The sequence below is a fragment of the Ranitomeya imitator genome, chromosome 2, assembly GCF_032444005.1.
Source record: "Ranitomeya imitator isolate aRanImi1 chromosome 2, aRanImi1.pri, whole genome shotgun sequence".
Lineage (NCBI taxonomy): Eukaryota > Metazoa > Chordata > Amphibia > Anura > Dendrobatidae > Ranitomeya > Ranitomeya imitator.
In genome coordinates, this window is record NC_091283.1 from 851441295 (window position 1) to 851513383 (window position 72089).

The following is a 72089-nucleotide window of genomic DNA, read 5'->3' on the forward strand; positions in this document are numbered from 1 at the left end:
TGCTGTTTTCCATTCATCGCCCCGTTTAATACGCACAAGATTATACGCACCACGAAGATCTATCTTGGTGAACCAACTAGCCCCTTTAATCCGAGCAAACAAATCAGACAGCAGCGGCAAGGGGTACTGAAATTTGACCGTAATTTTATTTAGAAGGCGGTAATCAATACAAGGTCTCAGCGAACCATCCTTCTTGGCCACAAAAAAGAACCCCGCTCCCAATGGCGACGATGACGGGCGAATATGACCCTTCTCCAAAGACTCCTTCACGTAACTCCGCATAGCGGCATGCTCAGGTACAGATAAATTAAACAGTCGACCCTTAGGAAACTTACTACCAGGAATCAAATCGATAGCACAATCACAATCCCTATGCGGAGGTAGGGCACTGGACTTGGGCTCATCAAATACATCCCGGTAATCAGACAAGAACTCTGGGACCTCAGAAGGGGTGGATGACGAAATAGACAGAAATGGAACATCACCATGTACCCCCTGACAACCCCAGCTGGACACAGACACTGATTTCCAATCTAATACTGGGTTATGGACTTGTAGCCATGGCAACCCCAACACGACCACATCATGCAGATCATGCAACACCAGAAAGCGAATATCCTCCTGGTGCGCAGGAGCCAGGCACATGGTCAGCTGGGTCCAATACTGAGGCTTATTCTTGGCCAAAGGCGTAGCATCAATTCCTCTCAATAGAATAGGATACTGCAAGGGCTCCAAGAAAAAACCACAGCGCCTAGCATACTCCAAGTCCATCAAATTCAGGGCAGCGCCTGAATCCACAAATGCCATGACAGAATAGGAAGACAAAGAGCAGATCAAAGTAACGGACAAAAGAAATTTCGACTGTACCGTACCAATGGTGGCAGACCTAGCGAACCGCTTAGTGCGCTTAGGACAATCGGAGATAGCATGAGTGGAATCACCACAGTAGAAACACAGCCCATTCTGATGTCTGTGTTCTTGCCTTTCAGCTCTGGTCAAAGTCCTATCGCACTGCATAGGCTCAGGTTCATGCTCAGATAATACCGCCAAATGGTGCACAGATTTACGCTCGCGCAAGCGTCGACCGATCTGAATGGCCAAAGACATAGACTCATTAAGACCAGCAGGCATAGGAAATCCCACCATGACATCCTTAAGGGCTTCAGAGAGACCCTTTCTGAAAATAGCTGCCAGCGCACATTCATTCCATTGAGTGAGCACGGACCACTTTCTAAACTTCTGACAATAAATCTCTATCTCATCCTGACCCTGACACAGAGCCAGCAAATTTTTCTCTGCCTGATCCACTGAATTTGGTTCGTCGTACAGCAATCCGAGCGCCAGAAAAAACGCATCAATATTACATAATGCAGGATCTCCTGGCGCAAGGGAAAATGCCCAGTCTTGAGGGTCGCCACGTAATAAAGAAATAATGATCTTAACTTGTTGAACTGGGTCACCAGAGGAGCGGGGTTTCAAAGCCAGAAATAGTTTACAATTATTTTTAAAATTCAAAAACTTAGCTCTATCTCCAGAAAATAACTCAGGAATAGGAATTTTAGGTTCTAACATAGGATTCTGAACCACTAAATCTTGAATATTCTGTACATTTATAGCGAGATTGTCCATCAAAGAGAACAGACCTTGAATGTCCATGTCCACACCTGTGTTCTGAACCACCCTCATGTAAAGGGGAAAAGAAAGACAGAACACAGTGCAAAGAAAAAAAAATGGTCTCAGAACTTCTCTTTTCCCTCTATTGAGAAGCATTAGTACTTTGGGCCTCCAGTACTGTTATGAACAGGTAATTCAGAACCACAATGGACATTGAAGTTCAGAGCACACAAAGTGACCTGACAATTACCAAAAACAAAGGACAAGCTCTGAGATGTGGGAACTTTGCTGACCGCAATCCCTAATCCTAACACACCACACTAGAGGTAGCCGTGGATTGCGCCTAACGCTCCCTATGCAACTCGGCACAGCCTGAGAAACTAACTAGCCCTGAAGATAGAAAAATAAGCCTACCTTGCCTCAGAGAAATTCCCCAAAGGAAAAGGCAGCCCCCCACATATAATGACTGTGAGTAAGATGAAAATACAAACACAGAGATGAAATAGATCTAGCAAAGTGAGGCCCGACTTACTGAATAGACCGAGGATAGGAAAGATAGCTTTGCGGTCAACACAAAAACCTACAAACAACCACGCAGAGGGGCAAAAAGACCCTCCGCACCGACTAACGGTACGGAGGTGCTCCCTCTGCGTCTCAGAGCTTCCAGCAAGCAAGAAAAACCAATATAGCAAGCTGGACAGAAAAAATAGCAAACAAAAATAACACAAGCAAAACTTAGCTTATGCAGGATAGACAGGCCACAGGAACGATCCAGGAGGAAGCAAGACCAATACTAGAACATTGACTGGAGGCCAGGATCAAAGCACCAGGTGGAGTTAAATAGAGCAGCACCTAACGACTTAACCTCATCACCTGAGGAAGGAAACTCAGAAGCCGCAGTACCACTCTCATCCACCAAAGGAAGCTCATAGACAGAACCAGCCGAAATACCACTCTCGACCACAGGAGGGAGCTTGGCCACAGAATTCACAACACTACACAGAGACTAAATACAGTTACAGCAATCTCTGCACAGCAAAGCACTTTCCGAAGACACCATGTCTCCCAAATCACACAGGACAAGATCTGTTACTTCCATCTCCTCAAAGACAACATCCATCAGCAGCACAGTCGCCCTTGCCCGCGCAAATGCTGAAGCCGCCAAAATGCGAGCGAGCTTTGCTGACCAAGAGATGCAACTTAAATTAGAGAAATCATGCCTAGATGACCAAGAGAGAAGGTCACGCTTAGAGAGAGCCGACCAAGAGAGAAGGACACAGTTAGAGAAGGCACGCGTGGATGCCGCCTTAGAAAGCCTAGCAGCAAAAAGGGAAGCTGCTGCAGCCTTCGCCAAAAAAGAATCACTAGAAGCTGCACAAAACCCCAAGCTGCATACCTAAAGCAGTATGTCGAGTCTGGAGTTTCCACTGCAAGACTCACCACAACGCACATCTCAGTATGTTAATGAACTTCCTGATCCAAACTATAACCCTGAATCAGTACCAAAACAAGAATTCGATGTCTCCAGCGAAGTGAGCGAGAGTCGTCATGAGGCTCAGTTCCAGGACAGAAACGAACTCAAAAACGTGAGGCAAAACAACTCTGCTAATGACTACCCCCTCACCAGGTAACCAACGTGGATCACCCTGCTGACACACCGTATGTCAGACCGAAGCAATACGACACCGGCTGGCGCCACCCTGAGGACACTAACTGGTACGAACGCACCTCACATCATTATCAGACCCATAACCAGTATGCTCTGCTGACAACCGATTCATGACAGAATTTGCTAAGTTCTTCACATGACGTGAACTGGTTGCCAAGGGACTCATGAAATTCACTGACCGAGCTGAAGGTTACAGAGCTTGGAAAGCTTCCTTCCAAAAGTCACTAGAGACTTGGGGCTACAACACAGGGAAGAGATAGACCTTTTAGTCAAATACCTGGGAGAAGAGTCGGTCAAACACGCAGTAAGGATCAGAGACATTAATATAAACCGCCCTGAGACTGGCCTCAAAGAGATCTGGAAGAGGCTGGATGAGTGTTATGGCTCAGCAGAAGTAATAGAAAGAGCCTTGTTCAAAAGAATCGATGACTTCTCTAAAATATCTAACAAAGGTCTCCAGAAACTTAGAGAACTAAGCGACCTGCTAAAGGAAGTCCAAGTTGCCAAATAGGAGGACGACCTACAGGGACTTGCATTCCTCGACACAGCCAGAGGTGTTAACCCTATAGTCCAAAAATTGCCCTACAATCTACAGGAGAGGTGGCTCACACATGGTTCCATGTACAAATACAAACACAGTGTTCCATTCCCTCCCTTCTCCGTTTTTCTAGACTTTATACACCAACAAGCGAGAATTAGAAATGATCCTGTGGTGAAATCTGTGTATATATATATATCTATACTGTATGTGTGTAGGGACATATGTCTGGGGTTATATGTGTGACTAGTGATAATGTAACATCTGTCCTGAAGGCAAGTCGCACCTAGGTGTTAATAGGTACTTCCTTGGGAATAGTAGAAATTCTGTCTCCAGATCTCACCAGGAGGTCTAGCTAGGGCCGAAAAGAAAAGCAACATTTGGCACCTTGTAGGTCTTGGAGGGGAGATACTAAATTGCAGCCTGAGAGAAGCTATCCCTGGGAACCATCTCACACGTGTCTCCAGAGGAAAATAATATGTATTCATTAGTAGAGCTGCCGTGCCCAATCAAACAGACCGCAATTATGATATTAACCTGGGAGGCCGGTCTAGAAACCTGACCTCAGACCAAAGTTATAAATTTAGGCTGCAGACACAGAATTGTGTTCACATGATGGGGCAGCCTGAGAAGCTGATGTGATTCAATCCACCTTCTTCCTTCCCTCAGGGAGCAGAAAGCAACTACCAGTTAGATAATTTCTGTAAGTTTTCTCCTGTTTATTTTGACATTGTTTGCATAAGTTGTATGTCTTTTTATTATCGTATTTTTATACCTTTTTCTTATTGTAAGCATTGAACCTTTTGCTATTAAAGTATAAAACTTTAACAAGTTGAACCTTGAATGTTCTAAAGGAATCCATAGCCAAAAGGTGTGTGAGCCTTATGAGTGATAGACATATTTTTATTAGTATTATTAGTTCCAGGACTCATCGCCTGTGTATTCGATGAGTGGTGGCAGCGCGTATGAGCGGGTGTGTGGCCTGGGTCGGTGTGTGATTTATGCTCTCATTACAGCATAGGACAGAGGTTGAATGCTGGACTGAGAGTGGGGAGATAGATTAACCCTTGCAGGCACAACCCCAAGTCACGTGTGAGAGCAGGCACGTGACGAATAAGTGACACCACGGAGAAGGGATCCCACCTTTGACTTTGCAATACCATATGCCACATCGTCACCACCTGCAAATCCACGCAGAACATCTGTGGCAGTATACAAGCCTTATGTTTCTTCTCCAGGTTCTAATTACAGGTCTGTTGGCTGCTCCCAATCCTAGACAAAGGTGCAGGACCCTGACAAGCAGTGCCCACTTCATCAGAAGCCTCATCCTCTCCTGAAATGCAGAGCCTTCAGAGGAAAATATGCCAGAATGTAGAAGCTTCCTGAAAGAAAACGGTATCTGCTACAAGTGTTGCTCATCCACAACTCATCTTGTCAAGGATTGCAAGGTCAGTGTAAAATGCACAGAATGTGGCACCACAGACCATACCACTGCTCTACACCCTGGCCCAGCTCCATGGAGTACACAAAACATGCCAGCTGACAGTGAGCATGGTGGGGAGGAAAGGAGCACTGATACAGCTACGCCAGAGATCACTGGAGCAGAACAATATTGTATCATACAATTATTAGGTTCTGTAGAAGGACGTAGATCTGGGTATTTATTATGATGGAATATAGGCTGAACTGGATGGACAAATGTCTTTTTTCGGCCTTACTAACTATGTTACTTCACAATGTACAGAAGTCTGCAAAGGGACAATAGACAGTAGGTCCTATTCAAAAATATGCCTCGTCAGAGTGTACTCCCTACTCATTAAAGACGTGTGCAAGTACTGTGACAACAGCAGGCAGGAAAGCTACTGACTACCAGATCGAGTCTTTAGATGGACAATTCTGCCTACCACTACCTACGATCATCGAATGTAACCAGATCCCAGACAACAGATCTGAAATCCCTACACCAGATGTAGCAATCCATCACGCTCACTTGAAACGAATAGCACACCTTATACCAGAACTCGACCATCAGGCCCAGATAATTCTGCTGTTGGGGAGAGATATCCTGCAGGTTCATAAAGTGAGACGTCATATCAATGGACTCCACAATGCTCCCTATGCCCAAAGGCTAGACCTAGGATGGGTCATAATTGGCAACGTATGCTTGGGACGCATGCACGCCCCATCTTCTGTGACAAGCATGCTGACAAATACATTGGAGAAAGGACGACCATCTCTGTTTCAACCTTGTAACAATGAGTTCCATGTCAGGGAACTGCCACACAGCATCCAACTACCTGATCATTTAATAGACTTTACTCACGACAGCAGTAAAGTGTCGGGAAGCTATGAGGATCAGTTAGGGGGCACAGTCTTCCAGAGAACTAAGCAGGACAGCCAAGTGGCAATGTCAGTAGAGGACAAGTTGTTCTTAGAGATAATGGACAAGGGACTTGATAAAGATGGGACCAACAGCTGGGTCGCACCTCTTCCCTTCAAAACCCACAGACCACGTCGAACAACACCGAACAACAGAAATCAGGCATTACAACGTTTCTCCTCTCTCAAACATAATCTACAAAAGAAACCAGAGATGAAAGATCACTTTTTCTCCTTCATGTCAAAGATTTTCGAAAACTGTCACGCAGAACTAGCTCCCACTCTCAAAGACCCTGAAGAATGCTGGTTCCTACCCATGTTTGGAGTATATCACCCTAAGAAACCAGGCCAGATTAGAGTCGTGTTCGATTCCAGTGCTAAGTTTAATGATGTCTCCCTGAATGACGTTCTACTGATGGGACCAGACCTCAATAACAAACTGCTGGGTGTACTTATGTGCTTCCGTAAGGATTCCATTGCCTTCATCGCTGACATCCAGCAAATGTTCCATTGTTTCCTTATGAGAGAGAGGTGGGAACTTCCTAAGATTCTTCTGGTACAGAGACAATGATCCTACTAAAGAAGTCACAGAGTATCGCATGAGAGTGCACATCTTTGGCAACAGTCCTTCACCTGCAGTCGCCATCTACGGACTCAAATGGTCGGCTCAGGAAGGAGAAGCAGAATATGGAGCAGATGTCAGACAATTCATAGAAAAAGACTTTTATGTCGATGACTGTCTGAAAGCCATGCCTTCAAATGAGACTGCCATCAGTCTTCTCAGGAGAGCCCAGGACATGCTTGCCTGCTCGAACCTTAGGCTTCATAAAATAGCCTCAAACAGCCAAGAACTCATGGAAGCGTTCCCTTTTCAGGACTTATGTAATGGCCTCAGACACCTGGACCTGGGGTCAGACCCTGCACCAATGCAACACAGCCTCGGGCTTCTCTGGAATCTACAGTCAGACACTTTCACCTTTCAGGTCAGCCAGGAAGAAAGGCCTTTCACACGTAGAGGCGTCCTGTCTACCATCAACAGTCTGTACGATCCCTTGGGTTTGGCTGCTCCTGTTACTATACAAGGCAAGGCCCTACTGAGAGACTTAACTAGGGAAACATCTGACTGGGATGCACCTCTGCCACCTGATAAGAGGATCCATTGGGAAGGGTGGAAGAACTTATTAGCAGCCCTCTCCAACCTGAACGTGCCAAGACCATACACCCCTGTACCATCTACTGAAATACAAAGCCAAAGACTGTACGTATTTGCAGATGCTTCTGTCAAAGAGATTGCCGCTGTTGCCTACCTCAAAACTGTAGACTCCAAATGTCAGTACCACATTAGGTTCATTATTGGGAAGGCCAAACTCGCACCACAACCAGAGCACACTATACCCAAGTGTCACAAATCCCTACTCCGTGGTGTAACTAATTGGTTACGTGCCCGCTCTCAGCACATGACTTGGGGTGTGCCTGCAAGGGTTAATCTATCTCCCCACTCTCAGTCCAGCATTCAACCTCCGTCCTATGCTGTAATGGGACCATAAATCACACACCGACCCAGGCCACACACCCGCTCATACACGCTGCCACCACTCATCGAATACACGGGCGATGAGTCCCGGAAATATTAATAATAATAATAATGTCTACCACTCATAAGGCTCACACACCTTAGGCTATGGATTCTTTTAGAACATTCTAGGTTCAAATTATTAAAGTTTTATACTTTAATACAAAAGGGGTCAGTGCTTACAGTAAGAAACAGTATAAAAATATGATAATAAAAAGACATAAAACTTATGCAAAACAGTCTAAAAATAACAGGAGAAAACTTACAGAAATCATCTAACTGGTAGTTTGCTTTCTGCTCCCTGGGGGGGTGAATGGAGTTGGTGGAACACATCAGCTTCGGCTGCCCTCACATGTGAACACGTGTCTCTGTATACAGCCCTAATTTATAGCTTTGGTCTGGAGGTCAGGTTTCTAGACCAGCCCCTCAGGTTAATATCATAATTGCTTGTTTTTTTATTGGACCACAGCCGCACCCCCCCCAAGGAATATATTATTTTCTCTTGAGATCCTTTGTGTAACAGCTCTCACAGAGATACTATCCGGCCATAATTAACATCTCTCTTCCAAGAGCTAGGAGGTGTCAAATGTTACCTTTCTTCTTGGCTTCCAGCAGGACCCCCTGGTGAGATTGTAGACAGAATTCTACTTGTCCCAGGAAAATACATATTAACACCTGGGTGCGAACCTGCAGTCTTCAGGACAGATGTTCCTAGTCACAAAATACCTATACATAAGGTCACTGCACATATATATATATATATGTACACACACATATTTTATCACATCTCCCTCCTTATGAACGTGCGTGGGGGTTGACTTATAGGTCAGCTCCCGAGCATGTATCTGGTTCCACCCCACCTTGGCGAGATAGGCCATCAGCATTGCCATGATCGACTCCCTTCTTATGCTGAATTGTGAAATCATATTGCTGTAATATCAGACTCCATCTAAGCAATTTCCCATTGTACCCAACTACTCTGTTGGGCCAACTGAATGGGTAATGATCTGTTATCACGGTGAAGTTGAGCCCTCCAGAGGTAGCTCAGGGTTAAACTCTGCTGACTCCAGAAACTCCATGTACTGAGTCCCGGCCCCCACATCTAATAACAGATCAGCCTCCCCCTCTTCAGGCAGGCTACAGACAGGTAAGACACAGGCCTCCCTGCCATGATGAGCCTTCAGCATATTCACATGAAACACTTTCTGACGCTTTGCATGCTCATCTAGTGTCACCACATAATTAATATCATTTAGCCGCTTATGTACAGTATATGGTCCCTCCCATGCGGCCTGCAATTTGTTCTGTAACATAGGGACCAACACCCAAACCTTCTGCCCTTCCTCGTAGGCCCTCAGTCTGGCATTACGGTCGTACCAGACCTTCTGGTTGATTTGGGCCTGGGTCACGTTCTCATGGGCCAGGTTGCTCAGTTTTTGCATTCTCTCTCTGAGCCGCAGTACATATTCGACCACTGAGACTCCAGTAGTTCTGGGGTCGTCCTCCCAAGAGTCCTTAATCAAATCAAGTGGCCCCCTGACCCTCCTCCCATAAACCAGTTCAAAGGGGGAGAATCCAGTAGACGCCTGGGGTACCTCTCTGTAGGCAAACAGCAGATGGGGAAGTTACCGCTCCCAGTCTCTCCCTTCAGTCTCCACCAACATTTTGAGCATTTGCTTTAATGTTCCATTAAAACGCTCGCAGAGTCCGTTGGTTTGGGGATGACAGGCGCTGGCCACAAAATGCTGTACTTGTATTCTTTCCCAGAGGCTTTCCATCAGATCAGACATGAACTGGGTTCCCTGATCGGTCAACATTTCCCTGGGGAAACCCACACGAGAGAACACAGTCAGTAAAGCATCCGCCACTTTGTCTGCTCGGATGGAGGATAGTGCCACAGCTTCTGGGTATCGTGTAGCATAGTCCACCACTGTGAGGATGTACTTTTTGCCAGAGCTACTAGGGATTGCAAGTGGCCCTATGATATCCACAGCCACTCGCTGGAAAGGTTCATCGATCACAGGCAGTGGTATCAATGGAGCTTTCTGTATATTCACAGACTTTCCAACTCTCTGACAAACTACGCACGATCGGCAGTAATTGGCAATTTCTGTCTCCATCTTGGGTCAATAGAAGTTATGTGTCAGGCGAGCTTTAGTCTTTTGTATTCCAAGGTGTCCGGCCAAAGGAATTTCATGGGCAATCCTCAATAATTGTTCCCAAAATCGATAAGGGACGATCAGCCGCCTTTCAAAGTCCCCAGCTTCTGTAGTATCAGTGTGGATAGCCTCTGTATACAGTCTGCCCTGGTCCCAGTATACTCTCTCTTTGCCAGAGGCTCCGGGACCACAGTATGGGCCTCCTGTCCTGGCAGTTCTGCCTGAGACTCATCCTCTAATCTCGAGTCTGAGCCGCAGCCTGACTGGGTCACAGCTGCCACATATTTACAGTCCTTTGCATTGGGACATTTTCCCTTCTCGCACAACATCTCAGGTAGGTCACTTTCTTCCACCTTGTCTGTATCATTTACTTGCAAGGGAGAAACATAGTGGGACACCATCCTCCCCAGGTCCGTGCCTAGCGACACATTGGTGGGAATAGCCTCTGATATTCCCACTTCTCTCAGTCCCTTCCCTGCTCTCCAGTCCAGGTAGACACGGCCATGGGCACGGCAGGGCTGACCCCTCCAATCCCGGTTATAGACATAGTCTTTCCTGGTATGATATCGGCAGGGGTTATCATGGCTGGACGCACCAGGGTCACCTCTGCCCCAGTGTCCCTGAGACCAATGGTGACTTTATTGCCAACAGTGACAGATTGACAGTTTTCATTAGCCCTTGCATCAGTGCCGGCCACAATAAGGACAAATGGTGGGGGCACAGACGGCTTTGTGGTTGTAGTTGGGCGTTTCTCCCTATCAGGGCAGACAGCGCTAACATGTCCCACTTTGTTGCAGGAGAAGCATCGGCGTGCATCGCCTAGAGAATGTCTATTCCCCGGGGCCCCATAGGAGGTGGGCTTGGACAGCACTGGTGATCGTCCGGCAGAGGGAGAAGGGTCCCCGTTTGGCTTACCTCCCCTCCATCTGAATCCCGATGGCTTCCGCACCTCAGGCATCCTGTTAGCCACATAGCAGTCCGCAATCCTTGCAGCCTGATCTGCAGTTTGTGGCTCCCGATCACACACAAATTGTCGCACATCCGTGGGGCACAGGTGAAGAAATTGATCTTTGACCATAAGATCCGTTAAGTCCTCAAAACTGTTCACAGATAGTCCCCTGATCCATTGGTGGAACGCGGTCCTCAAGGTGCTCACGACATAAATAATAATAATAATCTTTATTTAGCGCCAACATATTCCGCAGCGCTTTACAGTTTAACAGTTTCAAAGACAACAGTCATGAGTAACAACGTTAACAATACAATAATTGAAGCGAAATAAAACGACCCTGCTCATGAGAGCTTACAATCTACGAGGAGGTGGAGATACAAAGCACAGGTGTGTATGTACAATGATGTATTTACAATGATGGTCCAGCCATCTTCAGGGGGTGGGGGATAGATGGGGATAGTGAATCACAGTAATAAGCAAGTGCTAGTCAAAAGAAGGAAAAAGAGAAATACATCAGATAGGGATTATATATGGGTACGATTGGTGGAGCAGCTTGGTATACATTTTTTTGAAAAAAAAAAGTATCAACTAAATACCCTGTTTTTTCCATCTTTTGACTAGCACTTGCTTATTACTGTGATTTTTTTACAACAGAGTATTTTTGACCTCACTGCTCTTTTGTGTCTTCAAGTTTCTTGGTGGTGTGTGAACAGGTTCCTTCAGACTTGTCCAATGTGCAAGTAGCCCATGTGTTTCTGGTTCTATAATTGTTATCTTGTTTCTACAAGACGAGTCCACCACTCCTTATGGGTCATCTGCATCAAAGCTGTTCCAACCAGCATGTCCACATGGATATTCCCTCTCTGAACCCTGCTTAAACAGGTACTATACAGATGATCAGGCTTTTAAATACATCAGATAGGGATTATATACATTAGTTAGGACTCCTCTATTATGGGTATACTGTTGTGAATTCTGTTGTCGGGCTCCCTCCTGTGGTCATGAGTGGTACTTCGGCTGGTTCTGTCCATGGACTTCCTCTGGTGGGTGTTTCTGAGTTTCCTTCCACAGGTGATGAGGTTAATTCGTTAGCTGCTGCTCTATTTAACTCCACTTAGATATTTGCTCCATGCCACCTGTCAATGTTCCAGTATTGGTCTAGTTCACTCCTGGATCGTTCTTGTGACCTGTCTTCCCAGCATAAGCTAAGTTCCAGCTTGTATTTCTTTGGTTTACTATTTTTCTGTCCAGCTTGCTATTTTTATTGTTGTCTTGCTTTCTGGAAGCTCTGGGACGCAGAGGGAGCGCCTCCGCACCGTGAGTCGGTGCGGAGGGTCTTTTTGCGCCCTCTGCGTGGTCTTTTTGTAGGTTTTTGTGCTGACCGCAAAGTAAACTTTCCTATCCTTTGTCTGTTCAGTAAGTCGGGCCTCACTTTGCTAAATCTATTTCATCTCTGTGTTTGTATTTTCATCTTTACTCACAGTCATTATATGTGGGGGGCTGCCTTTTCCTTTGGGGAATTTCTCTGAGGCAAGGTAGGCTTTATTTTTCTATCTTCAGGGCAAGCTAGTTCCTTAGGCTGTGCCGAGTTGCATAGGGAGCGTTAGGCGCAATCCACGGCTATTTCTAGTGTTTTTGATAGGATTAGGGATTGCGGTCAGCAGAGTTCCCACGTCCCAGAGCTCGTCCTTTATTATCAGTAACTATCAGGTCATTCCGTGTGCTCTTAACCACCAGGTCCATTAATGTCCTGACCACCAGGTCATAACAGTACAGGTGGCCCAAAGTACTAATGCATCTCAATAGAGGGATAGAGAAGTTCTGAGACCATTTTTTTTTCTTTGCAGTGTGCTTTGTCTCTCTTTTCCCCTTTACCTCTGGGTGGTTCAGGACACTGGTGTAAACATGGACATTCAAGGTCTGTCCTCTTGGATGGATAATCTCACTACAAGGGTACAAAACATTCAAGATTTTGTGGTTCAGAATCCGATGTCAGAGCCTAGGATTCCAATTCCTGATTTGTTTTTTGGTAACATAGTAACATAGTAACATAGTTAGTAAGGCCGAAAAAAGACATTTGTCCATCCAGGTCAGCCTATATTCCATCATAATAAATCCCCAGATCTACGTCCTTCTACAGAACCTAATTGTATGGTACAATATTGTTCTGCTCCAGGAAGACATCCAGGCCTCTCTTGAACCCCTCAACTGAGTTCGTCATCACCACCTCCTCAGGCAAGCAATTCCAGATTCTCACTGCCCTAACAGTAAAGAATCCTCTTCCAAACCAGGGATTCAAGCTTCAGGAGGCTAATTTGCATATTCCAGGTGCCTTCTGGGAGAAGTGAAGTCTCCCTAAGCTAGAAGATCGTTGGGTACAGCCGGGACCAGCTGCTTCGAAAGCATCACCAAACCAGGGATTCAAGCTTCAGGAGGCTAATTTGCATATTCCAGGTGCCTTCTGGGAGAAGCGAAGTCTCCCTAAGCTAGAAGATCGTTGGGTACAGCCGGGACCAGCTGCTTCGAAAGCATCACCAAACCAGGGATTCAAGCTTCAGGAGGCTAATTTGCATATTCCAGGTGCCTTCTGGGAGAAGCGAAGTCTCCCTAAGCTAGAAGATCGTTGGGTACAGCCGGGACCAGCTGCTTCGAAAGCATCACCAAACCAGGGATTCAAGCTTCAGGAGGCTAATTTGCATATTCCAGGTGCCTTCTGGGAGAAGCGAAGTCTCCCTAAGCTAGAAGATCGTTGGGTACAGCCGGGACCAGCTGCTTCGAAAGCATCACCAAACCAGGGATTCAAGCTTCAGGAGGCTAATTTGCATATTCCAGGTGCCTTCTGGGAGAAGCGAAGTCTCCCTAAGCTAGAAGATCGTTGGGTACAGCCGGGACCAGCTGCTTCGAAAGCATCACCAAACCAGGGATTCAAGCTTCAGGAGGCTAATTTGCATATTCCAGGTGCCTTCTGGGAGAAGCGAAGTCTCCCTAAGCTAGAAGATCGTTGGGTACAGCCGGGACCAGCTGCTTCGAAAGCATCACCAAACCAGGGATTCAAGCTTCAGGAGGCTAATTTGCATATTCCAGGTGCCTTCTGGGAGAAGCGAAGTCTCCCTAAGCTAGAAGATCGTTGGGTACAGCCGGGACCAGCTGCTTCGAAAGCATCACCAAACCAGGGATTCAAGCTTCAGGAGGCTAATTTGCATATTCCAGGTGCCTTCTGGGAGAAGCGAAGTCTCCCTAAGCTAGAAGATCGTTGGGTACAGCCGGGACCAGCTGCTTCGAAAGCATCACCAAACCAGGGATTCAAGCTTCAGGAGGCTAATTTGCATATTCCAGGTGCCTTCTGGGAGAAGCGAAGTCTCCCTAAGCTAGAAGATCGTTGGGTACAGCCGGGACCAGCTGCTTCGAAAGCATCACCAAACCAGGGATTCAAGCTTCAGGAGGCTAATTTGCATATTCCAGGTGCCTTCTGGGAGAAGCGAAGTCTCCCTAAGCTAGAAGATCGTTGGGTACAGCCGGGACCAGCTGCTTCGAAAGCATCACCAAACCAGGGATTCAAGCTTCAGGAGGCTAATTTGCATATTCCAGGTGCCTTCTGGGAGAAGCGAAGTCTCCCTAAGCTAGAAGATCGTTGGGTACAGCCGGGACCAGCTGCTTCGAAAGCATCACCAAACCAGGGATTCAAGCTTCAGGAGGCTAATTTGCATATTCCAGGTGCCTTCTGGGAGAAGCGAAGTCTCCCTAAGCTAGAAGATCGTTGGGTACAGCCGGGACCAGCTGCTTCGAAAGCATCACCAAACCAGGGATTCAAGCTTCAGGAGGCTAATTTGCATATTCCAGGTGCCTTCTGGGAGAAGCGAAGTCTCCCTAAGCTAGAAGATCGTTGGGTACAGCCGGGACCAGCTGCTTCGAAAGCATCACCAAACCAGGGATTCAAGCTTCAGGAGGCTAATTTGCATATTCCAGGTGCCTTCTGGGAGAAGCGAAGTCTCCCTAAGCTAGAAGATCGTTGGGTACAGCCGGGACCAGCTGCTTCGAAAGCATCACCAAACCAGGGATTCAAGCTTCAGGAGGCTAATTTGCATATTCCAGGTGCCTTCTGGGAGAAGCGAAGTCTCCCTAAGCTAGAAGATCGTTGGGTACAGCCGGGACCAGCTGCTTCGAAAGCATCACCAAACCAGGGATTCAAGCTTCAGGAGGCTAATTTGCATATTCCAGGTGCCTTCTGGGAGAAGCGAAGTCTCCCTAAGCTAGAAGATCGTTGGGTACAGCCGGGACCAGCTGCTTCGAAAGCATCACCAAACCAGGGATTCAAGCTTCAGGAGGCTAATTTGCATATTCCAGGTGCCTTCTGGGAGAAGCGAAGTCTCCCTAAGCTAGAAGATCGTTGGGTACAGCCGGGACCAGCTGCTTCGAAAGCATCACCAAACCAGGGATTCAAGCTTCAGGAGGCTAATTTGCATATTCCAGGTGCCTTCTGGGAGAAGCGAAGTCTCCCTAAGCTAGAAGATCGTTGGGTACAGCCGGGACCAGCTGCTTCGAAAGCATCACCAAACCAGGGATTCAAGCTTCAGGAGGCTAATTTGCATATTCCAGGTGCCTTCTGGGAGAAGCGAAGTCTCCCTAAGCTAGAAGATCGTTGGGTACAGCCGGGACCAGCTGCTTCGAAAGCATCACCAAACCAGGGATTCAAGCTTCAGGAGGCTAATTTGCATATTCCAGGTGCCTTCTGGGAGAAGCGAAGTCTCCCTAAGCTAGAAGATCGTTGGGTACAGCCGGGACCAGCTGCTTCGAAAGCATCACCAAACCAGGGATTCAAGCTTCAGGAGGCTAATTTGCATATTCCAGGTGCCTTCTGGGAGAAGCGAAGTCTCCCTAAGCTAGAAGATCGTTGGGTACAGCCGGGACCAGCTGCTTCGAAAGCATCACCAAACCAGGGATTCAAGCTTCAGGAGGCTAATTTGCATATTCCAGGTGCCTTCTGGGAGAAGCGAAGTCTCCCTAAGCTAGAAGATCGTTGGGTACAGCCGGGACCAGCTGCTTCGAAAGCATCACCAAACCAGGGATTCAAGCTTCAGGAGGCTAATTTGCATATTCCAGGTGCCTTCTGGGAGAAGCGAAGTCTCCCTAAGCTAGAAGATCGTTGGGTACAGCCGGGACCAGCTGCTTCGAAAGCATCACCAAACCAGGGATTCAAGCTTCAGGAGGCTAATTTGCATATTCCAGGTGCCTTCTGGGAGAAGCGAAGTCTCCCTAAGCTAGAAGATCGTTGGGTACAGCCGGGACCAGCTGCTTCGAAAGCATCACCAAACCAGGGATTCAAGCTTCAGGAGGCTAATTTGCATATTCCAGGTGCCTTCTGGGAGAAGCGAAGTCTCCCTAAGCTAGAAGATCGTTGGGTACAGCCGGGACCAGCTGCTTCGAAAGCATCACCAAACCAGGGATTCAAGCTTCAGGAGGCTAATTTGCATATTCCAGGTGCCTTCTGGGAGAAGCGAAGTCTCCCTAAGCTAGAAGATCGTTGGGTACAGCCGGGACCAGCTGCTTCGAAAGCATCACCAAACCAGGGATTCAAGCTTCAGGAGGCTAATTTGCATATTCCAGGTGCCTTCTGGGAGAAGCGAAGTCTCCCTAAGCTAGAAGATCGTTGGGTACAGCCGGGACCAGCTGCTTCGAAAGCATCACCAAACCAGGGATTCAAGCTTCAGGAGGCTAATTTGCATATTCCAGGTGCCTTCTGGGAGAAGCGAAGTCTCCCTAAGCTAGAAGATCGTTGGGTACAGCCGGGACCAGCTGCTTCGAAAGCATCACCAAACCAGGGATTCAAGCTTCAGGAGGCTAATTTGCATATTCCAGGTGCCTTCTGGGAGAAGCGAAGTCTCCCTAAGCTAGAAGATCGTTGGGTACAGCCGGGACCAGCTGCTTCGAAAGCATCACCAAACCAGGGATTCAAGCTTCAGGAGGCTAATTTGCATATTCCAGGTGCCTTCTGGGAGAAGCGAAGTCTCCCTAAGCTAGAAGATCGTTGGGTACAGCCGGGACCAGCTGCTTCGAAAGCATCACCAAACCAGGGATTCAAGCTTCAGGAGGCTAATTTGCATATTCCAGGTGCCTTCTGGGAGAAGCGAAGTCTCCCTAAGCTAGAAGATCGTTGGGTACAGCCGGGACCAGCTGCTTCGAAAGCATCACCAAACCAGGGATTCAAGCTTCAGGAGGCTAATTTGCATATTCCAGGTGCCTTCTGGGAGAAGCGAAGTCTCCCTAAGCTAGAAGATCGTTGGGTACAGCCGGGACCAGCTGCTTCGAAAGCATCACCAAACCAGGGATTCAAGCTTCAGGAGGCTAATTTGCATATTCCAGGTGCCTTCTGGGAGAAGCGAAGTCTCCCTAAGCTAGAAGATCGTTGGGTACAGCCGGGACCAGCTGCTTCGAAAGCATCACCAAACCAGGGATTCAAGCTTCAGGAGGCTAATTTGCATATTCCAGGTGCCTTCTGGGAGAAGCGAAGTCTCCCTAAGCTAGAAGATCGTTGGGTACAGCCGGGACCAGCTGCTTCGAAAGCATCACCAAACCAGGGATTCAAGCTTCAGGAGGCTAATTTGCATATTCCAGGTGCCTTCTGGGAGAAGCGAAGTCTCCCTAAGCTAGAAGATCGTTGGGTACAGCCGGGACCAGCTGCTTCGAAAGCATCACCAAACCAGGGATTCAAGCTTCAGGAGGCTAATTTGCATATTCCAGGTGCCTTCTGGGAGAAGCGAAGTCTCCCTAAGCTAGAAGATCGTTGGGTACAGCCGGGACCAGCTGCTTCGAAAGCATCACCAAACCAGGGATTCAAGCTTCAGGAGGCTAATTTGCATATTCCAGGTGCCTTCTGGGAGAAGCGAAGTCTCCCTAAGCTAGAAGATCGTTGGGTACAGCCGGGACCAGCTGCTTCGAAAGCATCACCAAACCAGGGATTCAAGCTTCAGGAGGCTAATTTGCATATTCCAGGTGCCTTCTGGGAGAAGCGAAGTCTCCCTAAGCTAGAAGATCGTTGGGTACAGCCGGGACCAGCTGCTTCGAAAGCATCACCAAACCAGGGATTCAAGCTTCAGGAGGCTAATTTGCATATTCCAGGTGCCTTCTGGGAGAAGCGAAGTCTCCCTAAGCTAGAAGATCGTTGGGTACAGCCGGGACCAGCTGCTTCGAAAGCATCACCAAACCAGGGATTCAAGCTTCAGGAGGCTAATTTGCATATTCCAGGTGCCTTCTGGGAGAAGCGAAGTCTCCCTAAGCTAGAAGATCGTTGGGTACAGCCGGGACCAGCTGCTTCGAAAGCATCACCAAACCAGGGATTCAAGCTTCAGGAGGCTAATTTGCATATTCCAGGTGCCTTCTGGGAGAAGCGAAGTCTCCCTAAGCTAGAAGATCGTTGGGTACAGCCGGGACCAGCTGCTTCGAAAGCATCACCAAACCAGGGATTCAAGCTTCAGGAGGCTAATTTGCATATTCCAGGTGCCTTCTGGGAGAAGCGAAGTCTCCCTAAGCTAGAAGATCGTTGGGTACAGCCGGGACCAGCTGCTTCGAAAGCATCACCAAACCAGGGATTCAAGCTTCAGGAGGCTAATTTGCATATTCCAGGTGCCTTCTGGGAGAAGCGAAGTCTCCCTAAGCTAGAAGATCGTTGGGTACAGCCGGGACCAGCTGCTTCGAAAGCATCACCAAACCAGGGATTCAAGCTTCAGGAGGCTAATTTGCATATTCCAGGTGCCTTCTGGGAGAAGCGAAGTCTCCCTAAGCTAGAAGATCGTTGGGTACAGCCGGGACCAGCTGCTTCGAAAGCATCACCAAACCAGGGATTCAAGCTTCAGGAGGCTAATTTGCATATTCCAGGTGCCTTCTGGGAGAAGCGAAGTCTCCCTAAGCTAGAAGATCGTTGGGTACAGCCGGGACCAGCTGCTTCGAAAGCATCACCAAACCAGGGATTCAAGCTTCAGGAGGCTAATTTGCATATTCCAGGTGCCTTCTGGGAGAAGCGAAGTCTCCCTAAGCTAGAAGATCGTTGGGTACAGCCGGGACCAGCTGCTTCGAAAGCATCACCAAACCAGGGATTCAAGCTTCAGGAGGCTAATTTGCATATTCCAGGTGCCTTCTGGGAGAAGCGAAGTCTCCCTAAGCTAGAAGATCGTTGGGTACAGCCGGGACCAGCTGCTTCGAAAGCATCACCAAACCAGGGATTCAAGCTTCAGGAGGCTAATTTGCATATTCCAGGTGCCTTCTGGGAGAAGCGAAGTCTCCCTAAGCTAGAAGATCGTTGGGTACAGCCGGGACCAGCTGCTTCGAAAGCATCACCAAACCAGGGATTCAAGCTTCAGGAGGCTAATTTGCATATTCCAGGTGCCTTCTGGGAGAAGCGAAGTCTCCCTAAGCTAGAAGATCGTTGGGTACAGCCGGGACCAGCTGCTTCGAAAGCATCACCAAACCAGGGATTCAAGCTTCAGGAGGCTAATTTGCATATTCCAGGTGCCTTCTGGGAGAAGCGAAGTCTCCCTAAGCTAGAAGATCGTTGGGTACAGCCGGGACCAGCTGCTTCGAAAGCATCACCAAACCAGGGATTCAAGCTTCAGGAGGCTAATTTGCATATTCCAGGTGCCTTCTGGGAGAAGCGAAGTCTCCCTAAGCTAGAAGATCGTTGGGTACAGCCGGGACCAGCTGCTTCGAAAGCATCACCAAACCAGGGATTCAAGCTTCAGGAGGCTAATTTGCATATTCCAGGTGCCTTCTGGGAGAAGCGAAGTCTCCCTAAGCTAGAAGATCGTTGGGTACAGCCGGGACCAGCTGCTTCGAAAGCATCACCAAACCAGGGATTCAAGCTTCAGGAGGCTAATTTGCATATTCCAGGTGCCTTCTGGGAGAAGCGAAGTCTCCCTAAGCTAGAAGATCGTTGGGTACAGCCGGGACCAGCTGCTTCGAAAGCATCACCAAACCAGGGATTCAAGCTTCAGGAGGCTAATTTGCATATTCCAGGTGCCTTCTGGGAGAAGCGAAGTCTCCCTAAGCTAGAAGATCGTTGGGTACAGCCGGGACCAGCTGCTTCGAAAGCATCACCAAACCAGGGATTCAAGCTTCAGGAGGCTAATTTGCATATTCCAGGTGCCTTCTGGGAGAAGCGAAGTCTCCCTAAGCTAGAAGATCGTTGGGTACAGCCGGGACCAGCTGCTTCGAAAGCATCACCAAACCAGGGATTCAAGCTTCAGGAGGCTAATTTGCATATTCCAGGTGCCTTCTGGGAGAAGCGAAGTCTCCCTAAGCTAGAAGATCGTTGGGTACAGCCGGGACCAGCTGCTTCGAAAGCATCACCAAACCAGGGATTCAAGCTTCAGGAGGCTAATTTGCATATTCCAGGTGCCTTCTGGGAGAAGCGAAGTCTCCCTAAGCTAGAAGATCGTTGGGTACAGCCGGGACCAGCTGCTTCGAAAGCATCACCAAACCGCGCGCCGTAAGAATTTTTGCCTGTAGGACATTATTGCAAGAGAGCTTGGCTGAGTAGATTACACAAGAAGGAAAACACACAGCAAGTCAGCAGGATCTAGGAGCAACATGGCAGATGTGACAACCTACATGGTGAGCTGCAGCATGTGCTACATGTTCACAGATCGACCAGAAGAAGAATCCAATTTCACCTGTCAGAAGTGTAGACTAGTTGCCCTTTTAGAAGAAAAGGTGCGGGGTCTGGAAGAAAGAATAGCAACTTTGAAACTCATCAAAGAGAATGAAGACTTTCTAGACAGAACAGAAGCATCTCTACTGGTCACAGAAGGTGCAAAAAGTGTCAGAGAACCTCCAAAAGCAGATGAGTGGAAGCATGTGACCAAAAGAAGCAAGAAGACCATGGAGAAATCACCAACCACACAACTGAAGAACCGATATCAAATCTTTGTAGAGGATGAAGATGGCACACCTAAGAATGAAGCAATACCAGCAAGCAAAAAAGAAAAGGGCACACAGCAACAAGTGACAGCAAAAAGTACAGCCAAGAAGCAACGAAGAGTGGTGGTGGTGGGAGACTCACTACTGAGAGGCACCGAAGCAGCCATCTGCAGACCGGACATAACTGCAAGAGAAGTATGCTGCCTTCCAGGTGCGATGATCAAGGATGTGACCGATAGGATACCAAAGCTCTTCAGCTCCAAGGACGTCCACCCATTTCTTCTGATACATGTTGGCACCAATGACACGGCAAGGAAGGACCTACCGACAATCTGCAAGGACTTTGAAGAGTTGGGGAAGAAAGTAAAGGAACTGGATGCACAGGTAGTTTTTTCTTCTATCCTTCCAGTAGACGGGCATGGCACCAGGAGATGGAACAGGATCCTTGATGCAAACAACTGGCTAAGACGATGGTGCAGACAACAAGGATTTGGATTCCTGGACCACGGTGTGAATTACTGGTATGATGGACTCCTCGCCAGAGACGGACTACACCTCAACAAACCTGGGAAACACACATTCGCCAGAAGACTCGCTACACTCATCAGGAGGGCGTTAAACTAGAAGAAGAGGGGACGGGAAGAAAAACATTAGACTCGAACAAAGACGACCCAGGAAAACATACTCAGAAGGGAGGTAAGAACATTTCTAAAACAATCCACAGTGAGGAGATTGGAACAAAACAAAATCCTCTAAACTGCATGCTCGCAAACGCCAGAAGCCTGACAAACAAGATGGAAGAACTAGAAGCAGAAATATCTACAGGTAACTTTGACATAGTGGGAATAACCGAGACATGGTTAGATGAAAGCTATGACTGGGCAGTTAACTTACAGGGTTACAGTCTGTTTAGAAAGGATCGTAAAAATCGGAGAGGAGGAGGGGTTTGTCTCTATGTAAAGTCTTGTCTAAAGTCCACTTTAAGGGAGGATATTAGCGAAGGGAATGAGGATGTCGAGTCCATATGGGTTGAAATTCATGGAGGGAAAAATGGTAACAAAATTCTCATTGGGGTCTGTTACAAACCCCCAAATATAACAGAAAGCATGGAAAGTCTACTTCTAAAGCAGATAGATGAAGCTGCAACCCATAATGAGGTCCTGGTTATGGGGGACTTTAACTACCCGGATATTAACTGGGAAACAGAAACCTGTGAAACCCATAAAGGCAACAGGTTTCTGCTAATAACCAAGAAAAATTATCTTTCACAATTGGTGCAGAATCCAACCAGAGGAGCAGCACTTTTAGACCTAATACTATCTAATAGACCTGACAGAATAACAAATCTGCAGGTGGTTGGGCATTTAGGAAATAGCGACCACAATATTGTGCAGTTTCACCTGTCTTTCACTAGGGGGACTTGTCAGGGAGTCACAAAAACATTGAACTTTAGGAAGGCAAAGTTTGAACAGCTTAGAGATGCCCTTAATCTGGTAGACTGGGACAATATCCTCAGAAATGAGAATACAGATAATAAATGGGAAATGTTTAAGAACATCCTAAATAGGCAGTGTAAGCGGTTTATACCTTGTGGGAATAAAAGGACTAGAAATAGGAAAAACCCAATGTGGCTAAACAAAGAAGTAAGACAGGCAATTAACAGTAAAAAGAAAGCATTTGCACTACTAAAGCAGGATGGCACCATTGAAGCTCTAAAAAACTATAGGGAGAAAAATACTTTATCTAAAAAACTAATTAAAGCTGCCAAAAAGGAAACAGAGAAGCACATTGCTAAGGAGAGTAAAACTAATCCCAAACTGTTCTTCAACTATATCAATAGTAAAAGAATAAAAACTGAAAATGTAGGCCCCTTAAAAAATAGTGAGGAAAGAATGGTTGTAGATGACGAGGAAAAAGCTAACATATTAAACACCTTCTTCTCCACGGTATTCACGGTGGAAAATGAAATGCTAGGTGAAATCCCAAGAAACAATGAAAACCCTATATTAAGGGTCACCAATCTAACCCAAGAAGAGGTGCGAAACCGGCTAAATAAGATTAAAATAGATAACTCTCCGGGTCCGGATGGCATACACCCACGAGTACTAAGAGAACTAAGTAATGTAATAGATAAACCATTATTTCTTATTTTTAGTGACTCTATAGCGACAGGGTCTGTTCCGCAGGACTGGCGCATAGCAAATGTGGTGCCAATATTCAAAAAGGGCTCTAAAAGTGAACCTGGAAATTATAGGCCAGTAAGTCTAACCTCTATTGTTGGTAAAATATTTGAAGGGTTTCTGAGGGATGTTATTCTGGATTATCTCAATGAGAATAACTGTTTAACTCCATATCAGCATGGGTTTATGAGAAATCGCTCCTGTCAAACCAATCGAATCAGTTTTTATGAAGAGGTAAGCTATAGACTGGACCACGGTGAGTCATTGGACGTGGTATATCTCGATTTTTCCAAAGCGTTTGATACCGTGCCGCACAAGAGGTTGGTACACAAAATGAGAATGCTTGGTCTGGGGGAAAATGTGTGTAAATGGGTTAGTAACTGGCTTAGTGATAGAAAGCAGAGGGTGGTTATAAATGGTATAGTCTCTAACTGGGTCGCTGTGACCAGTGGGGTACCGCAGGGGTCAGTATTGGGACCTGTTCTCTTTAACATATTCATTAATGATCTGGTAGAAGGTTTACACAGTAAAATATCGATATTTGCAGATGATACAAAACTATGTAAAGCAGTTAATACAAGAGAAGATAGTATTCTGCTACAGATGGATCTGGATAAGTTGGAAACTTGGGCTGAAAGGTGGCAGATGAGGTTTAACAATGATAAATGTAAGGTTATACACATGGGAAGAGGGAATCAATATCACCATTACACACTGAACGGGAAACCACTGGGTAAATCTGACAGGGAGAAGGACTTGGGGATCCTAGTTAATGATAAACTTACCTGGAGCAGCCAGTGCCAGGCAGCAGCTGCCAAGGCAAACAGGATCATGGGGTGCATTAAAAGAGGTCTGGATACACATGATGAGAGCATTATACTGCCTCTGTACAAATCCCTAGTTAGACCGCACATGGAGTACTGTGTCCAGTTTTGGGCACCGGTGCTCAGGAAGGATATAATGGAACTAGAGAGAGTACAAAGGAGGGCAACAAAATTAATAAAGGGGATGGGAGAACTACAATACCCAGATAGATTAGCGAAATTAGGATTATTTAGTCTAGAAAAAAGACGACTGAGGGGCGATCTAATAACCATGTATAAGTATATAAGGGGACAATACAAATATCTCGCTGAGGATCTGTTTATACCAAGGAAGGTGACGGGCACAAGGGGGCATTCTTTGCGTCTGGAGGAGAGAAGGTTTTTCCACCAACATAGAAGAGGATTCTTTACTGTTAGGGCAGTGAGAATCTGGAATTGCTTGCCTGAGGAGGTGGTGATGGCGAACTCAGTCGAGGGGTTCAAGAGAGGCCTGGATGTCTTCCTGGAGCAGAACAATATTGTATCATACAATTATTAGGTTCTGTAGAAGGACGTAGATCTGGGTATTTATTATGATGGAATATAGGCTGAACTGGATGGACAAATGTCTTTTTTCGGCCTTACTAACTATGTTACTATGTTACTATGTATGTTGGTGGAAAAACCTTCTCTCCTCCAGACGCAAAGAATGCCCCCTTGTGCCCGTCACCTTCCTTGGTATAAACAGATCCTCAGCGAGATATTTGTATTGTCCCCTTATATACTTATACATGGTTATTAGATCGCCCCTCAGTCGTCTTTTTTCTAGACTAAATAATCCTAATTTCGCTAATCTATCTGGGTATTGTAGTTCTCCCATCCTCTTTATTAATTTTGTTGCCCTCCTTTGTACTCTCTCTAGTTCCATTATATCCTTCCTGAGCACTGGTGCCCAAAACTGGACACAGTACTCCATGTGCGGTCTAACTAGGGATTTGTACAGAGGCAGTATAATGCTCTCATCATGTGTATCCAGACCTCTTTTAATGCACCCCATGATCCTGTTTGCCTTGGCAGCTGCTGCCTGGCACTGGCTGCTCCAGGTAAGTTTATCATTAACTAGGATCCCCAAGTCCTTCACTCTGTCAGATTTACCCAGTGGTTTCCCATTCAGTGTGTAATGGTGATATTGATTCCTTCTTCCCATGTGTATAACCTTACATTTATCATTGTTAAACCTCATCTGCCACCTTTCAGCCCAAGTTTCCAACTTATCCAGATCCATCTGTAGCAGAATACTATCTTCTCTTGTATTAACTGCTTTACATAGTTTTGTATCATCTGCAAATATCGATATTTTACTGTGTAAACCTTCTACCAGATCATTAATGAATATGTTGAAGAGAACAGGTCCCAATACCGACCCCTGCGGTCCCCACTGGTCACAGCGACCCAGTTAGAGACTATACCATTTATAACCACCCTCTGCTTTCTATCACTAAGCCAGTTACTAACCCATTTACACACAATTTCCCCCAGACCAAGCATTCTCATTTTGTGTACCAACCTCTTGTGCGGCACGGTATCAAACGCTTTGGAAAAATCGAGATATACCACGTCCAATGACTCACCGTGGTCCAGCCTATAGCTTACCTCTTCATAAAAACTGATTAGATTGGTTTGACAGGAGCGATTTCTCATAAACCCATGCTGATATGGAGTTAAACAGTTATTCTCATTGAGATAATCCAGAATAACATCCCTCAGAAACCCTTCAAATATTTTACCAACAATAGAGGTTAGACTTACTGGCCTATAATTTCCAGGTTCACTTTTAGAGCCCTTTTTGAATATTGGCACCACATTTGCTATGCGCCAGTCCTGCGGAACAGACCCTGTCGCTATAGAGTCCCTAAAAATAAGAAATAATGGTTTATCTATTACATTACTTAGTTCTCTTAGCACTCGTGGGTGTATGCCATCCGGACCCGGAGATTTATCTATTTTAATCTTATTTAGCCGGTTTCGCACCTCTTCTTGGGTTAGATTGGTGACCCTTAATATAGGGTTTTCATTGTTTCTTGGGATTTCACCTAGCATTTCATTTTCCACCGTGAATACCGTGGAGAAGAAGGTGTTTAATATGTTAGCTTTTTCCTCGTCATCTACAACCATTCTTTCCTCACTATTTTTTAAGGGGCCTACATTTTCAGTTTTTATTCTTTTACTATTGATATAGTTGAAGAACAGTTTGGGATTAGTTTTACTCTCCTTAGCAATGTGCTTCTCTGTTTCCTTTTTGGCAGCTTTAATTAGTTTTTTAGATAAAGTATTTTTCTCCCTATAGTTTTTTAGAGCTTCAATGGTGCCATCCTGCTTTAGTAGTGCAAATGCTTTCTTTTTACTGTTAATTGCCTGTCTTACTTCTTTGTTTAGCCACATTGGGTTTTTCCTATTTCTAGTCCTTTTATTCCCACAAGGTATAAACCGCTTACACTGCCTATTTAGGATGTTCTTAAACATTTCCCATTTATTATCTGTATTCTCATTTCTGAGGATATTGTCCCAGTCTACCAGATTAAGGGCATCTCTAAGCTGTTCAAACTTTGCCTTCCTAAAGTTCAATGTTTTTGTGACTCCCTGACAAGTCCCCCTAGTGAAAGACAGGTGAAACTGTACAATATTGTGGTCGCTATTTCCTAGATGCCCGTCCATCTGCAGATTTGTTATTCTGTCAGGTCTATTAGATAGTATTAGGTCTAAAAGTGCTGCTCCTCTGGTTGGATTCTGCACCAATTGTGAAAGATAATTTTTCTTGGTTATTAGCAGAAACCTGTTGCCTTTATGGGTTTCACAGGTTTCTGTTTCCCAGTTAATATCCGGGTAGTTAAAGTCCCCCATAACCAGGACCTCATTATGGGTTGCAGCTTCATCTATCTGCTTTAGAAGTAGACTTTCCATGATTTCTGTTATATTTGGGGGTTTGTAACAGACCCCAATGAGAATTTTGTTACCATTTTTCCCTCCATGAATTTCGACCCATATGGACTCGACATCCTCATTCCCTTCGCTAATATCCTCCCTTAAAGTGGACTTTAGACAAGACTTTACATAGAGACAAACCCCTCCTCCTCTCCGATTTTTACGATCCTTTCTAAACAGACTGTAACCCTGTAAGTTAACTGCCCAGTCATAGCTTTCATCTAACCATGTCTTGGTTATTCCCACTATGTCAAAGTTACCTGTAGATATTTCTGCTTCTAGTTCTTCCATCTTGTTTGTCAGGCTTCTGGCGTTTGCGAGCATGCAGTTTAGAGGATTTTGTTTTGTTCCAATCTCCTCACTGTGGATTGTTTTAGAAATGTTCTTACCTCCCTTCTGAGTATGTTTTCCTGGATCTTCTTTGTTCAAGTCTAATGTTTTTCTTCCCGTTCCCTGGTGATAGATCTAAGTTCTTGAATTTCAAAAATAATTGTAAATTGTTTCTTGCCTTGAAACCTCGCTCCTCAGGTGACCCTGTTCAACAAGTAAAGATCATTATTTCTTTGTTACGTGGTGACCCTCAAGACTGGGCATTTTCCCTTGCGCCAGGAGATCCGGCATTGCGTGATGTTGATGCGTTTTTCCTGGCGCTTGGATTGCTTTATGACGAACCTAATTCAGTGGATCAGGCAGAGAAAATCTTGCTGGCTCTGTGTCAGGGTCAGGATGAAGCGGAGATATATTGTCAGAAGTTTAGAAAGTGGTCTGTGCTCACTCAGTGGAATGAATGTGCCCTGGCAGCAATCTTCAGAAAGGGTCTCTCTGAAGCCCTTAAGGATGTCATGGTGGGGTTTCCCATGCCTTCTGGTCTGAATGAGTCTATGTCCTTGGCCATTCAGATCGATCGACGCTTGCGTGAGCGTAAAGCTGTGCACCATTTGGCGGTACTATCTGAGCATGGGCCTGAGCCTATGCAATGTGATAGGACTTTGACCAGAGCTGAACGACAAGAACACAGACGTCGGAATGGGCTATGTTTTTACGTTTTACTGTGGTGATTCCACTCATGCTATCTCCGATTGTCCTAAGCGCACTAAGCGGTTCACTAGGTCTGCCACCATTGGTACGGTACAGTCTAAATTTCTATTGTCCGTTACTCTGATTTGCTCTGTGTCATCCTATTCTGTTATGGCATTTGTGGATTCAGGCGCTGCCCTGAATTTGATGGACTTGGAGTATGCTAGGCGCTGTGGTTTTTTCTTGGAGCCCTTGCAATATCCTATTCCATTGAGAGGAATTGATGCTACGCCTTTGGCCAAGAATAAGCCTCAGTATTGGACCCAATTGACCATGTGCATGGCTCCTGCACATCAGGAGGATATCCGCTTTCTGGTGTTGCATAATCTGCATGATGTGGTCGTTTTGGGGTTGCCATGGCTACAGGTTCATAATCCAGTATTGGACTGGAAATCTATGTCTGTGTCCAGCTGGGGTTGCCAGGGGGTACATGGTGATGTTCCATTTTTGTCTATTTCGTCTTCCACTCCTTCTGAAGTTCCAGAGTTTTTGTCGGATTATCGGGATGTATTTGATGAGCCCAAAGCCGGTGCCCTACCTCCTCATAGGGATTGCGATTGTGCAATTAATTTGATTCCTGGTAGTAAGTTTCCTAAGGGCCGATTGTTCAATTTATCTGTGCCAGAGCACGCCGCTATGCGGAGTTATATAAAGGAGTCCTTGGAGAAAGGCCATATTCGCCCGTCGTCATCACCGTTAGGAGCAGGGTTTTTTTTTGTGGCCAAGAAGGATGGTTCTTTGAGACCTTGTATTGATTACCGCCTTCTTAATAAAATTACAGTCAAATTTCAGTATCCTTTGCCGTTGCTGTCTGATTTGTTTGCTCGTATTAAAGGGGCTAGTTGGTTCACCAAGATAGATCTTCGAGGGGCGTATAATCTTGTGCGTATTAAACAAGGCGATGAATGGAAAACAGCATTTAATACGCCCGAGGGCCATTTTGAGTACCTGGTTATGCCATTCGGGCTTTCCAATGCTCCATCAGTATTTCAGTCCATTATGCATGACATCATCCGAGAGTACCTGGATAAATTCCTGATTGTGTATTTGGATGATATTTTGGTCTTTTTGGATGATTGGGAGTCTCATGTGAAGCAGGTCAGAATGGTGTTCCAGGTCCTTCGTGCGAATTCCTTGTTTGTGAAGGGGTCAAAGTGTCTCTTTGGAGTTCAGAAGGTTTCATTTTTGGGGTTCATTTTTTCCCCTTCTACTATCGAGATGGACCCTGTTAAAGTCCAGGCCATTTACGATTGGACTCAGCCGACATCTGTGAAGAGCCTGCAAAAGTTCCTGGGCTTTGCTAATTTTTATCGGCGCTTCATCGCTAATTTTTCTACTGTTGCTAAACCGTTGACTGATTTGACCAAGAAGGGTGCTGATGTGGTCAATTGGTCTTCTGCAGCTGTAGAGGCTTTTCAGGAGTTGAAGCGTCGTTTTTCTTCTGCCCCTGTGTTGTACCAGCCAGATGTTTCGCTCCCGTTTCAGGTTGAGGTTGATGCTTCTGAGATTGGAGCAGGGGCTGTTTTGTCGCAAAGAAGTTCTGATGGCTCGGTGTTGAAGCCATGTGCTTTCTTTTCTAGAAAGTTTTCACCTGCTGAGCGTAACTATGATGTTGGTAATCGTGAGTTGTTGGCCATGAAGTGGGCATTCGAGAAGTGGCGTCATTGGCTGGAAGGAGCCAAGCATCGCGTGGTGGTCTTGACAGATCACAAGAATTTGACTTATCTTGAGTCTGCCAAACGGTTGAATCCGAGACAGGCTCGATGGTCGTTATTTTTCTCCCGTTTTGATTTTGTGGTTTCGTACCTTCCGGGCTCTAAGAATGTGAAGGCTGATGCCCTGTCAAGGAGTTTTGTGCCTGACTCTCCGGGTGTTCCTGAGCCGGCGGGTATTCTCAAAGAGGGAGTAATTTTGTCTGCCATCTCCCTGATTTGAGGCGGGTGCTGCAAAAATTTCAGGCTGATAGACCTGACTGTTGTCCAGCGGAGAAACTGTTTGTCCCTGATAGATGGACTAGTAGAGTTATCTCTGAGATTCATTGTTCAGTGTTGGCTGGGCATCCTGGAATCTTTGGTACCAGAGATTTGGTGGCTAGATCCTTCTGGTGGCCGTCTTTGTCACGGGATGTGCGTTCTTTTGTGCAGTCCTGTGGGACTTGTGCTCGGGCTAAGCCCTGCTGTTCTCGTGCCAGTGGGTTGCTTTTGCCCTTGCCGGTCCCGAAGAGGCCCTGGACGCATATTTCTATGGATTTTATTTCGGATCTCCCCGTCTCTCAAAAGATGTCGGTCATTTGGGTGGTTTGTGATCGCTTTTCTAAGATGGTCCATTTGGTACCTTTGTCTAAATTGCCTTCCTCCTCTGATTTGGTGCCATTATTTTTCCAGCATGTGGTTCGTTTACATGGTATCCCGGAGAACATCGTTTCTGACAGAGGTTCCCAGTTTGTTTCGAGGTTTTGGCGATCCATTTGTGCTAGGATGGGCATTGATTTGTCTCTTTCCTTGGCTTTCCATCCTCAGACAAATGGCCAAACCGAACGAACTAATCAAACTTTGGAAACATATCTGAGATGCTTTGTTTCTGCTGATCAGGATGATTGGGTGTCCTTTTTGCCGTTGGCTGAGTTCGCCCTTAATAATCGGGCCAGCTCGGCTACTTTGGTTTCGCCGTTTTTCTGCAATTCTGGTTTCCATCCTCGTTTCTCTTCAGGGCAGGTTGAGTCTTCGGACTGTCCTGGTGTAGATACTGTGGTGGATAGGTTGCAGCAGATTTGGACTCATGTGGTGGACAATTTGACATTGTCCCAGGAGAAGGTTCAACGTTTCGCTAACCGCCGGCGCTGTGTGGGTCCCCGACTTCGTGTTGGGGATTTGGTTTGGTTGTCGTCTCGTTATGTTCCTATGAAGGTTTCCTCTCCTAAGTTTAAGCCTCGTTTCATTGGTCCGTATAAGATTTCTGAGGTTATCAATCCTGTGTCATTTCGTTTGGCCCTTCCTGCTTCTTTTGCCATCCATAATGTGTTCCATAGGTCGTTATTGCGGAGATACGTGGCGCCTGTGGTTCCATCCGTTGAGCCTCCTGCCCCGGTGTTGGTTGAGGGGGAGTTGGAGTATGTGGTGGAGAAGAATTTGGATTCTCGTGTTTCGAGACGGAAACTCCAGTACCTGGTCAAGTGGAAGGGTTATGGTCAAGAAGATAATTCCTGGGTTTTTGCCTCTGATGTTCATGCTGCCGATCTGGTTCGTGCCTTTCATTTGGCTCATCCTGGTCGGCCTGGGGGCTCTGGTGAGGGTTCGGTGACCCCTCCTCAAGGGGGGGGGTACTGTTGTGAATTCCGTTGTCGGGCTCCCTCCTGTGGTCATGAGTGGTACTTCGGCTGGTTCTGTCCATGGACTTCCTCTGGTGGGTGTTTCTGAGTTTCCTTCCACAGGTGACGAGGTTAATTCGTTAGCTGCTGCTCTATTTAACTTTACTTAGGTCTTTGCTCCATGCCACCTGTCAATGTTCCAGTATTGGTCTAGTTCACTCCTGGATCGTTCTTGTGACCTGTCTTCCCAGCATAAGCTAAGTTCCAGCTTATATTTCTTTGGTTTACTATTTTTCTGTCCAGCTTGCTATTTTTATTGTTGTCTTGCTTGCTGGAAGCTCTGGGACGCAGAGGGAGCGCCTCCGCACCGTGAGTCGGTGCGGAGGGTCTTTTTGCGCCTTGACGATTGGTGGAGCAGCTTAGTATACATTTTTTTTGCAAAAAAAGTATCAAGTAAATACCCTGTTTTTCCATCTTTTGACTAGCACTTGCTTATTACTATGATTTTTTACAACAGATAATTTTTGACCTCATTGTGCTCTTTTGTGTCTTCAAGTTTCTTGGTGGTGTGTGAACAGGTTCCTACAGACTTGTCCAATGTGCAAGTAGCCTATGTGTTTCTGGTTCTATAATTGTTTTCTTGGTTCTACAAGACTAGGGAGATCACCACTCCTTATGGGTCATTTGCATCAAAGCTGTTCCATTCAGCATATCCACATGGATATTCCCTCTCTCAACTCTGCTTATACAGGTATTATACAGATGATCAGGTTTTTAAATACATCAGATAGGAATTATATACATTAGTTCGGACTGCTCTATATGGGTATACCTTTACGATTGGTGGAGCAGCTTAGTATACATTTTTTTGCAAAAAAGTATCAAATAAATACCCTGTTTTTCCATCTTTTGACTAGCACTTGCTTATTACTGTGATTTTTTACAACAGAGTATTTTTTACCTCACTGTGCTCTTTTGTGTCTTCAAGTTTCTTGGTGGTGTGTGAACAGGTTCCTACAGACATGACCAATGTGCAAGTAGCCCATGTGTTTCTGGTTCTATAACTGTTCTCTTGTTTCTACTAGACTAGGGATTCCACCACTCCTTATGGGTCATTTGCATCAAAGCTGTTCCATCCAGCATGTCCACATGGGTATTCCCTCTCTGAACCCTGCTTTTACAGGTACTATACAGATGATCAGGTTTTTAAATACATCAGATAGGGATTATATACATTAGTTAGGACTGCTCTATATGGGTATACCTTGACGATTGGTGGAGCAACTTAGTATACATTTATTTGCAAAAAAATGTATCAACTAAATACCCTGTTTTTTCCATCTTTTGACTAGCACTTGCTTATTACTGTGATTTTTTACAACAGAGTATTTTTGACCTCACTGTGCTCTTTTGTGTCTTCAAGTTTCTTGGTGGTGTGTGATCAGGTTCCGACAAACTTGTCCAATGTGCAAGTAGCCCATGTGTTTCTGGTTCTATAATTGTTCTCTTGGTTCTACAAGACTAGCGAGTCCACCACTCCTTATGAGTCATTTGCATCAAAGCTGTTCCATCCAGCTTGTCCCTGCTTATACAGGTACTATACAGATGATCAGGTTTTTAAATACATCAGATAGGGATTTTATACATTATTTAGGACTGCTCTATATGGGTATACCTTGACGATTGGTGGAGCAGCTTAGTATACATTTTTTGCAAAAAAACATATCAACTAAATACCCTGTTTCCATCTTTTGACTAGCACTTGCTTATTACTGTGATTTTTTTACAACAGAGTATTTTTGACCTCACTGTGCTCTTTTGTGTCTTCAAGTTTCTTGGTGGTGTGTGAACAGGTTCCTACAGACTTGTCCAATGTGCAAGTAGCCCATGTGTTTCTGGTTCTATAATTATTCTCTTGGTTCTACAAGACTGGCGAGTCCACCACTCCTTATGGGTCATTTGCATCAAAGCTGTTCCATCCAGCATGTCCACATGGTTATTCCCTCTCTGAACCCTGCTTTTACAGGTACTATACAGATGATCAGGTTTTTAAATACATCAGATAGGGATTTTATACATTAGTTAGGACTGCTCTATATGGGTATACCTTGACGATTCGTGGAGCAGCTTAGTATACTTTTTTTGAAAAAAAAGTATCAACTAAATACCCTGTTTTTTCCAACTTTTGACTAGCACTTGCTTATTACTGTGATTTTTTTTTACCACAGAGTATTTTTGACCTCACTGTGCTCTTTTGTGTCTTCAAGTTTCTTGGTGGTGTGTGAACAGGTTCCTACAGACTTGTCCAATGTGCAAGTAGCCCATGTGTTTCTGGTTCTATAATTATTCTCTTGGTTCTACAAGACTGGCGAGTCCACCACTCCTTATGGGTCATTTGCATCAAAGCTGTTCCATCCAGCATGTCCACATGGTTATTCCCTCTCTGAACCCTGCTTTTACAGGTACTATAGAGATGATCAGTTTTTTAAATACATCAGATAGGGATTATATACATTATTTAGGACTGCTCTATATGGGTATACCTTGACGATTGGGGGAGCAGCTTAGTATACATTTTTTGCAAAAAAAGTATCAACTAAATACCCTGTTGTTTCCATCTTTTGACTAGCACTTGCTTATTACTGTTATTTTTGTACAACAGAGTATTTTTGACCTCACTGTGCTCTTTTGTGTCTTCAAGTTTCTTGGTGGTGTGTGAACAGGTTCCTACAGACTTGTCCAATGTGCAAGTAGCCCATGTGTTTCTGCTTCTATAATTGTTCTCTTGGTTCTACAAGACTAGGGAGTCCACCACTCCTTATGGGTCATTTGCATCAAAGCTGTTCCATCCAGCATGTCCACATGGATATTCCCTCTCTGAACCCTGCTTATACAGGTACTATACAGATGATCAGGCTTTTAAAAACATCAGATAGGGATTTTATACATTAGTTAGGACTGCTCTATATGGGTATACCTTGACGATTGGTGGAGCAACTTAGTATACATTTTTTTTGCAAAAAAAGCATCAACAAAATACCCATTTTTTTCCAACTTTTGACTAGCACTTGCTTATTACTGTGATTTTTTTTTTACAACAGAGTATTTTTGACCTCACTGTGCTCTTTTTTGTCTTCAAGTTTCTTGGTGGTGTGCGAACAGGTTCCTACAGACTTGTCCAATGTGCAAGTAGCCCATGTGTTTCTGGTTCTATAATTGTTCTCTTGTTTCTACAAGACTAGGGAGTCCACCACTCCTTATGGGTCATTTGCAACAAAGCTGTTCCATCCAGCATGTCCACATGGATATTCCCTCTCTGAACCCTGCTTATACAGGTACTATACAGATGATCAGGCTTTTAAATACATCAGATAGGGATTATATACATTAGTTAGGACTGCTCTATATGGGTATACCTTGACGATTCGTGGAGCAGCTTAGTATACATTTTTTTGCAAAAAAAGTATCAACTAAATACCCTGTTGTTTCCATCTTTTGACTAGCACTTGCTTATTACTGTGATTTTTTTACAACAGAGTATTTTTGACCTCACTGTGCTCTTTTGTGTCTTCAAGTTTCTTGGTGGTGTGTGAACAGGTTCCTACAGACTTGTCCAATGTGCAAGTAGCCCATGTGTTTCTGGTTCTATAATTATTCTCTTGGTTCTACAAGACTGGCGAGTCCACCACTCCTTATGGGTCATTTGCATCAAAGCTGTTCCATCCAGCATGTCCACATGGTTATTCCCTCTCTGAACCCTGCTTTTACAGGTACTATACAGATGATCAGGTTTTTAAATACATCAGATAGGGATTTTATACATTAGTTAGGACTGCTCTATATGGGTATACCTTGACGATTCGTGGAGCAGCTTAGTATACATTTTTTTGCAAAAAAAGTATCAACTAAATACCCTGTTTTTTTCCAACTTTTGACTAGCACTTGCTTATTACTGTGATTTTTTTTTACCACAGAGTATTTTTGACCTCACTGTGCTCTTTTGTGTCTTCAAGTTTCTTGGTGGTGTGCGAACAGGTTCCTACAGACTTGTCCAATGTGCAAGTAGCCCATGTGTTTCTGGTTCTATAATTGTTCTCTTGTTTCTACAAGACTAGGGAGTCCACCACTCCTTATGGGTCATTTGCAACAAAGCTGTTCCATCCAGCATGTCCACATGGATATTCCCTCTCTGAACCCTGCTTATACAGGTACTATACAGATGATCAGGCTTTTAAATACATCAGATAGGGATTATATACATTAGTTAGGACTGCTCTATATGGGTATACCTTGACGATTCGTGGAGCAGCTTAGTATACATTTTTTTGCAAAAAAAGTATCAACTAAATACCCTGTTGTTTCCATCTTTTGACTAGCACTTGCTTATTACTGTGATTTTTTTACAACAGAGTATTTTTGACCTCACTGTGCTCTTTTGTGTCTTCAAGTTTCTTGGTGGTGTGTGAACAGGTTCCTACAGACTTGTCCAATGTGCAAGTAGCCCATGTGTTTCTGCTTCTATAATTGTTCTCTTGGTTCTACAAGACTAGGGAGTCCACCACTCCTTATGGGTCATTTGCATCAAAGCTGTTCCATCCAGCATGTCCACATGGATATTCCCTCTCTGAACCCTGCTTATACAGGTACTATACAGATGATCAGGCTTTTAAAAACATCAGATAGGGATTTTATACATTAGTTAGGACTGCTCTATATGGGTATACCTTGACGATTGGTGGAGCAACTTAGTATACATTTTTTTTGCAAAAAAAGCATCAACAAAATACCCATTTTTTTCCAACTTTTGACTAGCACTTGCTTATTACTGTGATTTTTTTTTACAACAGAGTATTTTTGACCTCACTGTGCTCTTTTTTGTCTTCAAGTTTCTTGGTGGTGTGTGAACAGGTTCCTACAGACTTGTCAAATGTGCAAGTAGCCCATGTGTTTCTGGTTCTATAATTGTTCTCTTGTTTCTACAAGACTAGGGAGTCCACCTCTCCTTATGGGTCATTTGCACCAAAGCTGTTCCATCCAGCTTGTCCACATGGAAATTCCATCTCTGAACCCTGCTTATACAGGTACTATACAGATGATCAGGTTTTTAAATACATCAGATAGGGATTATATACATTATTTAGGACTGCTCTATATGGGTATACCTTGACGATTGGTGGAGCAGCTTAGTATACATTTTTTGCAAAAAAACGTATCAACTAAATACCCTGTTGTTTCCATCTTTTGACTAGCACTTGCTTATTACTGTGTTTTTTTTTACAACAGAGTATTTTTGACCTCACTGTGCTCTTTTTTGTCTTCAAGTTTCTTGGTGGTGTGTTAACAGGTTCCTACAGACTTGTCCAATGTGCAAGTAGCCCATGTGTTTCTGGTTCTATAATTGTTCTTTTGGTTCTTCAAGACTAGGGAGTCCACCACTCCTTATGGGTCATTTGCATCAAAGCTGTTCCATCCAGCATGTCCACATGGATATTCCCTCTCTGAACCCTGCTTATACAGGTACTATACAGATGATCAGGCTTTTAAATACATCAGATAGGGATTATATACATTAGTTAGGACTGCTCTATATGGGTATACCTTGACGATTGGTGGAGCAACTTAGTATACATTTTTTTGCCAAAAAAGTATCAACTAAATGTTAGGAGTCGAGTTTCCTCTGCTGCACAGGGGGAATCTCGATCCGTGTCTGGTGCGGTCTCCCATTCTGCATCGGCCGCAGTGGAGCCTGCTCAGCGGAGACGTCGCTCCCAGCGTCTCGCTGAGACTGGTACTGTGCAAAGGGTTACTACTGCCTCTCCAGGGTCTGCTATAGTACCCTGCACTGTTCTGCGGTGAGCAGGCTTTTCTGGGACTAAGTCCTACTTTGCACACACTGAGCATGCCCAGGGCAGGATCTCTCAGTGAGTCGGTGCGGATGGTCTTTTTGCGCCCTCTGCATGGTCTTTTTGTAGGTTTTTGTGCTGACCGCAAAGTAACCTTTCCTGTCCTCGGTCTGTTCAGTAAGTCGGGCCTCACTTTGCTAAATCTATTTAATCTCTGTGTTTGTATTTTCATCTTTACTCACAGTCATTATATGTGGGGGGCTGCCTTTTCCTTTTGGGAATTTCTCTGAGGCAAGGTAGGCTTTATTTTTCTATCTTCAGGGCTAGCTAGTTCCTTAGGCTGTGCCGAGTTGCATAGGGAGCGTTAGGCGCAATCCACGGCTATTTCTAGTGTGTTTGATAGGATTAGGGATTGCGGTCAGCAGAGTTCCCACGTCCCAGAGCTCGTCCTTTATTATCAGTAACTATCAGGTCATTCCGTGTGCTCTTAACCACCAGGTCCATTATTGTCCTGACCACCAGGTCATAACAGTATACCTTGACGATTGGTGGAGCAGCTTAGTATACATTTTTTTTGCAAAAAAAGTATCAAGTAAATACCCTGTTTTTCCATCTTTTGACTAGCACTTGCTTATTACTATGATTTTTTACAACAGATAATTTTTGACCTCATTGTGCTCTTTTGTGTCTTCAAGTTTCTTGGTGGTGTGTGAACAGGTTCCTACAGACTTGTCCAATGTGCAAGTAGCCCATGTGTTTCTGGTTCTATAATTGTTTTCGTGGTTCTACAAGACTAGGGAGATCACCACTCCTTATGGGTCATTTGCATCAAAGCTGTTCCATTCAGCATATCCACATGGATATTCCCTCTCTCAACTCTGCTTATACAGGTATTATACAGATGATCAGGTTTTTAAATACATCAGATAGGAATTATATACATTAGTTCGGACTGCTCTGTATGGGTATACCTTTACGATTGGTGGAGCAGCTTAGTATACATTTTTTTTGCAAAAAAGTATCAAATAAATACCCTGTTTTTCCATCTTTTGACTAGCACTTGCTTATTACTGTTATTTTTTACAACAGAGTATTTTTGACCTCACTGTGCTCTTTTGTGTCTTCAAGTTTCTTGGTGGTGTGTGAACAGGTTCCTACAGACATGACCAATGTGCAAGTAGCCCATGTGTTTCTGGTTCTATAACTGTTCTCTTGTTTCTACTAGACTAGGGATTCCACCACTCCTTATGGGTCATTTGCATCAAAGCTGTTCCATCCAGCATGTCCACATGGGTATTCCCTCTCTGAACCCTGCTTTTACAGGTACTATACAGATGATCAGGTTTTTAAATACATCAGATAGGGATTATATACATTAGTTAGGACTGCTCTATATGGGTATACCTTGACGATTGGTGGAGCAACTTAGTATACATTTATTTGCAAAAAAATGTATCAACTAAATACCCTGTTTTTTCCATCTTTTGACTAGCACTTGCTTATTACTGTGATTTTTTACAACAGAGTATTTTTGACCTCACTGTGCTCTTTTGTGTCTTCAAGTTTCTTGGTGGTGTGTGATCAGGTTCCGACAAACTTGTCCAATGTGCAAGTAGCCCATGTGTTTCTGGTTCTATAATTGTTCTCTTGGTTCTACAAGACTAGCGAGTCCACCACTCCTTATGAGTCATTTGCATCAAAGCTGTTCCATCCAGCTTGTCCCTGCTTATACAGGTACTATACAGATGATCAGGTTTTTAAATACATCAGATAGGGATTTTATACATTATTTAGGACTGCTCTATATGGGTATACCTTGACGATTGGTGGAGCAGCTTAGTATACATTTTTTGCAAAAAAACATATCAACTAAATACCCTGTTTCCATCTTTTGACTAGCACTTGCTTATTACTGTGATTGTTTTACAACAGAGTATTTTTGACCTCACTGTGCTCTTTTTTGTCTTCAAGTTTCTTGGTGGTGTGTGAACAGGTTCCTACAGACTTGTCCAATGTGCAAGTAGCCCATGTGTTTCTGGTTCTATAATTGTTCTCTTGGTTCTACAAGACTGGCGAGTCCATCACTCCTTAGTGGGTCATTTGCATCAAAGCTGTTCCATCCACCATGTCCACATGGATATTCCCTCTCTGAACCCTGCTTATACAGGTACTATACAGATGATCAGGCTTTTAAATACATCAGATAGGGATTATATACATTAGTTAGGACTGCTCTATATGGGTATACCTTGACGATTCGTGGAGCAGCTTAGTATACATTTTTTTGCAAAAAAAGTGTCAACTAAATACCCTGTTTTTTCCATCTTTTGACTAGCACTTGCTTATTACTGTGATTTTTTTTACAACAGAGTATTTTTGACCTCACTGTGCTCTTTTGTGTCTTCAAGTTTCTTGGTGGTGTGTGAACAGGTTCCTACAGACTTGTCCAATGTGCAAGTAGCCCATGTGTTTCTGGTTCTATAATTATTCTCTTGTTTCTACAAGACTAAGGAGTCCACCACTCCTTATGGGTCATTTGCATCAAAGCTGTTCCATCCAGCATGTCCACATGGATATTCCCTCTCTGACCCGTGCTTATACAGGTACTATACAGATGATCAGGTTTTTAAATACACCAGATAGGGATCATATACATTAGTTAGGACTGCTCTATATGGGTATAGATTGACGATTGGTGGAGCAGCTTAGTATACATTTTTTTTGTAAAAAAAGTATCAACTTAATACCCTGTTTATTTCCATCTTTTGACAAGCACTTGCTTATTACAGTGATTTTTTTACAACAGAGTATTTTTGACCTCACTGTGCTCTTTTGTGTCTTCAAGTTTCTTGGTGGTGTGCGAACAGGTTCCTACAGACTTGTCCAATGTGCAAGTAGCCCATGTGTTTCTGCTTCTATAATTGTTCTCTTGGTTCTACAAGACTAGGGAGTCCACCACTCCTTATGGGTCATTTGCATCAAAGCTGTTCCATCCAGCATGTCCACATGGATATTCCCTCTCTGAACCCTGCTTATACAGGTACTATACAGATGATCAGGCTTTTAAAAACATCAGATAGGGATTTTATACATTAGTTAGGACTGGTCTATATGGGTATACCTTGACGATTGGTGGAACAACTTAGTATACATTTTTTTTGCAAAAAAAGCATCAACAAAATACCCAGTTTTTTCCAACTTTTGACTAGCACTTGCTTATTACTGTGATTTTTTTTTTTACAACAGAGTATTTTTGACCTCACTGTGCTCTTTTTTGTCTTCAAGTTTCTTGGTGGTGTGTGAACAGGTTCCTACAGACTTGTCAAATGTGCAAGTAGCCCATGTGTTTCTGGTTCTATAATTGTTCTCTTGTTTCTACAAGACTAGGGAGTCCACCTCTCCTTATGGGTCATTTGCACCAAAGCTGTTCCATCCAGCTTGTCCACATGGAAATTCCATCTCTGAACCCTGCTTATACAGGTACTATACAGATGATCAGGTTTTTAAATACATCAGATAGGGATTATATACATTATTTAGGACTGCTCTATATGGGTATACCTTGACGATTGGTGGAGCAGCTTAGTATACATTTTTTGCAAAAAAACGTATCAACTAAATACCCTGTTGTTTCCATCTTTTGACTAGCACTTGCTTATTACTGTGTTTTTTTTTACAACAGAGTATTTTTGACCTCACTGTGCTCTTTTTTGTCTTCAAGTTTCTTGGTGGTGTGTTAACAGGTTCCTACAGACTTGTCCAATGTGCAAGTAGCCCATGTGTTTCTGGTTCTATAATTGTTCTTTTGGTTCTTCAAGACTAGGGAGTCCACCACTCCTTATGGGTCATTTGCATCAAAGCTGTTCCATCCAGCATGTCCACATGGATATTCCCTTTCTGAACCCTGCTTATACAGGTACTATACAGATGATCAGGCTTTTAAATACATCAGATAGGGATTATATACATTAGTTAGGACTGCTCTATATGGGTATACCTTGACGATTGGTGGAGCAACTTAGTATACATTTTTTTGCAAAAAAAGTATCAACTAAATGTTAGGAGTCGAGTTTCCTCTGCTGCACAGGGGGAATCTCGATCCGTGTCTGGTGCGGTCTCCCATTCTGCATCGGCCGCAGTGGAGCCTGCTCAGCGGAGACGTCGCTCCCAGCGTCTCGCTGAGACTGGTACTGTGCAAAGGGTTACTACTGCCTCTCCAGGGTCTGCTATTGTACCCTGCACTGTTCTGCGGTGAGCAGGCTTTTCTGGGACTAAGTCCTACTTTGCACACACTGAGCATGCCCAGGGCAGGATCTCTCAGTGGAGATCTTGGGTCACATGCTCAAGTACTGCAGCGACTTCCATTGGTCCTTCTTGGAAGGTCCTGAAGGTGCTAGGACTAAGTTCTGCTTTGCACACACTGAGCATGCCCAGGGCAAGATCTCTCAGTGGAGATCTAGGGTCACATGCTCAGGTACTGCAGCAACTCCATTGGTCCTTCTTTGAAAGGTTCTCAACGTGCTGCAGCTATATAAGCTTCGCATGACCGCACGGCCATGCGCTAGTATACATTTCTAAACATGTGTGTGTTGTGAGTGAAAGTCGTTCTTTAAAATCCCCTCCCTATTGTATGACTGCTCGCGGAAGGTGGATGATTGCTATCTAGCGCCCGACTTAGCCATCAGCACGTAACACACAATACAGCGACTAATTGCTGTGATCGCCAGTGCAGCGCCGTGCGCTTTCACAGCGCTTTCCTGACCCAAGCCTGGGTGGTTAGTGGTGTCCGCCAGTGCAGCACTGCACACACTCTCGTGCATCTTTATTATTATTATTTCTGTCACTCTGACACCCCAGTTGCAGTGTCGAGCGCATGAGGTCTATATGAACTCAAATCCAGTGTCTTGGGATTGAGTTCTGAGACTCCTTGCTTGCGCTCTTGGTGCGGTACTGTGGCTCTGTGACGCAACAGGGTTCGCTTCCTTCACACAGGGTGAAGTTAACCCGTGTGTGTATTCACATTGTACCACCATATAGTGCCGCCATTTACTTAGCAGCAGGTTCTTTCGTGCACGGTGGATCCCGGGTGGAAAACGCACCAATCTTACTTAATAAATATATTCGATGCGTTCCGCCAACCCTAACAGTATACTAGCGCCAGGATCTGGCTAAGTAATGGTGGACGAACAGCGATTGCAGGGGTACAACCTCGGCGTGCAACCTCGGCGGTGGATGTTACCGCAATAGCTGTTCAGGCTGCTAGCGTGGCTGCAGCAGCTTTACCCACTGCCACCTCTGTTCCGACCCTATCTCACCTCCCTTTGCCTGAGAAATACTCTGGGGACAGTAAGTCCTGTAGGGGTTTTGTGAGCCAGTGTGGTATACACCTCGAGCTCCTGGCTGCACTTTTTCCCACAGAGCGGGCAAAGGTGGGATTCATAATATCTCTCTTGTCGGACAGGGTGTTGGAGTGGGCTATGCCGCCGTGGGAGCGCAACGATCATGTGTGTGTTCCTCGGTTTTTGGACACTCTGAAACAGGTCTTTGTAGGACCTCAAGTCACCCATGATACAGCGCTCCAACTGCTGGCTTTGACTCAGGGTTCAACCATGGTCAGCCATTTTGCTGTTCTCTTCCGGACATTAGCGTCTGAGTTGGAATGGCCAGATAAAACCCTCATTCCTGTATTTTGGAGGGGGCTGGCTGACCATGTGATGGACGCTTTGGCTACAAGGGAGATTCCCGCCACACTGGAGGAGCTCATAGCTGTATCTACTCACATAGACTTTCATTTTCACGAGCGAAGGTTGGAGCGAGCCCAGTGTAGGCAGAGGTTTAGGCTGGCTCCCACCTTCGCCAAACCTTTGGAATCTCCAGTCCAGGCGTCCGAGTCACATGAGGCCATAGAGGTGACACGAGCGGGATCCAAGTCCCAGTCCGCTCATGCACATAAGGTCTGTCATGTTTGCCGGCAGTCAGGACATCTTGCCTCCAAGTGTCCTCAGCGGTCGGGGAAATGTCAGCGTCTAGTGGCAGTTGGAGGAGGTACACTAGACACGGCGTCATTTGCCTCAAAGTTGTCCTTCAAGGGGACAATTACCATAGGCCCATCCACTCTTATGGTAGAGCTATGCGTGGACTCTGGGGCAGAGGGTAATTTTATGTCATCTGCTTTCGCCCAGCGTCACGCAATACCCCTGGTGATGCTCGCCAAACCAGTAACCGTTCGAGTGGTAAATGGGTCGACACTACCCTCACAGATTACCCACCAAACCATTCCTATCATGCTTAATGTGTCTCCATCACATCGGGAGACGATCTCCCTATCAGTCATTCCTGAGGGAATTGATGAGGTCCTGTTGGGGATACCTTGGCTACGCTATCATTCTCCTCATATAGAGTGGTCCTCAGGGAGAATTTTGGGATGGAGTAAATGCTGCGAGGGTAGATGTCAGAGGGAGTGCGTTCATCATATAAGTTAGTCTCCTGTTAGCCAGGCAGTGGGCTAAAACCCTCCTTCCCTTTCTCCCCCGCGAAGAGCTTTCCTTTTCAATGTGTGTGGGGGAGATTTTATTGCCTCTAGCTCTGAGAGCAAAGGAATTTACGACCGCTGGTGTAGGCTCAAACTCTGTCCAGCTAGAACTGGATTAGAAGTCACCAGAATCCCTGAGGTCTTTGTTCTGTTATTGTAAGATATTAGGCAAACGATTTAAGCTAGAAATAGGAAAAATACCTATTCTTAACGTCCCTCGGCAGAGCTGTCAACCGCTGTAAACATGAGCTTCTAACTCCATCAGGTAAAAAAGTAGGGATTTCTCTGTAATTATGCATCCCACATATGACATATTTGATCTCATTAGAATGCCAATGTTAATACGAGATGAATGCTGGGTTTTTTATGACCATGACGTGTTCTGTAGCGGAGTTACAAGCATTAGACAAATTTAGGGTAAAGTTAGTTAAACTGAAGAGGTAGGAGGGACGGGGTAAACAAACCCCTTTCTGTGATGTCACAGGCTGCAGCTATAAGTTTGTTGGCCAGACTCCAGCAGTGAGTCTGTCTGCTGGAAGCCAAGTCAGTCTGACCTGAAGAGCTGTACCTAATGCACTGGGACAGATGGAAACCCCCCACTAGCCTGGTTTTGAGCCCCCTGTAGTCCACGCAGAACCGGGTGGACCGGTCTTTCTTTGGCACGAGAACTACAGGTGAGGCCCACGCACTCTTTGACCGTCGAATCACCCCCAGCTGTAACATCTCATCGATCTCCTGGCGCATAATCTGCTGCACCTGGTCATAGATTCGATAGGGTGTTCGCCGTAGTGGGGCGTGATTCCCGTTGTCCACCTCATGGACTGCTAACTCAGTCCTCCCAGGTCGGTTGGAGAACACGACCTGGAAGGATTCCAGTGTGGTTTGCAACTGCAACCGCTGGGGTTCAGTTAACGAGGCGCTTACCTCCACGTCCTCGATGGACCCACCGGCCTTGGCTTGGGCCAGCATGTCCAGGAGGGTGTCTTCCTCACCGTCTTCGGGCAAGCTGTTCGTGATGAGCCTTCATCATGTTGACGTGAAAGGCCTTTTGCTTACCCCGAGCGTGGTCAAGCGTGACCACGTAGGTGACCAGGTTGAGCTGTTGGTGGACGACGTACGGGCCCTCCCAGGCTGCCTGAAGCTTATCCTTTGGTATGGGGACCAGCACCCACACCTTTTGACCCACGTGGTAGGCCCGCTCCCGGGCGTTCTGGTCATACTAGTGCTTCTGGTCAGCCTGAGCCTGCGTCATGTTGTCATGCACCAACTGCGTCAAGGTCTGCATCTTGTCACGGAAGCGCATGACATACCCCACTATGGACACTTCAGAAGGGTTCGGCTCCTCTTTCCAGGATTCTCTTACCAACCCAAGGGGTCCCTGGACTCGCCTGCCGTACAGGAGCTCGAAGGGGGAGAACCCCGTCGAGGCCTGCGGAACCTCTCAGTAAGCGAATAGCAGGTGTGGGAAGTACCGCTCCCAGTCGCGCCCTTGGGTCTCAACCAGCATGCGTAGCATCTGTTTGAGGGTACCATTGAAGCGTTCACACAAGCCATTGGTCTGTGGGTGATACGCACTCGACGCGCACCCAATGCCGCGCATCAAGGAGCTGTTTGAGAGGTTAGCTGGCGCAGATTACCTAACAATAATGGATCTGAGTAGAGGATACTGGCAGATTCCCCTGAGCCCCGAGGCGCAGGAGAAGTCCGCCTTTATGACGCCCTTCGGACTGTACGAGTCCACGGTCATGCCCTTCAGCATGAAGAATGCCCCTGCCACCTTCCAGCGGATGGTTAACCTCCTGCTTCAGTGACTGGAGAAGTACGCCGTGGCGTACTCAGATGATTTTGCCATCTTCAGTTCCTCCTGGGAAGAACACCTGCAGCATCTCGAGGAGGTGCTCAGGTGAATTCACAAAGCAGGACTGACTATGAAGCCGGGAAAGTGCCAGATGGGCATGAGGGAGGTCCACTACCTGGGGCACCGGGTAGGCGGAGGCACCCTAAAGCCAGAGCCTGAGAAAGTGGGCGTGATCATGAACTGGCCCACTCCCGTGACCAAGAAACAGGTGATGTCCTTCCTGGGCACTGCAGGGTACTATAGGCACTTCATACAGCACTATAGTAGCCTGGCAAACCCTTTGACGGACCTCACCAGGAAGAAGCTACCCCACATCGTCAACTGGACCGATGGCTGTGAGGGGGCCTTCCAGGCGTTGAAAACAGCACTGTGCAACGCCCCCGTGTTGAACGCAGTCGACCGTTCTTGGTGCAGACCGACGCCAGCGAATTTGGCCTTGATGCTGTGCTCAGCCAGGTTGACTCGGAGGACCAAGAGCACCCCGTGTTATACCTGAGCCGGAAACTTTTGCCGAGGGAAGTGGCCTACTCCACCATCGAGAAGGAGTGCCTGGCCATAGTCTGGGCCCTGCAACGCTTGCAGCCCTACTTGTACGGTCGCACCTTCACCGTGGTGACCGGCCACCACCCTTTGCGCTGGCTAAACGCCATGTGTGGAACCAACGGCAGGTTGCTACGCTGGAGCCTTGCCCTTCAGCAGTTTGACTTCATCATCAAACACAAAACGGGCAGGGAGCATGGCAATGCAGATGGACTGTCCCGCCAGGGTGAACCTACTGAGGTGCGCATGGAGGAGCACCATCAGGTCCTGCCTCCATAGTGCACACCTGAAGAGGGAGGTGTGAGGATAATGTATGATATAAGTTTTAGTCTCTCATTGCCAGCACCTATAGGGTGGGCGTTGACCCCCTTTACTTCAGGGTTTAGCTTTTCTTTTCAATGGGTGTAGAAGAGCTTTTATTGTTTCTTGCTGCAAATTCCTGACTTTGAGCAACTTACTCCTTATGCCCCTCCCAAAAGAATTTTTACGATCGCTTGTGTCGGCTCAAATCTTCCTCCAGCAGAAACTGGTCTGATCTCCTTCTTTAAAGGCAAGAAGTCCTTTGTTCCATTATAGTGAGATATTGGGCCAATGGTTTAGGCTAGGAAAATAATAAGTCCAGTTTGTGAATCTCCATCGATGGATCTATCAACCACGGTAAATGCGGGCTTCTAGTTCCAACAGGAACAGAGTATGGATTTCTCTTGAACTATGCATCCCATCAAGCCCAAATTAGGTGTCATTAGAACGCCAACGTTAATACAAGATGAATGCTGGGTGTGTTATGATTCTGACACGTTCTGTAGCGGAGATACAGGCATTAGACAAACTTGTGTGAAATTTAGTAATACTGAAGAGATAGGAGGGTCTGAGGAAACCAGCCCTGTTAGTGATGTCACGAGGCTGTGGTTATTTAAGTGACTCCACTTTACCCAGCCTTCAGAGTCTGAGTCTGACTTGAGGAGCTCGTACTGCTAGCCCTGATGAACTGGGATATTAGGAGCTCTGCCCTCTAGCCTGGTTGCCTGAAATGACCTGAACACATGTAAGTGTTAATTTCTCATTTAACCCTGTTATTTTTATAATTACCTTGTACATAGTTTCAATTGTCTCATATTGTAACATTTTTTATACCTTTTTATAAACACTGCCTTAATCTTCAATGGAGTAAAATATTTAAAATACTAGATTCGTTCTCCTGTTCTAAAACGTACCCTAAGTCTACTGAAGGGAATTATGTTACTGTTGTGGCTTAGCTTCGGACCCGTTTAATCAAAGCTGGTGGCAGCATACCGTGTGCTGTGCTTTTGGGAGTCGTTGTAGCGACGGCGTTGATAATTATTGTTCCTGCCTGAATGGGAGTAGTTATATCGCCTCGCTGCAGCGTGCCCAATAGCCAGTACATAGCAGGCAGCCTTTCTGGCGAGTCGCGACTAATTACCCTAGATGCAGTACCTAGTCTGACCTGAGGGTGAGGGGGGGAGACAGAGAGCTGCACGTTTTCAAGCGGAACTGTAAAGCGGAATATACATAAATCCCTGCAGTTCGTGGTATATTGAAGAGCAGTGGGATACCTAAAATAAGCCCCTGCTGTAAACTAAGAGGTCAATAGCCTTGTGTGTGTGTTTTTTATCATCTTGTAGCAGTGGAGGGATAACTAAGATAAGCCCCCCTGCACATGTGATAGCCGTCTGTTGGCCTAAAGTCACCCCAATCCGTGACGTAGGGGTGATGGTCACGGTGTGAATCATGACATATTGGTGGCAGCAGTGGGATAACTAAAATAAGAAGCCCCTGCTGTAAACTAAGAGGTCAATAGCCTTGTATGTGTTTTCCATCACATTGTAGCAGTGGAGCGATAACATAAGCCCCCCTGCACATGTGATAGCCGTCTGTTGGCCTAAAGTCACCCCGATCCGTGACGTAGGGGTGACGGTCACGGTGTGAATCGTGACATATTGGTGGCAGCAGTGGGATAACTAAAATAAGAAATAACAAATAGATCAATGGCTGCACTCAAAATTAATCTGTGCTAGAGCAAGGAAATGTGTGATACATGAAATGGGAATAGCATAATGGCTTGTGAAATATATGAAAAAACACATGAGATTCTTAGCACAAGATTTGGCCAAAAGTTGTGAGCCCATCCACCAATCGTCAAGGTAATCTCAGAACGGATGGGTACCTGAGCTGACTGCCTAGTGTGAACACTTACCTATGGCTAATAACGTGGTAAAGCCTGCTTATATAGGAAGCTCAGAACCAACTATGTTAGGCTGGTTTCACATTTGCGTTTTTTTGGGTGCGTTTTTGCGGTAAAAAACGCAAAAAAAAACGCATGGTGAAAAAACGCATGTAAACGCGTGCAAACGCTGCGTTTTTTTGACACATGCGTTTTTGCATGTGGTGAAAAAAACACGGCGTTTTGACGCGTTTACATGCGTTTTTTCATGCGTTTGGGTTTTTTAAATGCATGCTGAGAAATGTGTGACAGCTGCCAATCATCAAAATAAAGTAAAAAACCCACTATAAACAGAAATAGTTAGGGGTAGGGTTAGGGGTAGGGATCATAACCCTAACCCTAAGGGATCCTAACCCTACCCCTATCCCTAACCCTACCTCTAACCCTAAGGGATCCTAACCCTACCCCTAACCCTACCGCTAACCCTAACCCTAAGGGATCCTAACCCTAACCCTACCTCTAACCCTAAGGGATCCTACCCCTAACCCTAACCCTAAAGGGGTTAGGGGTAGGGGTAGGGTTAGGATCCCTTAGGGGTAGGGTTAGGGGTTGGGGTAGGGTTATGGTTAGGATCCCTTAGGGTTAGGGGTAGGGTTAGGGTTAGGGTTATGGTTAGGATCCCTTAGGGTTTAGGGTTAGGGGTAAGGTTAGGGGTAGGGTTAGGGGTAGGGTTAGGATCCCTTTATCACCTTTATGTTGGGGGGTGGCATATCAGTGTGTTTTCTGGGTTTTTAATAGAAAAACGCATGCGTTTTTAACGCAAAAAAACGCATGCACAAAAAACGCATGCGTCCCCATTGACTCCAATGTATTTTTTGACCCAAAAAAAAACGCATGAAAACGCATGCGTTTTTTTGGGTCCAAAAAATGCCTCTCAAAAATACTACAAGTTGCATTTCTGAAAATGAACGCATGCAGTAAAAAAAGCATGCGTTATCAATGTTAAATATAGGGAAAAAAACGCTGCAGACAAAAACGCAAGTGTGAAACCACCCTTAGGATGTAATTAAAAAGCCATAGGTAAGTGTTCACACTAGGCAGTCAGCTCAGGTACCCATCCGTTCTGAGATTACCTTGACGATTGGTGGATGGGCTCACAACTTTTGGCCAAATCTTGTGCTAAGAATCTCATGTGTTTTTTCATATATTTCACAAGCCATTATGCTATTCCCATTTCATGTATCGCACATTTCCTTGCTCTAGCACAGATTAATTTTGAGTGCAGACATTGATCTATTTGCTATATGACATTTTTGGTTATGCACCAGTTCAGATTAGATTGCTGTTCAGTCAATTTTTCTATAGCTAAAATAAGAAATAAGCCCCTGCTGTAAACTAAGAGGTCAATAGCCTTGTATGTGTTTTTCCATCACATTGGAGCAGTGGAGGGATAACTAACATAAACCCCCTGCTCATGTGATAGCCGTCTGTTGGCCTAAAGTCACCCCGATCCGTGACATAGGGGTGGCGGTCACGGTGTGAATCGTGACACTGCCATATTAGGCAGCCCGATTGCGCCCCCCTGCCGGCTGCATCGGGGCACATGCCCCGGCTGCCCCCCTAGGTACGCCTCTGGGTCTAGTTTCCAAAGTGGTGTCATTTGTTGGGGGTTTCCACTGTTTAGACACACCAGGGGCTCTCCAAACGCGACATGACGACTGCTATTTCTTCCACATTCAAAACGCTAAATGGTGCTCCTTCCTTTCCAAACCCTGCCGTGCACTCAAAGAGTAGATTTCCCCCACATATGCAGAATCGGCATGCTCAGGAGAAATTGCTTAACAAATTGTATGGTCCATTTTCTCCTGTTATGGAGCGCCCCCAGACACAGGGCCACAGGTTACTCAGTACCGGTCCTCTCTGTCTCAGTTCTGGGGATGTCACGGTGGCTGGACCCGGTCCGTGACCCTGCCAAGGGGCATCCAATGAAAGGGTTGATGGTAGTTTGTCAAGGGTTCGTGACGCCACCTGTGTTGTTCGGTCAGGGCGACCGACGCTGCTTAGGGGTCCGCTGGGGTGATGGAATGGCAGCTAGATGGTATACCTTCCCACAGGTGAAGTGTATCCCCAGGGCTTCCCAGTAGTGTAGGTGGCAATGGTGTGGGGCGTAGTTAATAAAGAAGACACAGGGTTGCAGTCTCTTTACCTTTTACTGAAGACTTTGAGATCCTCAATCCAGAGCACTGTTAACAGGGTTGTCTGAGACCGGCCGGTCCGAAGGCACATCCAGAGTTCCCTTTGCAGGTGGAAATCAGTGCCTACCACTTGCGCCTGTGTGTTGTAGTTCTTCCCGGCTGAGCATTCGGGATAGTCCTCACAACCTCTGTTCTCGTTCTTTCTCTTTCTCTCTCTCTCTTTGTCCCCCAAGTTATCTGGATAGGACGCACCCGTTTGACGGGAAGGACTGGGAGCTATTCTGCGACCCTAGAGACGCCCCTCTCCACGCTTGCCCCCTATGTCTGCTTAGGTGATGTATGGTAGACAGCCAACCTATAATTAACTGTCCTGCGGTATTTGAAGTAAGGCATAGAGTCAGTTACTTCCACGGTGTTCCGGTCACCGGCTACACGCCTCAGTAGGAAGTTGCCGTTCTCGGGGAACGACTCCTACTGGCTCTCCTTTGAGCTTGATCTCGTTTCTCACTTTCCACAATATCCTTCCCTTCGTGTCCTTTCTTAGGATACCGCCGTAAGGTAGTGCAGGCGCGGTTCCGTTGCTTTCTATTCATTCTGCTAGGTACCTGCCAGAAACCCACCCCTGACAGGTCCTCCCTGGAGCTCTCCCAGGCTGCGTTCTGTTCTAACTTCCTGTCTGACCCCTAGTTTTACCAGTGTGAGGAGTGGCCTAATACATAGTGCCTTTAGCTCCCCCTAGTGGCCGGAGTGTGAAGTGTAATGTGTGCTGTGATACCTGGTCAGGTGAACTCCTTTAGTGCAATCAGACATAACATCACTCCCCTTAGCGGCAGAGCAACATTACTGCAACGACCGGGACTCTGGGGCGCTGCACTCCCCCCCGGTTAAATCCAGTACTCCTGGACTGGGAAAAGAAGAACAACAATACATGTTAGAAAAAGACATACAAAATTTTGGAATGCTTTAAACAAGTAAATATAACAATGCTTCCCTTTATGGGAGGTGAGGTCACTTGAACGTTACAAACGGAAACATGTTTAAATATTTTAAATAACATTCTATTTTACAGACTATAAATAATTCCTATTACCCAGCCGGGTATTCTACTAAGTGCAAATCTTTGAACAATAATTTAACTTTTCCTTTAAGGGCGTATAAGCTGAACCCACTAAAGGCCTACTACAAAACACTATGGTACAAAGCTAACTTCCTCTTTACTTCTTCGGCTTCACACATGCAGGACCGCCTAGCTACTCGTCTGGACCTACTGCATCCTTTCTTCTAGGTCCACGGGAAACCATCTCTCTATGGTTCTCAGACTCACTAACCCCTACGGGTTCACTTTCTAGCTCTCTAGCTACATGGCATCTACTATGCAAACATTATCACTATCTTACTACTTAAGGCATCATTATCAAAAAGCAACAAATAACATTCCCTTTAGGAGGGGAAAATCAGTCTTCTCTGAGGTAGTGCAACAATCATCGAGTCACTAAGGAACTGCAAGACTCAAGAAACTTCCACATCGTCATCAGGAATCATTTCTTCGCAAAGTCTTCTTCCTTTGTAAAACCAGTAGGGAGCACCTTTAAGAAGGTGCAAACTATTTACAAAACCAGTTCGGGAATCATTCACCGTCCATGATTCGGCAGTCTTTTGTAACGCTGATAACTTTGTACAAAAGAAAGCATAAAACAATAGGGATCCCGGGTCAACAAAGGGATCCCTTTAAGCAATAACCCAGGACGGGTTTAGCAGCAAAAGAGCAGGAAACAGTTAACTATTTACATCTGTCGGGGTTTCAAGGTTTATTCTCATAGTAGGTGACACGACATCAGTCGGAAGTGAACACTTCCTGGCCGGGGAAGGTCTGGATCCGTGTTCTCATCCGATGCCGTGTGAACGTCTCTCGATTGTCTTTCAGGCATAATCAAGTCATTATTAGGGTTGAGCGACTTTTAGTTTTTTAGGGTCGAGTCGGGTTTCGCGAAACCCGACGATCTCAAAAGTCGAGTCGAGTGGAATCGGCTGATTATCGCGAAAAGTCGGGGATCGACCGAAACACGAAAGCCAATGCAAGTCAATGGGGAAGCATAGTCGGCAGTGAGTGGAGGCCAGGAAAACACCTACAGTGCCCATTTTAATGGCAAAAACATCCATTCTTGTTACTGAAGCTTGTCAATGTTAATTTACCTTATAATAATAGTAAGGCATTGGAAATTGGGGGTCATTTGGTTAAAGTTGTGGGGGGTAGGGCTGGTTCAAGTATTTAGTGGGCCCAGGTAATCTGGACCACCTCAGGGCTGTGGAGCAGGGAGAGGTAAGTATTTAAACTTTGAAAGTGCTGTGATCATGAGCAAGCAGGGGGGGCCCACTCGTTGGCATTGCCACTTGCACTGGGCCCCTCAAAGTACAGCAGTGTGTTTGCATGGCGGGGGCGCCTCCCACCGGCAGCGACACTTTTTGCGTACTATGAGGGGCCCTGTGCCAGTGACGTCGCCAACGAGTATTCCTCCCCCCACCTGATGAAGGAACCTGCACTTTCATCTGCACCTTCCTCTTTGTCCCCGTGTAAGGTGGTATGGTATGCGGGAAGGGGGACCTGACTTTCAGCAGGGTCACAATCTTGCAGTGTAGCGTGCACGGGGAATGTTGCGTTATGGGTCAATGTACCAGCAAACTCATCTATCACTGGCTGGGCAATGGGCAGGATGAGGAGGAAACACAGATATAGGCCCAAAGAATAAAGTGGGCTAAATGCAGTTCAAAATTGGTAACAGGACTAACCAGGGGGCATTGGTTTGTTCAGTGGAGTACAACTGTAATGAGACACAGTGAGTAGGCCCAAATCAGTAAGTAGGCTAAATGCAGTTCAAAATTGGTAACAGTAGTAAACAGGTGGCACTGGTTTGTTCAGTGTAGGAGAACATCAAGGAGCGGCAGACACCGTTGGTAGGGCCAACAAAACAAGTAGGCCAAATGCAGTGTTATATTAAAAACAATTTAACGAGAGCCTGAAGATAGAAGCTAGGGAAAGGCAACCTGGAGAACACCTTGGAGCGGAAGACACCATTTGTAGAACACAGACCCAACTTGTAGGCCTAATGCAGTGTTGTTTCAACAACTATTTAACGAGAGCCTGAAGATTGAAGCTCAGGAAAGGCAACCAGGAGAACACCTTGGAGCGGCAGACACTGGTAGTAGGCCCCAACCCAACTAGTAGCCCCACTGCAGTTGTTCGATTAAAAAACTATTTACCGAAAACCTGAAGATTGAAGCTCAGGAAAGGCAACCTGGAGAACACCTTGGAGCAGCAGACACCGTTAGTAGGCCCCAACCAAACTAGTAGCCCCACTGCAGTTGTTCGATTAAAAAACTATTTAACAAGAGCCTGAAGATTGAAGCTCAGGAAAGGCAACCTGCAGAACACCTTGGAGTGGCAGACACTGTTAGTAGGCCCCAACCCAACTAGTAGCCCCACTGCAGTTGTCCGATTAAAAAACTATTTAACGAGAGCCTGAAGATTGAAGCTCAGGAAAGGCAACCTGGAGAACACCTTGGAGCGGAAGACTCAGTTTGTAGACCACAACGAAACTTGTGGCCCCACTGCAGTTTTATAATTCTGACAGGCTGAAAACCAGCTTTTTTTTTTTTTTTTTTTTTTTAGAGGAGAACAGCTATATTAAGTGTCGCAGACAGACACTGCTAGTAGGCCTTACACCACAAAGTTAGCTCACTGCAGGTTGAAAAAAAGGTACATGGGTACACGGTCGGCATTGGTGTGCTCAGCGGAGGACAAATGGAAGGATGGACCGCAGACAGACTTAGTAGGCCTACAATAAAGAAAGTAGGCTCTATGCACTTTTAAATAGGTTCCAGGGGTACACAGGCAGCATTGGTGTGCTCAGCGGAGGACAAATGGAAGGAGGGACCGCAGACAGACTTAGTAGGCCTAAAATAAAAAAATTAGGCTCAATGCAGTTCGAATTTTCTTGCAGGGGTACACAGGCAGCATTGGTGTGGTCAGCGGAGGACGATTGGAAGGAGTGTCTGACACAGTTAGTACTCCCCAAAAATAAATAGATGTTAATGTCTCTCCAAACAACTAAACCAAAAAACAAAAGGGTGGCATACTTAGGTACAGGGGTGGGCTCCTCTGCTGAGTTTCAGACATAGTAATTTGGCGCTAAGTATTTACTGGTGTCAATATAGGACACTGACCCTGACTATTTTAACTAGCATCATACATGTCAACACATTGGTATTGTCAGTGCCAGGCATTGAAGGATGTCAGCGCATAGACTAAACATTGGTGGAGCTGTGAGAGATAATTGTGCAAGTGGTAGAGCAATGTTTGAGCTGGGGGTGGGGGAACTCTCTTGTGGCTGGCGGTACAGGCCCAGGGCCCCTCATGTTACAATGGTGTGTCTGATGTTGATTGCGTGCCACCACCGCCAGAGACACTTTATTGTACTATGAGGGACCCAGTGGCAGTGCCGTCGGCCAAAAGCGGGCACACCCACCTCTTCAGACAAACGGCACTCTCACGGGTGCTGGCGCCAAGTGGCACGACCACGGCCCCGTGGGGGGGAGTTAGCGCATTTAGGGAAGTGTAAACATGTCGTATGCTGGACAAACAGCTGCTGCAAATTAAGAGATTGGAACAGTCAGTAAGACCAGTCCACAAGCAAGACCTTTTTATAGGAAAGCTAGGTGTCAGCCGGGAAAGGTGGGGCAAAATAATTCGAAATCCAGTAGTGGTTCATTTTAATGAAGGTTAGATCATCTACATTTTGGGTAGCCAGACGAGTCCTTTTTTCGGTCAGTATTGAACCAGCAGCACTGAATACTCTTTCTGATAGCACACTAGCAGCTGGGCAAGCGAGCTCCTGCAATGCATATTCTGCCAATTCTGGCCAGGTGTCTAATTTGGATGCCCAGTAATCAAATGGGAATGACGGTTGAGGGAGAACATCGATAAGGGATGAAAAATAGTTAGTAACCATACTGGACAAATGTTGTCTCCTGTCACTTTGAATTGATGCTGCAGTACCTGTCCTGTCTGCGATCATTGCGAAATCACTCCACAACCTGGTCAGAAAACCCCTCTGTCCAACGCCACTTCTGATTTGTGCACCTCTAACACCTCTGCCCTGTTGCCCCCTGCAGCTCGTGTGAGAACCATCACCGCCGCTGAGTGCTGGGAATGTCTGAATCAAACGGTCAACAAGAGTTGATTGTTTGGTTGCTAATATTTGTTCGAGGTTCTCATGTGGCATGATATTTTGCAATTTGCCTTTATAGCGAGGATCAAGGAGGCAGGCCAACCAGTAATCGTCATCGGTCATCATTTTAATAATGCGTGGGTCCCTTTTGAGGATACGTAAGGCATAATCTGCCATGTGGGCCAAAGTTCCAGTTGTGAAATCTGCGGTTGTGCTGGGTTGAGGGGCAGTTTCAGGCAAATCTACATCACTTGTCTCCCTCAAAAAACCTGAACCCGGCCTTGCAACGCCAACAGTTTCTATTGGCCCCTGAGAAGCTTCCTCATTCAAAAAATACTCATCCCCATCATCCTCCTCGTCCTCCTCCTGTTCGCCCGCTACCTCGTCCTGTACACTGTCCTGACCAGACAATGGCTGTCATCAAGGCTTCCCTCTTCCTCGGCTGCAGACACCTGCTCCTTTATGTGCGTCAAACTTTGCATCAGCAGACGCATTAGGGGGATGCTCATGCTTATTATGGCGTTGTCTGCACTAACCAGCCGTGTGCATTCCTCAAAACACTGAAGGACTTGACACAGGTCTTGTACCTTCGACCACTGCACACCTGACAACTCCATTTCTGCCATCCAACTGCCTGCCCGTGTATGTGTATCCTCCCACAAAAACATAACAGCCTGCCTCTGTTCACACAGTCTCTGAAGCATGTGCAGTGTGGAGTTCCACCTTGTTGCAACGTCGATGATTACGCGATGCTGGGGAAGCTTCAAAGACCGCTGATGGTTCTGCATACGGCGGGAGTGTACGGGCGAACGGCGGATATGCGCGCAAAGTCTGCGCACTTTGAGGAGCAGGTCGGGTAACCCCGGATAACTTTTCAGGAAGCACTGCACCACCAAGTTTAAGGTGTGAGCCAGGCAAGGAATGTGTTTCAGTTGTGAAAGGGCTATGGCAGCCATAAAATTCCTTCTGTTATCACTCACTACCTTGCCTGCCTCAAGATCTACAGTGCCCAGCCACGACTGAGTTTCTTTCTGCAAGAACTCAGACAGAACTTCCACGGTGTGTCTGTTGTCGCCCAAACACTTCATAGCCAATACAGCCTGCTGACGCTTGCCACTAGCTGTCCCATAATGGGACACCTCGTGTGCAACAGTGGCAGCTGCGTATGGAGTGGTCGTGCGACTGCGGTCTGTGGACGAGCTCTCGCTTCTGCAGGAGGATGAGGAGGAGGAGGATGGGGGGGCGAACGCCTACAGCCAACTGTTTCCTAGACCGTGGGCAAGGCAGAACTGTCTTAATATTGCTGTTCCCTGTGGACCCTGCATCCACCACATTAACCCAGTGTGCCGTGATGGACACGTAACGTCCCTGGCCATGCCTACTGGTCCATGCATCTGTTGTCAGGTGCACCTTTGTATTCACAGATTGCCTGAGTGCATGGACAATGCGGTCTTTTACATGCTGGGATGGCTTTTCTCGCAAAGAAATGTCGACTGTGTAGGTCATAGCGTGGTACTGCGTAGTCCATCAGGGCTTTGAAAGCTTCGCTTTTAACTAACCGGTAGGGCATAATCTCTAATGAGATTAGTCTAGCAATGTGGGCGCTCAAACCCTGTGTACGCGGATGAGAGGATGAGTACTTCCTTTTCCTAACGAGAGTCTCATGTAGGGTGAGCTGGACTGGAGAGCTGCAGATGGTGGAACTAGCGGGGGTGCCGGTGAACATGGCAGACTGAGAGAGGGTTGGAGATGGTATTCTTGCTGGTGCCCTACATGCAGTGTTTCCTACCACGAACCTGGTGATTCCCTGGCTGCTTTGGCCTGGCGACGAAACCTGCACATTTACTGCAGGTGGTGCGGTAAACGGTGGCCTTACAGTGACGGAAGGGATGTAGCGTTGCTGACTAGCTTCATTGGCTGAGGGTGCTACAACCTTAAGGGACGTTTGGTAGTTAGTCCAGGCTTGCAAATGCATGGTGGTTAAATGTCTACGCATGCAACTTGTATTTAGACTTTTAAGATTCTGACCTCTGCTTAAGGTAGTTGAACATTTTTGACAGATGACTTTGCGCTGATCATTTGGATGTTGTTTAAAAAAAGCCAGACTGCACTCTTACTACTATCGGATACCTTTTCAGGCATTGCAGACTGAGCTTCTTTAACCGGATGGCCACGCTGTCCTACAACTGGTTTTGCCACATGTTTTTGGCCAGATACGGGCCTGGCAGATGGAACCTGTTGCGATGTTGATGCCTGCTGCGGCTCCTCCTCCTCCGCTTCAGAGCTACTGCCGCCTGACCTCCTCTTCTATCTCGTGTGCAACTTCATCTGTGTCACTGTGTAAGCCAGGTGGTAAAGCGTTCGTGACGGGGCACCATAGTCTCATCAGGGTCTGATTCTGGATGAGTACACTGCGATGGCAATGTTGTGGTCTGAGTCAAAGGAACAGCATAGTAATCTGGCTGTGGCTGTGCATCTGTGCACTCCATGTCCGATTCAACTTGTAATGGGCATGGCCTGTTAACTGTTTCACTTTCTAACCCAGGAACGGTATGTGTAAAGAGCTCCATGGAGTAACCCGTTGTGTCGCCTGACGCATCCTTCTCTGTTGTTCTTGGTAAAGAAGACAAGGAAGCGACTTGGCCCTGACCGTGAACATCCACTAACGACGCACTGCTTTTACATTTAGCAGTTTCAGAAGAGGAGGCGAAAGAGCTAGAGGCTGAGTCAGCAAGGAAAGCCAAAACTTGTTCTTGCTGCTTCGGCTTTAAAAGTGGTTTTCCTACTCCCAGAAAAGGGAGCGTTCGAGGCCTTGTGTAGCCAGATGACGAACCTGGCTCAACAACTCGAGACTTAGGTGCTATATTGCTTTTCCCATGACCACCTGATGCTCCACCACCACTACCATCATTACTAGCTGGCAATGACCTCCCACGGCCACGACCTCTTCCACCAGACTTCCTCATTGTTTGAAAAACGTAACCAAACTAACGGTATTTGTTACTGTAAAACCAGTTACAAGGTGAACTCAAACTTCTGTTGGACTTATATATCCCTTTATAGGTGGGTGAGACTGAAGGGAAAATCAGGCCCAATGTATAACAGTACACAGCTTCAGTGTCAGACAGATATGCCACTAACAGGACTGACGCTGATGCAGACACTAACAATTAAAATCTCCCTCTTTTTATTTTTTCTGGGAGAATATTGAAGAAATGTGGCCCACTCTTATACAGTATATGTTCTGTGGCACAAAATTAGAGAAAGATGCCACACACAGCACTGGCACTGAGGCAGAATTGCCAATCTTAATCTCCCACTATTTGTTTTTTTTTCCAGGGAGAATTTAAAAGAAATCTGGCCCAGTGTTACACACTAGGTTTAATGTGGCACAAAATTAGAGACAGGTGGCACACACAGGAATGGCACCGAAGCAGTAATGCCAATCTTAATCTCCCACTATTTTTTTTTCCAGGGAGAATTAGAAAAAAATCTGTCCCAGTATTACACACTAGGTTTAATGTGGCACTAAATTAGAGACAGGTGGCACACACAGGAATGGCACCGAAGCAGTAATGCCAATCTTAATCTCCCACTATTTTTTTTTCCAGGGAGAATTTGAAAAAAATCTGGCCCAGTGTTACACGCTAGGTTTAATGTGGCACAAAATTAGAGACAGGTGGCAGACACAGGACTGGCACCGAAGCAGAAATGCCAATCTTAATCTCCCACAATTTTTATTTTTTCAGGGAGAATTTTAAAAAAATCTGGCCCAGTATTACACACTAGGGTTTCTGTGGCACAAAATTAGAGACAGGTGGCACACACAGGACTGGCACCGAAGCAGAAATGCCAATCTTAATCTCCCACTATTTTTTTTTCCAGGAGAATTTAAAATAAATCTGGCACAGTGTTACACACTAGGTTTAACGTGGCACAAAATTAGAGACAGGTGGCACACACAGGACTGGCACCGAAGCAGAAATGCCAATCTTAATCTCCCACTATTTTTTTTTTCCTGGGAGAATTTAAAAAAAATCTGGCCCAGTGTTACACACTAGGGTTTCTGTGGCACAAAATTAGAGACAGATGCCACACACAGCACTGGCACTGAGGCAAAATTGCCAATTTTAATCTCCCACTAATTTTTTTTTATTTATGTGAGAATTGGCAAGAAATCAGGCCCACTGTTAGACTGTATGTTTTCTGTGCCAGAAAATGAGCCAGCGTGCGCTATGACGGTTATGAGTATTAATAAAATTCAGAGTCTCTTTGGAAAGGGGAGTGGAGTCCATGGCGCAGCCCACTCAGTGATGTCACGACCAGGGGGGTATGAGACAGTGGGATCTCATTTTGCACACATCTTTGCCCAGCGAGCCAGCTAAGAGACGCTCTGTGATGCATTTTGATGTCACCCCTCCCCCATGCCGCATGGTCAGCCATGATATGAGAGAACTGTGTTTTTTCAACTTTAATCCCATTTTATTTGTAATCGTTCTGCACATATAATTGTCTCAATGTGTAATATCGTCTTTTTATACTTTTTGCAAGCACTGCCTATTTTTTTTGGAGTAAAAGTTATAATATCTACTAGCTTAATTTTCCTTGCTCTAAAACGTACCCCCAGTGTCCTCTGAAGTAAATTACGCTACTGATTGGGTTGGCTCCTGACCCGCTATTAATCATAGTAATAGGAGCTGGTGGCGGCAAGCGTTCTGAGCTGGTTGGGCAAAACTGGCAGGGACGGATGGAGTTTGATAATTATAATTCTTGCCTGAGTGGGAGTAGTTATATCGCCCTTGCTGCAGTGTGCCCAATAGCCAGTGCATAGCAGGCAGCCATTCTGGCAACTAATTATCCTAGGTATATACATATTAATCCAATTGACCTAAAGCCAAAACAAGCTTGGTCACATTCCGTGGACTAGTCATAACAACAAAAGCCATGCAAAAAAATGACACGTGGCTCATGGGATGCAAATATATATCAAATTTATTAATAATTAAATAAGCATAAATCATAATACCAGAATACCTCAAAATGCAACAAAACACCGTACGGCTAAGGCATAACAATATTTCTAGCTTAATGCTGCATCCTACTTCTATTGACCAATATATGTACCACAGCCTGATACTCACAACAGTGACCTTTACTAAAATAGCATTTGCAGGAACCAACTGGACCATCTGGACCTAGATGGAAATAAAATAGATGAAATAAACAAAAGTGTATTACCCGTGGTTTGCCTTTGCCTCGGTGAAAGTCCCACCCCGACGCGCGTTTCGCCTGTTCTTCTTCCGGGGGCGTGTGGACTTTCACCGAGGCAAAGGCAAACCACGGGTAATACACTTTTGTTTATTTCATGCTATAGATTCTTACTTGGTTTATTGACTTTAAACATATTAGTCCTGGTACCGTAGTGTCCCTCTAGCACACGTTCCATCTAGGTCCAGATGGTCCAGTTGGTTCCTGCAAATGCTATTTTAGTAAAGGTCACTGTTGTGAGTATCAGGCTGTGGTACATATATTGGTCAATAGAAGTAGGATGCAGCATTAAGCTAGAAATATTGTTATGCCTTAGCCGTACGGTGTTTTGTTGCATTTTGAGGTATTCTGGTATTATGATTTATGCTTATTTAATTATTAATAAATTTGATATATATTTGCATTCCATGAGCCACGTGTCATTTTTTTGCATGGCTTTTGTTGTTATAATTATCCTAGGTGCAGTTCCCTAACTGACCTGAGGGTAAGAGGGCGCCAGAGAGCTGCAAGTTCCAAACCAGAACTGGGAAGTAGGATATAAATAAATCCCTGAAGAAAGAACTGGGGCAACCAAACACCCCCGGTTCATCACATACTGGTGGCAGCGGTGGGACAATAGACCATTAGTGATCTGGTTTGAGTAATCATTCCTCTCACTAAAATCTTGCGTGGTTCATGCATTGACCCTGTGCAAAAAGTTTTGGAGAATGAACTCAGTGTTTAATAGTTCTGAGACAATAGTGTGTATAGGCGGTTACCCCTCCCTTCTCTTTGTTTTTCTCTCATATCTTTTATTTAGCAATGATGGCTATGCTGGGAGTAGGCTGGTATAAGCAGTGTCATGAAACACCTGGACAATATTTTTATCATCCCACAGCTGCCACCAATATGTCGAAGTTCACAGGGAGGATACCTTTATCATCCCCACCACTCACACCAATTTGTCATGAACTGGGGTTGTTTGGTTCCCCATGGTTCTTTCTGAAGGGATTTTATCTATATCCCACTTCCCTGTTCCAGTTTGGAACTTGCAGCTCTCAGGTGCCCCCCCATACCCTCAGGTTACAGTGGATAATTAGTCACCAGAATGGCTGCCTTACTTTGTACTGGCTAATAGGCACACTGCAGCAAGGGTGATATAACTACTCCCATTCAGGCGTGAACTATAATTATCAATGCCGCCAGTCGGTACAAAGCCTCCCAAACGGCCAGGACAAATCCTGCTGCCACCAGCTCTGATTTCTTAATTATTAACGGGTCCAAAGCCAACCCAAATTAGTTATAGAGCAAGGAGAGACAAAGCTAGTAATTTTATATTTTACTCCAAAAAAGGTAGGCAGTGTTTACACAAGTATAAAAAGATATTATAAAGAAGACAAGTATCATATGTACAGTACAATTACAAATAAAATGGATTTAAAGTTGAAAAAACACTTACATTTCATTCAGATCATTTCATCTCCTGGATGACCATGTGCTCAGGGGGACACATCAAGATACATATCACACATCTGTATAGCAGCTAGACCCTGACCAAAAGACACTGGAATACTGCTGCTTCACTTACTTATTTCCCAGCCTAAAACCAAGGCACACCCCCTGTGGTGACCTCACTCAGGGGCTGAATCCTCCCCTTTCTTAGAGCTGTGACAAACCATTTTTATACCTAGCTCGCTGTATGAACCTCATATACAAATGACACAATGATCAGGATGTGCACCACGCCGGGGGGAATCTTTTAACTGTAAACACGGCATAGTTACATGACTCACTTATGGAGAAACCCGCTCCTTGCACTCGTTGGGTTTAGCTTCTAGGGATTTCAGTGAGTTATAGATCTCTTGATGGACATCCAGAATATGTAATCCTTATATCTTTAGCCCTGATCAGTGCCACTATACCTAGTTTTACAAGAGTAAAAGTATCCCATGCTTTCTGTACCAGTTTTGGCTAGTATTAAGTGGGAGGGGTGAATGAGGAGTTTAAGGAGACCTGCTTTCGCAGCTCAAAGCCATGAAAATTCTTGAAGGAGGGGGAAATGAGGGATTTAGGATTACACATGCAGGCACAGGAAACTATAGCTGAGAGCACTGTATGTGTAATTGAAGTAGTCAGAACTTCTTCCTATTTCCTGACACTCTCGTACATGGGTCCCTTGTTGCTGGGGACAACCCCAATGGATGTAAAGTGGGGGTGGTGTGTATCCATGGGGAACTCCGGGAGTACCCGACCACGGAGGTTACATTTTCCACACCACGGAGGCTCTCTTGGGCTCAGGAGGCTTAGTGACTCTGGTACATGGTCCCTTGTTGCTGGGGACAACCCCAATGGATGTAAAGTGGTGGTGGTGTGTATCCATGGGGAACTCCGGGAGTACCCGACCTCGGAGGTTATGTTTTCCACACCATGTGTGGAAATAAGACATGTGGTGGGAGTGGTAAAGACTCTTCTGTATGGGACTGTGTTGGGAAGAGATTTGTCCCTGTTCTGGTCCCTGTGGGAGACCAGGGTTAACCCTCCCAAGGTGAATGCTATTTTGGGCACGGAACGAGAAGATCCCGAGTACGGGATACCTGCAGTAGGGGTCACCAACATACAGAGTGTAATCCCGACAGGCTTTCCCTGGAGGTATTGGCAGGAGTGGTCAAGGAGACCCCATCGATCCCTGAGCTCGAGGTGTCCCCTGGTAACTTCGAGACAGCTCAGCTCCAGAATCCCACCCTGGCCTGGGTACAAGAAATGGTGGATGAAATCAATGTGATACCTCAGCAACAGGGTGGTGGGACAATTTTTCCTCGCATGGCTATCCACCAGGAATTATTGTACTTGGTGGATAAAAATTGGTGGTGAGGTGGGGGAACAGCTTTGGGCGAACAGCTGGTGGTGCCCAACCCTACCGTCGGGTGGTGCTCAACATGGCTCACACCCATATACTAGAAGGTAGAAGGGCACTTGGGGGCCAAAAACAAACAGGAGCGCATTCTGCAGTGGGTTTTTTTGGCCTGGGGTCCACGCGAAGGTCCAGAGGTACTGTGACACGTGTCCAGAGTGCCAACTATCCTCGCTCACCATGAACTACCGGAGTCCATTGGTACCTCTGCCCATCATAGAGGTACCATTTGAGTGGATTGCAATGGATTGCAATTTGAGTGGATTGCAAGAGAGTACAAGGAACTAGAGAGAGTACAAAGGAGGGCAACAAAATTAATAAAGGGGATGGGAGAACTACAATACCCAGATAGATTAGCGAAATTAGGATTATTTAGTCTAGAAAAAAGACGACTGAGGGGCGATCGAATAACCATGTATAAGTATATAAGGGGACAATACAAATATCTCGCTGAGGATCTGTTTATACCAAGGAAGGTGACGGGCACAAGGGGGCATTCTTTGCGTCTGGAGGAGAGAAGGTTTTTCCACCAACATAGAAGAGGATTCTTTACTGTTAGGGCAGTGAGAATCTGGAATTGCTTGCCTGAGGAGGTGGTGATGGCGAACTCAGTCGAGGGGTTCAAGAGAGGCCTGGATGTCTTCCTGGAGCAGAACAATATTGTATCATACAATTATTAGGTTCTGTAGAAGGACGTAGATCTGGGTATTTATTATAATGGAATATAGGCTGAACTGGATGGACAAATGTCTTTTTTCGGCCTTACTAACTATGTTACTATGTTACTATGATCTGGTTGGTTCCCATAGTGAAATCCACTCGTGGACATCAACATATTCTGGTCATAGTGAACTACGCCACCCGGTACACAGAGGCGATACCTTTCTGCCACACCTCGGCCCAGCTAATATCCCGTGAGCTATTTGCTGTGTTTTGTCGCCTTGGGCAGCCAAAGGAGATCCTTACAGATTAGGGGACTCCTTTTATGTCCAAGGTGACCAGGGAACTATGTAAGCTACTCCAGATTAAACAGCTACGCACATCAGTGTATCACCCACAAACCGACAGGTTGGTGGAAATATTTAATAAGATCCTTAAGTCCATGCTAAAAAAAGGTGGTCGCCAATGACGGTAGGGATTGGGACACGTTAATGCCCTATCTAATGTTAGCTATCCGCGAGGTACCGCAGGCGTCCACGGGGTTCTCTACATTTGAGCTATTGTATGGCAGGCATCCAAGAGGACTGCTGGATGTAGCTAAGGAGCCATGAGAACAGGGCCAACTCCACATCGGAGCGTAATCAAGCACGTGGTGAGCATGAAGGACCGAATTGCGGCAGTACGGCCCATAGTAAAAGAGCATATAATGGATGCCCAGGCCGCGCAGAGCTACATGTACAATAAGAGAGCTACTGTCAGGACCTTTAAAGAAGGGGACCGGGTGTTGGTACTAGTGCTCACCCCAGAGAGTAAGCTCAGGGCCAAGTGGCAAGGGACATATGAGATAAGGGGGAAGGTAGGAGTGGTGAATTATGGAGTGTACTAACCCAGAAAAAGGAAACCCGAGCAACTATACCACGTCAACCTGCTAAAAGCCTGGAAGAACCGGGAATATTTGGTCATGGAGGCGACTCTGGTTGTGCCAACTGGGATCCCCCTGGCAACAGCCAAGGACCCAGCAGGGGTTGAGGTTAAAATAAATGTTGACCTCACCAAACAGCAGCTGTGGGAGGCCCGGGCTCTGGTGCAGTGGAATACGGACGTATTCTCAGAACTGTCGGGGTGGACCTCTTTGATACAGCATGACATCTTCACCAAGCCCCAGGTAGGGGTACGATTGAAACCAGTGCCAGAAGCCCGAAGGCAAGCCATTGCGGCTGAAGTGAAGCAAATGCTTCACTTCAGTTGGGGGTCATTGAGGAGTCCCGGAGTGAGTGGGCCAGCCTCATTGTGCTGATCCCAAAGCCAGACGGTACGCTACGCTTTTGTAATGGTTTCAGGAAATTATATGAGACATCTAAGTTTGACCTCTATCCAATGCCATGGGTGGATGAGCTAATTGAGAGACTGGGGGAAGCCCAGTACTTCACCATGCTCGGTCTCACCAAAAGTTACTTGCAGGTCCCGTTAACAGTGAGGGCAAAAGAGAAGACTGCTTTTATCACACCAGAGGGTCTCTACCAGTTTGTTGTCTTGCCTTTTGTGTTACATGGGGCTCCAACCACATTCCAGAGGCTGATGGACATTGTGTTGGAGCCTCATCAGAAATACGCATCCGTGTATTTGGATGACATAGTCATCTTTAGTATCAACTGGGATACCCACCTGTCCCAGGTACAAGAAGTGCTGGAGTCTCTCAGAATTGTGGGGTTATCAGCAAACCCAAAGAAATGCGTGATAGGACTCACGGAAGCCCGGTACATAGGTTATGTGATCGACCGCAGGATTATCAAGCCCCAAGTAAACAAGATTGAGGCCATTCAAAACTGGCCAAGCCCTTAAGTACCAAACAGATGAGGTGATTCCTTGGCATCTTTGGGTACTACCGCCGGTTTATGCCCAATTGTGCTGGGAAATCAGCACCCTTAATGGACCTGTTAAACGGTAAGAAGATGATGATGGTCCGATGGAATCCTCAAGTGGAGGAAGCTTTCCAGTCCCTGAAGTCGGCATTGTGTGGACAGCTGGTCCTCATCAGCCCCGATGAATGGGGATGAGCATCCAGTCACCTACTTGAGCAGGAAACTGACCTCGGCAGAGAAAAATGATAGAATAGTGGAGAAGGAGTTCTTGGCGATAAAGTGGGCCTTGGAGTCCCTATGCTACTATTAGCTCAGGCGTCAGTTTCGTTTGGTAACGGACCATGCACCCCTCGTCTGGATGAGAAACGCAAAAGAGAGGAATGCAGGAGTCACCAGATGACACCTGTCCCTACCAAACTTTAGTTTCTTAGTGGAACATCGGGCGGGGAAATCACAGGGAAATGCGGATGCCCCACCACGGGCCCCCTGTATGGTGACAAATGTTCAACCCCACAAGTTTGAAAAAAGGGGGTGGTATGTGAGGCAGTGACCAGTTTCATATGCGAGGGTCAATATATATCCCCTAGGATGCAGACGGAGTCCAAATAGACCTGCTGGAGTGCCTTGTGGTCACAGTAGGATGCCTGTGAGTCACGGGGAAAAATAAAAGTAAGCATGGACCTGGTCAAGCTATTTGGCCTGGGCATTGTTCAGAAAAAGCAGGTACTGTATCTGCTTGTCTTTTTTAAATGGACTGCAGGTAGGAAGTGGGGTCCGTCCATTTCCTCCAGGCCGGGTCTTGCAAGTGGCCTACAGTCACAGGTTATTGTAAAAACTCTTGCAGCAGAGGGTTGGGTATGTCAGTGTGGAGTTTGCATGGTGTAGAGCAGACAGCTCTGCAAAAGCTCTGTCTATGTGAGGGAACACAGAGCCCAGCGGAGCGAACTCCTGCCACCCCGCAGAGTAATACGGTGGTGCAGTCACCCTCGGCAACCAGACACATTTATGGTCTGTTTTGTTTCCCGGCTGCGGTCCGGAGGATACCGTTTCTTTTGTTTGTGAGTGTGAGATATGGGAAAATGATATCTAATTGATATAATTTTGATATCTGATGGAGTTCCCTATCAGATACAGATTGGACCAAAAATACTTGCTCCAATCCCAGCCCCCATCTTTGGCATTCCCCCCAGGCCAAAAGGGAAGTCAAATACACCTCAAGCAATGGGACCTCATTATCCAGGGAAGGCACTTCCATGGACAGAACAGACAAATGGCTTTTTTAATTAGCTTAAGCAAATAGGCCTTTGAAACTCTCTCCAGGGAGGCGAAAAGGCATAGACCCTGTGCCCCCCAGCCCCAGTCCAGCAATTATAACAGGGGTGTGAACTCTTGTGCAGTTACCAGCCAACTGGCTTCCTTTGTTGGACTCAAGCTGATATGCAGACATATTGGCACCACAGATTACAGGTATAGCAGCCCAAGCCTCTGAGACATCAAATCTGGAAAATTACCTATAATAAAAGAATGCAATACCTCTGAACCTAGCCAAGCACTTAATCTGAATCTGCATTCCATTACCCACAAGCCCATACCTTGCAGCCATCACTAGAACACTGCATTATTGAGTTATAAAGCATAGCTACCAGGAATTAAATACAGTAGCCGTATTTGGTCTCCCTGCACAGATAAAATCCAGCAGAACCCAGTGGCGATACCGCGATCCCATTTATAGCGTCGGGCGTAAAGTTATGGGCATCCATGGTTCTGGTTGGAAAGCCATGCTCTTAGATATGGGAGGAGAGAGGCTGTACAACCCAGGGGTTGGTGCAGCGTGTTGGAGGGAGCAGCCTAGGGGATAATAGGCAGCTCCTCATTTTGGACTTACATTTTCTACTGGCAGGTGGCCCATTAGCTGATGTGGCCAGATAATTACGTAACAAAGATTAGGACCTGTGATCCTTCAGCGCCTGCCTGTGGTTACATGCTACATCCCACAGTAATTGTAATCTATCTGTACCCTTATACTACACTTCTGACTGTATACTTGTATATTGGTCCTGTACATATATACCTGTATCTTTCTAGTGCGCCTTCCGGCGATTAAATATAGAATTGATCTTGGGCTGCTCTTTTATCTCGATTCACGAATCCCCACGTCCGCACGCTCAGTTGGTTATTATACGATACCCCGAGGTTGGTTTCTGACCCAATATAAGCCTGTTGTCAGACGGGGCTTATATCTAACGAGGAACTGATGGCAGCATACCATAGTGAGGAACTCTGACAGTAACAGCTGGGAGGTTTACGTATATATCCCCAGCCTGGCCTGGTGATATATACCCCCACTGGGAGTTTCTCAATAACTCGTACCTATAAGGGAAGCTTCTCTAGCGACTATAGTGACCTGCGGTAAGTGGTGGCACCAGAGAGCCGATCCCTGCTGGGTCATTCTCTCCCTTCCCCAGAGGTGAGTGAAGTCGACACACCCCTTCCCCTGTACAATCCGTCACAGTGAGTTTTTGGACACTAAACCTACGATTACTTTGAACCCGGTACCTACCAGCGCGCAACCTCTAATCCTCACAAGATCTTCTTCTCTACTCCCCTCTAATCTCATCTTCCCACAATCGCATACAAGATTTCTCTCGCGCATCCCCCCTACTCTGGAACCCTCTACCCCAACATATCAGACTCTCACCTACCATCGAAACCTTCAAAAAGAACCTGAAGACTTAACTTTTCCGGCAGGCCTACAACCTGCAGTTACCACCGATCGACCAAACCGCTGCATGACCAGCTCTATCCTCACCTACTGTATCCTCACCCATCCCTTGTAGATTGTGAGCCCTCGCGGGCAGGGTCCTCTCTCCTCCTGTATCCTCACCCATCCCTTGTAGATTGTGAGCCCTCGCGGGCAGGGTCCTCTCTCCTCCTGTATCCTCACCCATCCCTTATAGATTGTGAGCCCTCGCGGGCAGGGTCCTCTCTCCTCCTGTATCCTCACCCATCCCTTGTAGATTGTGAGCCCTCGCGGGCAGGGTCCTCTCTCCTCCTGTATCCTCCCCCATCCCTTGTAGACTGTGAGCCCTCGCGGGCAGGGTCCTCTCTCCTCCTGTATCCTCACCCATCCCTTGTAGATTGTGAGCCCTCGCGGGCAGGGTCCTCTCTCCTCCTGTATCCTCAGCCATCCCTTGTAGATTGTGAGCCCTCGCGGGCAGGGTCCTCTCTCCTCCTGTATCCTCCCCCATCCCTTGTAGACTGTGAGCCCTCGCGGGCAGCGTCCTCTCTCCTCCTGTATCCTCACCCATTCCTTGTAGATTGTGAGCCTTCGCGGGCAGGGTCCGCTCTCCTCCTGTATCCTCACCATCCCTTGTAGATTGTGAGCCCTCGCGGGCAGGGTCCTCTCTCCTCCTGTATCCTCACCCATCCCTTGTAGATTGTGAGCCCTCGCGGGCAGGATCCTCTCTCCTCCTGTATCCTCACCCATCCCTTGTAGATTGTGAGCCTTCGCGGGCAGGGTCCTCTCCTCCTGTATCCTCACCCATCCCTTGTAGATTGTGAGCCCTCACCGGCAGGGTCCTCTCTCCTCCTGTATTCTCACCCATCCCTTGTAGATTGTGAGCCCTCGCAGGCAGGGTCCTCTCCTCCTGTATCCTCACCCATCCCTTGTAGATTGTGAGCCCTCGCAGGCAGGGTCCGCTCTCCTCCTGTATCCTCACCCATCCCTTGTAGATTGTGAGCCCTCGCGGGCAGGGTCCTCTCTCCTCCTGTATCCTCACCCATCCCTTGTAGATTGTGAGCCCTCGCGGTCAGGATCCTCTCTCCTCCTGTATCCTCACCCATCCCTTGTAGATTGTGAGCCTTCGCGGGCAGGGTCCTCTCCTCCTGTATCCTCACCCATCCCTTGTAGATTGTGAGCCCTCGCGGGCAGGGTCCTCTCTCCTCCTGTATCCTCACCCATCCCTTGTAGATTGTGAGCCCTCCCGGGCAGGGTCCTCTCTCCTCCTGTATCCTCACCCATCCCTTGTAGATTGTGAGCCCTCGCAGGCAGGGTCCTCTCTCCTCCTGTATCCTCACCCATCCCTTGTAGATTGTGAGCCTTCGCGGGCAGGGTCCTCTCCTCCTGTATCCTCACCCATCCCTTGTAGATTGTGAGCCCTCGCGGGCAGGGTCCTCTCTCCTCCTGTATCCTCACCCATCCCTTGTAGATTGTGAGCCCTCCCGGGCAGGGTCCTCTCTCCTCCTGTATCCTCCCCCATCCCTTGTAGACTGAGAGCCCTCGCGGGCAGGGTCCTCTCTCCTCCTGTATCCTCCCCCATCCCTTGTAGACTGTGAGCCCTCGCGGGCAGCGTCCTCTCTCCTCCTGTATCCTCACCCATCCCTTGTAGATTGTGAGCCTTCGCGGGCAGGGTCCTCTCTCCTCCTGTATCCTCACCCATCCCTTGTAGATTGTGAGCCCTCGCGGGCAGGATCCTCTCTCCTCCTGTATCCTCACCCATCCCTTGTAGATTGTGAGCCTTCGCGGGCAGGGTCCTCTCCTCCTGTATCCTCACCCATCCCTTGTAGATTGTGAGCCCTCGCGGGCAGGGTCCTCTCTCCTCCTGTATTCTCACCCATCCCTTGTAGATTGTGAGCCCTCGCAGGCAGGGTCCTCTCCTCCTGTATCCTCACCCATCCCTTGTAGATTGTGAGCCCTCGCAGGCAGGGTCCGCTCTCCTCCTGTATCCTCACCCATCCCTTGTAGATTGTGAGCCTTCGCGGGCAGGGTCCTCTCCTCCTGTATCCTCACCCATCCCTTGTAGATTGTGAGCCCTCGCGGGCAGGGTCCTCTCTCCTCCTGTATTCTCACCCATCCCTTGTAGATTGTGAGCCCTCGCAGGCAGGGTCCTCTCCTCCTGTATCCTCACCCATCCCTTGTAGATTGTGAGCCCTCGCGGGCAGGGTCCTCTCTCCTACTGTATCCTCACCCATCCCTTGTAGACTGTGAGCCCTCGCAGGCAGGGTCCTCTCTCCTCCTGTATCCTCCCCCATCCCTTGTAGATTGTGAGCCCTCGCAGGCAGGGTCCTCTCTCCTCCTGTATCCTCCCCCATCCCTTGTAGATTGTGAGCCCTCGCAGGCAGGGTCCTCTCTCCTACTGTATCCTCACCCATCCCTTGTAGACTGTGAGCCCTCGCAGGCAGGGTCCTCTCTCCTCCTGTATCCTCCCCCATCCCTTGTAGATTGTGAGCCCTCGCAGGCAGGGTCCTCTCTCCTACTGTATCCTCCCCCATCCCTTGTAGATTGTGAGCCCTCGCAGGCAGGGTCCTCTCCTCCTGTATCCTCCCCCATCCCTTGTAGACTGTGAGCCCTCGCAGGCAGGGTCCTCTCTCCTCCTGTATCCTCCCCCATCCCTTGTAGATTGTGAGCCCTCGCAGGCAGGGTCCGCTCTCCTCCTGTATCCTCACCCATCCCTTGTAGATTGTGAGCCTTCGCGGGCAGGGTCCTCTCTCCTCCTGTATCCTCACCCATCCCTTGTAGATCGTGAGCCCTCGCGGGCAGGGTCCCCTCTCCTCCTGTATCCTCACCCATCCCTTGTAGATTGTGAGCCTTCGCGGACAGGGTCCTCTCTCCTCCTGTACCAGTCGTGACTTGTATTAAGATTATTGTACTTGTTTTTCTTATGTATACCCCTCCTCACATGTAAAGCGCCATGGAATAAATGGCGCTATAACAATAAATAATAATAACTTTCATGGGTCACTGCCTCATCACTGCACAGCGTGGACACCGCTGCACTACACCAGATATTGATTATGGAGGCGACTGGCAGTCACCAGATACTGATGATGGAGGAGACGGGCGGTCACCAGATACTGATGATGGAGGAGACGGGCAGTCACCAGATACTGATG